We start from the raw sequence: 60,948 nt of genomic DNA, 5'->3' as shown, positions 1-60,948 counted from the left end.
AGTCCACCAACAGCATAGCCTGACAAGACTGGACCCTCTTGGTTGCTCCTTGTGGCAAATTAAAAAGGCAGGGGAATTAGCTCAAATGGTAGAGTGCTTGCTTTGCATGCGAGAGGTAGTGGGATTGATACCCACATTCTCCAAAAAAAATTTTTTTTTGTGGATCCAAGAACGCTCCAGTTCACACTTGATGCAGCTTTGTCTAACGACAACCTACTGTCATGTAACAATGACAAGCAACTTTCATGTAACACTGATGTCACAATGTTAGATGAAAACGAATGACATGACTTACTTTCAGAGGAGCAGCGTAGCACACACAATTGAGGCCCACAAACAAAGCTGTGGGAAGTTTCCTTGAAGCCAATGCAGAGGATAAAGAAAAACAACAACTGAAAATGTACCTCACGGCCAGTACGTGGTTCAAACCGACGACCTTGGCGTTATTAGCACCACGATTTAACCAACTGAGCTAACGGGCCGCTTGCAACAGAAAAACATTTTGAGGATGCACAGAGCCTCGGACAGTGCTGGCGCATAAACGAACAAGTCCACCAACAGCATAATCTGACAAGACTGGACCCTCTTGGTTGCTCCTTGTGGCAAATTAAAAAGGCAGGGGAATTAGCTCAAATGGTAGAGTGCTTGCTTTGCATGCGAGAGGTAGTGGGATCGATACCCACATTCTCCAAAAACCATTTTTTTTTGTGGATCCAAGAACGCTCCAGTTCACACTTGATGCAGCTTTGTCTAACGACAACCTACTGTCATGTAACAATGACAAGCAACTTTCATGTAACACTGATGTCACAATGTCAGATGAAAACGAATGACATGACTTACTTTCAGAGGAGCAGCGTAGCACACACAATTGAAGCCCACAAACAAAGCTGTGGGAAGTTTCCTTGAAGCCAATGCAGAGGATAATGAAAAACAACAACTGAAAATGTACCTCATGGTCAGTACGGGGATCGAACCCACGACCTTGGCGTTATTAGCACCGCACTCTAACCTACTGAGCAAACGGGCCGCTTGCAACAGAGAAAAATTTTGAGAATGCACAGAGCCTCGGCCAGTGCTGGCGCAAAAACGAACAAGTCCACCAACAGCATAGCCTGACAAGACTGGACCCTCTTGGTTGCTCCTTGTGGCAAATTAAAAAGGCAGGGGAATTAGCTCAAATGGTAGAGTGCTTGCTTTGCATGCGAGAGGTAGTGGGATTGATACCCACATTCTCCAAAAAAAAATTTTTTTTGTGGATCCAAGAACGCTCCAGTTCACACTTGATGCAGCTTTGTCTAACGACAACCTACTGTCATGTAACAATGACAAGCAACTTTCATGTAACACTGATGTCACAATGTCAGATGAAAACGAATGACATGACTTACTTTCAGAGGAGCAGCGTAGCACACACAATTGAGGCCCACAAACAAAGCTGTGGGAAGTTTCCTTGAAGCCAATGCAGAGGATAAAGAAAAACAACAACTGAAAATGTACCTCACGGCCAGTACGTGGTTCAAACCGACGACCTTGGCGTTATTAGCACCACGATTTAACCAACTGAGCTAACGGGCCGCTTGCAACAGAAAAACATTTTGAGGATGCACAGAGCCTCGGACAGTGCTGGCGCATAAACGAACAAGTCCACCAACAGCATAATCTGACAAGACTGGACCCTCTTGGTTGCTCCTTGTGGCAAATTAAAAAGGCAGGGGAATTAGCTCAAATGGTAGAGTGCTTGCTTTGCATGCGAGAGGTAGTGGGATCGATACCCACATTCTCCAAAAACCATTTTTTTTTGTGGATCCAAGAACGCTCCAGTTCACACTTGATGCAGCTTTGTCTAACGACAACCTACTGTCATGTAACAATGACAAGCAACTTTCATGTAACACTGATGTCACAATGTCAGATGAAAACGAATGACATGACTTACTTTCAGAGGAGCAGCGTAGCACACACAATTGAAGCCCACAAACAAAGCTGTGGGAAGTTTCCTTGAAGCCAATGCAGAGGATAAAGAAAAACAACAACTGAAAATGTACCTGATGGCCAGTACGTGGTTTGAACCCACGACCTTGGCGTTATTAGCACCACGATTTAACCAACTGAGATAACGGGCCGCTTGCAACAGATAAACATTTTGAGGATGCACAGAGCCTCGGCCAGTGCTGGCGCATAAACGAACAAGTCCACCAACAGCATAATCTGACAAGACTGGACCCTCTTGGTTGCTCCTTGTGGCAAATTAAAAAGTTAGGGGAATTAGCTCAAATGGTAGAGTGCTTGCCTTGCATGCGAGAGGTAGTGGGATCGATACCCACATTCTCCAAAAAACATTTTTTTTTGTGGATCCAAGAACGCTCCAGTTCACACTTGATGCAGCTTTGTCTAACGACAACCTACTGTCATGTAACAATGACAAGCAACTTTCATGTAACACTGATGTCACAATGTCAGATGAAAACGAATGACATGACTTACTTTCAGAGGAGCAGCGTAGCACACACAATTGAAGCCCACAAACAAAGCTGTGGGAAGTTTCCTTGAAGCCAATGCAGAGGATAAAGAAAAACAACAACTGAAAATGTACCTGATAGCCAGTACGTGGTTTGAACCCACGACCTTGGCGTTTTTAGCACCACGATTTAACCAACTGAGATAACGGGCCGCTTGCAACAGATAAACATTTTGAGGATGCACAGAGCCTCGGCCAGTGCTGGCGCATAAACGAACAAGTCCACCAGCAGCATAATCTGACAAGACTGGACCCTCTTGGTTGCTCCTTGTTGCAAATTAAAAAGGCAGGGAATTAGCTCAAATGGTAGAGTGCTTGCTTTGCATGCGAGAGGTAGTGGGATTAATACCCGCATTCTCCAAAAACTTTTTTTTTGTGGATCCAAGAACGCTCCAGTTCACACTTGATGCAGCTTTGTCTAACGACAACCTACTGTCATGTAACAATGACAAGCAACTTTCATGTAACACTGATGTCACAATGTCAGATGAAAACGAATGACATGACTTACTTTCAGAGGAGCAGCGTAGCACACACAATTGAAGCCCACAAACAAAGCTGTGGGAAGTTTCCTTGAAGCCAATGCAGAGGATAAAGAAAAACAACAACTGAAAATGTACCTCATGGCCAGTACGGGGATCGAACCCACGACCTTGGCGTTATTAGCACCGCGCTCTAACCTACTGAGCAAACGGGCCGCTTGGAACAGAGAAAAATTTTGAGGATGCACAGAGCCTCGGCCAGTGCTGGCGCAAAAACGAACAAGTCCACCAACAGCATAGCCTGACAAGACTGGACCCTCTTGGTTGCTCCTTGTGGCAAATTAAAAAGGCAGGGGAATTAGCTCAAATGGTAGAGTGCTTGCTTTGCATGCGAGAGGTAGTGGGATTGATACCCACATTCTCCAAAAAAATTTTTTTTTTGTGGATCCAAGAACGCTCCAGTTCACACTTGATGCAGCTTTGTCTAACGACAACCTACTGTCATGTAACAATGACAAGCAACTTTCATGTAACACTGATGTCACAATGTTAGATGAAAACGAATGACATGACTTACTTTCAGAGGAGCAGCGTAGCACACACAATTGAGGCCCACAAACAAAGCTGTGGGAAGTTTCCTTGAAGCCAATGCAGAGGATAAAGAAAAACAACAACTGAAAATGTACCTCACGGCCAGTACGTGGTTCAAACCGACGACCTTGGCGTTATTAGCACCACGATTTAACCAACTGAGCTAACGGGCCGCTTGCAACAGAAAAACATTTTGAGGATGCACAGAGCCTCGGACAGTGCTGGCGCATAAACGAACAAGTCCACCAACAGCATAATCTGACAAGACTGGACCCTCTTGGTTGCTCCTTGTGGCAAATTAAAAAGGCAGGGGAATTAGCTCAAATGGTAGAGTGCTTGCTTTGCATGCGAGAGGTAGTGGGATCGATACCCACATTCTCCAAAAACCATTTTTTTTTGTGGATCCAAGAACGCTCCAGTTCACACTTGATGCAGCTTTGTCTAACGACAACCTACTGTCATGTAACAATGACAAGCAACTTTCATGTAACACTGATGTCACAATGTCAGATGAAAACGAATGACATGACTTACTTTCAGAGGAGCAGCGTAGCACACACAATTGAAGCCCACAAACAAAGCTGTGGGAAGTTTCCTTGAAGCCAATGCAGAGGATAAAGAAAAACAACAACTGAAAATGTACCTCATGGCCAGTACGGGGATCGAACCCACGACCTTGGCGTTATTAGCACCGCACTCTAACCTACTGAGCAAACGGGCCGCTTGCAACAGAGAAAAATTTTGAGAATGCACAGAGCCTCGGCCAGTGCTGGCGCAAAAACGAACAAGTCCACCAACAGCATAGCCTGACAAGACTGGACCCTCTTGGTTGCTCCTTGTGGCAAATTAAAAAGGCAGGGGAATTAGCTCAAATGGTAGAGTGCTTGCTTTGCATGCGAGAGGTAGTGGGATTAATACCCACAATCTCCATAAAACATTTTTTTTTGTGCATCCAAGAACGCTCCAGTTCACACTTGATGCAGCGTTGTCTAACGACAACCTACTGTCATGTAACAATGACAAGCAACTTTCATGTAACACTGATGTCACAATGTCAGATGAAAACGAATGACATGACTTACTTTCAGAGGAGCAGCGTAGCACACACAATTGATGCCCACAAACAAAGCTGTGGGAAGTTTCCTTGAAGCCAATGCAGAGGATAAAGAAAAACAACAACTGAAAATGTACCTCATGGCCAGTACGTGGTTCGAACCCAAGACCTTGGCGTTATTAGCACCACGATTTAACCAACTGAGATAACGGGCCGCTTGCAACAGATAAACATTTTGAGGATGCACAGAGCCTCGGCCAGTGCTGGCGCATAAACGAACAAGTCCACCAACAGCATAATCTGACAAGACTGGACCCTCTTGGTTGCTCCTTGTGGCAAATTAAAAAGGCAGGGGAATTAGCTCAAATGGTAGAGTGCTTGCTTTGCATGCGAGAGGTAGTGGGATCGATACCCGCATTCTCCAAAAAACATTTTTTTTGTGGATCCAAGAACGCTCCAGTTCACACTTGATGCAGCTTTGTCTAACGACAACCTACTGTCATGTAACAATGACAAGCAACTTTCATGTAACACTGATGTCACAATGTCAGATGAAAACGAATGACATGACTTACTTTCAGAGGAGCAGCGTAGCACACACAATTGAAGCCCACAAACAAAGCTGTGGGAAGTTTCCTTGAAGCCAATGCAGAGGATAAAGAAAAACAACAACTGTAAATGTACCTCATGGCCAGTACGGGGATCGAACCCACGACCTTGGCGTTATTAGCATCGCACTCTAACCTACTGAGCTAACCGGCCGCTTTTAACGGAGAAACATTTTGAGGATGCACAGAGCCTCGGCCAGTGCTGGCGCAAAAACGAACAAGTCCACCAACAGCATAGCCTGACAAGACTGGACCCTCTTGGTTGCTCCTTGTTGCAAATTAAAAAGGCAGGGAATTAGCTCAAATGGTAGAGTGCTTGCTTTGCATGCGAGAGGTAGTGGGATCGATACCCGCATTCTCCAAAAAACATTTTTTTTGTGGATCCAAGAACGCTCCAGTTCACACTTGATGCAGCTTTGTCTAACGACAACCTACTGTCATGTAACAATGACAAGCAACTTTCATGTAACACTGATGTCACAATGTCAGATGAAAACGAATGACATGACTTACTTTCAGAGGAGCAGCGTAGCACACACAATTGAAGCCCACAAACAAAGCTGTGGGAAGTTTCCTTGAAGCCAATGCAGAGGATAAAGAAAAACAACAACTGTAAATGTACCTCATGGCCAGTACGGGGATCGAACCCACGACCTTGGCGTTATTAGCATCGCACTCTAACCTACTGAGCTAACCGGCCGCTTTTAACGGAGAAACATTTTGAGGATGCACAGAGCCTCGGCCAGTGCTGGCGCAAAAACGAACAAGTCCACCAACAGCATAGCCTGACAAGACTGGACCCTCTTGGTTGCTCCTTGTTGCAAATTAAAAAGGCAGGGAATTAGCTCAAATGGTAGAGTGCTTGCTTTGCATGCGAGAGGTAGTGGGATCGTTACCCACATTCTCCAAATAACATTTTTTTTGTGGATCCAAGAACGCTCCAGTTCACACTTGATGCAGCTTTGTCTAACGACAACCTACTTTCATGTAACAATGACAAGCAACTTTCATGTAACACTGATGTCACAATGTCAGATGAAAACGAATGACATGACTTACTTTCAGAGGAGCAGCGTAGCACACACAATTGATGCCCACAAACAAAGCTGTGGGAAGTTTCCTTGAAGCCAATGCAGAGGATAAAGAAAAACAACAACTGAAAATGTACCTCATGGCCAGTACGTGGTTCGAACCCAAGACCTTGGCGTTATTAGCACCACGATTTAACCAACTGAGATAACGGGCCGCTTGCAACAGATAAACATTTTGAGGATGCACAGAGCCTCGGCCAGTGCTGGCGCATAAACGAACAAGTCCACCAACAGCATAATCTGACAAGACTGGACCCTCTTGGTTGCTCCTTGTGGCAAATTAAAAAGGCAGGGGAATTAGCTCAAATGGTAGAGTGCTTGCTTTGCATGCGAGAGGTAGTGGGATCGATACCCGCATTCTCCAAAAAACATTTTTTTTGTGGATCCAAGAACGCTCCAGTTCACACTTGATGCAGCTTTGTCTAACGACAACCTACTGTCATGTAACAATGACAAGCAACTTTCATGTAACACTGATGTCACAATGTCAGATGAAAACGAATGACATGACTTACTTTCAGAGGAGCAGCGTAGCACACACAATTGAAGCCCACAAACAAAGCTGTGGGAAGTTTCCTTGAAGCCAATGCAGAGGATAAAGAAAAACAACAACTGAAATTGTACCTCATGGCCAGTACGGGGATCGAACCCACGACCATGGCGTTATTAGCACCGCACTCTAACCTACTGAGCTAACCGGCCGCTTGCAACGGAGAAACATTTTGAGGATGCACAGAGCCTCGGCCAGTGCTGGCGCAAAAACGAACAAGTCCACCAACAGCATAGCCTGACAAGACTGGACCCTCTTGGTTGCTCCTTGTTGCAAATTAAAAAGGCAGGGAATTAGCTCAAATGGTAGAGTGCTTGCTTTGCATGCGAGAGGTAGTGTGATCGATACCCACATTCTCCAAAAAACATTTATTTTGTGGATCCAAGAACGCTCCAGTTCACACTTGATGCAGCTTTGTCTAACGAGAACCTACTGTCATGTAACAATGACAAGCAACTTTCATGTAACACTGATGTCACAATGTCAGATGAAAACGAATGACATGACTTACTTTCAGAGGAGCAGCGTAGCACACACAATTGATGCCCACAAACAAAGCTGTGGGAAGTTTCCTTGAAGCCAATGCAGAGGATAAAGAAAAACAACAACTGAAAATGTACCTCATGGCCAGTACGGGGATCGAACCCACGACCTTGGCGTTATTAGCACCGCGCTCTAACCTACTGAGCTAACGGGCCGCTTGCAACGGAGAAAAATTTTGAGGATGCACAGAGCCTCGGCCAGTGCTGGCGCAAAAACGAACAAGTCCACCAACAGCATAGCCTGACAAGACTGGACCCTCTTGGTTGCTCCTTGTGGCAAATTAAAAAGGCAGGGGAATTAGCTCAAATGGTTGAGAGCTTGCTTTGCATGCGAGAGGTAGTGGGATTGATACCCACATTCTCCAAAAAACATTTTTTTTGTGGATCCAAGAACGCTCCAGTTCACACTTGATGCAGCTTTGTCTAACGACAACCTACTGTCATGTAACAATGACAAGCAACTTTCATGTAACACTGATGTCACAATGTCAGATGAAAACGAATGACATGACTTACTTTCAGAGGAGCAGCGTAGCACACACAATTGAGGCCCACAAACAAAGCTGTGGGAAGTTTCCTTGAAGCCAATGCAGAGGATAAAGAAAAACAACAACTGAAAATGTACCTCACGGCCAGTACGTGGTTCAAACCGAAGACCTTGGCGTTATTAGCACCACGATTTAACCAACTGAGCTAACGGGCCACTTGCAACAGAAAAACATTTTGAGGATGCACAGAGCCTCGGCCAGTGCTGGCGCATAAACGAACAAGTCCACCAACAGCATAATCTGACAAGACTGGACCCTCTTGGTTGCTCCTTGTGGCAAATTAAAAAGGCAGGGGAATTAGCTCAAATGGTAGAGTGCTTGCTTTGCATGCGAGAGGTAGTGGGATCGATACCCACATTCTCCAAAAACCATTTTTTTTTGTGGATCCAAGAACGCTCCAGTTCACACTTGATGCAGCTTTGTCTAACCACAACCTACTGTCATGTAACAATGACAAGCAACTTTCATGTAACACTGATGTCACAATGTCAGATGAAAACGAATGACATGACTTACTTTCAGAGGAGCAGCGTAGCACACACAATTGAAGCCCACAAACAAAGCTGTGGGAAGTTTCCTTGAAGCCAATGCAGAGGATAAAGAAAAACAACAACTGAAAATGTACCTGATGGCCAGTACGTGGTTTGAACCCACGACCTTGGCGTTATTAGCACCACGATTTAACCAACTGAGATAACGGGCCGCTTGCAACAGATAAACATTTTGAGGATGCACAGAGCCTCGGCCAGTGCTGGCGCATAAACGAACAAGTCCACCAACAGCATAATCTGACAAGACTGGACCCTCTTGGTTGCTCCTTGTGGCAAATTAAAAAGTTAGGGGAATTAGCTCAAATGGTAGCGTGCTTGCTTTGCATGCGAGAGGTAGTGGGATCGATACCCACATTCTCCAAAAAACATTTTTTTTTGTGGATCCAAGAACGCTCCAGTTCACACTTGATGCAGCTTTGTCTAACGACAACCTACTGTCATGTAACAATGACAAGCAACTTTCATGTAACACTGATGTCACAATGTCAGATGAAAACGAATGACATGACTTACTTTCAGAGGAGCAGCGTAGCACACACAATTGATGCCCACAATGTCAGATGAAAACGAATGACATGACTTACTTTCAGAGGAGCAGCGTAGCACACACAATTGATGCCCACAAACAAAGCTGTGGGAAGTTTCCTTGAAGCCAATGCAGAGGATAAAGAAAAACAACAAATGAAGATGTACCTCATGGCCAGTACAGGGATCGAACCCACGACCTTGGCGTTATTAGCACCGCGCTCTAACCTACTGAGCTAACATGCCGCTTGCAATGGAGAAACATTTTGAGGATGCACAGAGCCTCGGCCAGTGCTGGCGCAAAAACGAACAAGTCCACCAACAGCATAGCCTGACAAGACTGGACCCTCCTGGTTGCTCCTTGTTGCAAATTAAAAAGGCAGGGAATTAGCTCAAATGGTAGAGTGCTTGCTTTGCATGCGAGAGGTAGTGGGATTAATACCCACAATCTCCATAAAACATTTTTTTTTGTGCATCCAAGAACGCTCCAGTTCACACTTGATGCAGCTTTGTCTAACGACAACCTACTGTCATGTAACAATGACAAGCAACTTTCATGTAACACTGATGTCACAATGTCAGATGAAAACGAATGACATGACTTACTTTCAGAGGAGCAGCGTAGCACACACAATTGATGCCCACAAACAAAGCTGTGGGAAGTTTCCTTGAAGCCAATGCAGAGGATAAAGAAAAACAACAACTGAAAATGTACCTCACGGCCAGTACGTGGTTCAAACCGACGACCTTGGCGTTATTAGCACCACGATTTAACCAACTGAGCTAACGGGCCGCTTGCAACAGAAAAACATTTTGAGGATGCACAGAGCCTCGGCCAGTGCTGGCGCATAAACGAACAAGTCCACCAACAGCATAATCTGACAAGACTGGACCCTCTTGGTTGCTCCTTGTGGCAAATTAAAAAGTTAGGGGAATTAGCTCAAATGGTAGAGTGCTTGCTTTGCATGCGAGAGGTAGTGGGATCGATACCCACATTCTCCAAAAAACATTTTTTTTTGTGGATCCAAGAACGCTCCAGTTCACACTTGATGCAGCTTTGTCTAACGACAACCTACTGTCATGTAACAATGACAAGCAACTTTCATGTAACACTGATGTCACAATGTCAGATGAAAACGAATGACATGACTTACTTTCAGAGGAGCAGCGTAGCACACACAATTGAAGCCCACAAACAAAGCTGTGGGAAGTTTCCTTGAAGCCAATGCAGAGGATAAAGAAAAACAACAACTGAAAATGTACCTGATAGCCAGTACGTGGTTTGAACCCACGACCTTGGCGTTATTAGCACCACGATTTAACCAACTGAGATAACGGGCCGCTTGCAACAGATAAACATTTTGAGGATGCACAGAGCCTCGGCCAGTGCTGGCGCAAAAACGAACAAGTCCACCAACAGCATAGCCTGACAAGACTGGACCCTCTTGGTTGCTCCTTGTTGCAAATTAAAAAGGCAGGGAATTAGCTCAAATGGTAGAGTGCTTGCTTTGCATGCGAGAGGTAGTGGGATTAATACCCACAATCTCCATAAAACATTTTTTTTTGTGCATCCAAGAACGCTCCAGTTCACACTTGATGCAGCTTTGTCTAACGACAACCTACTGTCATGTAACAATGACAAGCAACTTTCATGTAACACTGATGTCACAATGTCAGATGAAAACGAATGACATGACTTACTTTCAGAGGAGCAGCGTAGCACACACAATTGATGCCCACAAACAAAGCTGTGGGAAGTTTCCTTGAAGCCAATGCAGAGGATAAAGAAAAACAACAACTGAAAATGTACCTCATGGCCAGTACGTGGTTCGAACCCAAGACCTTGGCGTTATTAGCACCACGATTTAACCAACTGAGATAACGGGCCGCTTGCAACAGATAAACATTTTGAGGATGCACAGAGCCTCGGCCAGTGCTGGCGCATAAACGAACAAGTCCACCAACAGCATAATCTGACAAGACTGGACCCTCTTGGTTGCTCCTTGTGGCAAATTAAAAAGGCAGGGGAATTAGCTCAAATGGTAGAGTGCTTGCTTTGCATGTGAGAGGTAGTGGGATCGATACCTGCATTCTCCAAAAAACATTTTTTTTGTGGATCCAAGAACGCTCCAGTTCACACTTGATGCAGCTTTGTCTAACGACAACCTACTGTCATGTAACAATGACAAGCAACTTTCATGTAACACTGATGTCACAATGTCAGATGAAAACGAATGACATGACTTACTTTCAGAGGAGCAGCGTAGCACACACAATTGAAGCCCACAAAAAAAGCTGTGGGAAGTTTCCTTGAAGCCAATGCAGAGGATAAAGAAAAACAACAACTGAAAATGTACCTCATGGCCAGTACGTGGATGGAACCCACGACCTTGGCATTATTAGCACCGCACTCTAACCTACTGAGCTAACCGGCCGCTTGCAACGGAGAAACATTTTGAGGATGCACAGAGCCTCGGCCAGTTCTGGCGCAAAAACGAACAAGTCCACCAACAGCATGGCCTGACAAGACTGGACCCTCTTGGTTGCTCCTTGTTGCAAATTAAAAAGGCAGGGAATTAGCTCAAATGGTAGAGTGCTTGCTTTGCATGCGAGAGGTAGTGGGATTAATACCCACAATCTCCATAAAACATTTTTTTTTGTGCATCCAAGAGCGCTCCAGTTCACACTTGATGCAGCTTTGTCTAGCGACAACCTACTGTCATGTAACAATGACAAGCAACTTTCATGTAACACTGATGTCACAATGTCAGATGAAAACGAATGACATGACTTACTTTCAGAGGAGCAGCGTAGCACACACAATTGATGCCCACAAACAAAGCTGTGGGAAGTTTCCTTGAAGCCAATGCAGAGGATAAAGAAAAACAACAACTGAAAATGTACCTCATGGCCAGTACGTGGTTCGAACCCAAGACCTTGGCGTTATTAGCACCACGATTGAACCAACTGAGATAACGGGCCGCTTGCAACGGAGAAACATTTTGAGGATGCACAGAGCCTCGGCCAGTGCTGGCGCAAAAACGAACAAGTCCACCAACAGCATAGCCTGACAAGACTGGACCCTCTTGGTTGCTCCTTGTTGCAAATTAACAAGGCAAGGAATTAGCTCAAATGGTAGAGTGCTTGCTTTGCATGCGAGAGGTAGTGGGATTAATACCCACTATCTCCAAAAAACATTTTTTTTTGTGCATCCAAGAACGCTCCAGTTCACACTTGATGCAGCTTTGTCTAACGACAACCTACTGTCATGTAACAATGACAAGCAACTTTCATGTAACACTGATGTCACAATGTCAGATGAAAACGAATGACATGACTTACTTTCAGAGGAGCAGCGTAGAACACACAATTGATGCCCACAAACAAAGCTGTGGGAAGTTTCCTTGAAGCCAATGCAGAGGATAAAGAAAAACAACAACTGAAAATGTACCTCATGGCCAGTACGGGGATCGAACCCACGAACTTGGCGTTATTAGCACCACGATTTAACCAACTGAGGTAACGGGCCGCTTGTAACGGAGAAAAATTTTGAGGATGCACAGAGCCTCGGCCAGTGCTGGCGCAAAAACGAACAAGTCCACCAACAGCATAATCTGACAAGACTGGACCCTCTTGGTTGCTCCTTGTGGCAAATTAAACAGGCAGGGGAATTAGCTCAAATGGTAGAGTGCGTGCTTTGCATGCGAGAGGTAGTGGGATTGATACCCGCATTCTCCAAAAAACATTTTTTTTTGTGGATCCAAGAACGCTCCAGTTCACACTTGATGCAGCTTTGTCTAACGACAACCTACTGTCATGTAACAATGACAAGCAACTTTCATGTAGCACTGATGTCACAATGTCAGATGAAAACGAATGACATGACTTACTTTCAGAGGAGCAGCGTAGAACACACAATTGATGCCCACAAACAAAGCTGTGGGAAGTTTCCTTGAAGCCAATGCAGAGGATAAAGAAAAACAACAACTGAAAATGTACCTCATGGCCAGTCCGGCGATCGAACCCACGACCTTGGCGTTATTAGCACCGCGCTCTAACCTACTGAGCTAACGGGCCTCTTGCAACGGAGAAAAATTTTGAGGATGCACAGAGCCTCGGCCAGTGCTGGCGCAAAAACGAACAAGTCCACCAACAGCATAATCTGACAAGACTGGACCCTCTTGGTTGCTCCTTGTGGCAAATTAAACAGGCAGGGGAATTAGCTCAAATGGTAGAGTGCTTGCTTTGCATGCGAGAGGTAGTGGGATTGATACCCGCATTCTCCAAAAAACATTTTTTTTTGTGGATCCAAGAACGCTCCAGTTCACACTTGATGCAGCTTTGTCTAACGACAACCTACTGTCATGTAACAATGACAAGCAACTTTCATGTAACACTGATGTCACAATGTCAGATGAAAACGAATGACATGACTTACTTTCAGAGGAGCAGCGTAGCACACACAATTGATGCCCACAAACAAAGCTGTGGGAAGTTTCCTTGAAGCCAATGCAGAGGATAAAGAAAAACAACAACTGAAAATGTACCTCATGGCCAGTACGGGGATCGAACCCACGACCTTGGCGTTATTAGCACCGCGCTCTAACCTACTGAGCTAACGGGCCGCTTGCAACGGAGAAACATTTTGAGGATGAACAGGGCCTCGGCCAGTGCTGGCGCAAAAACGAACATGTCCACCAACAGCATAGCCTGACAAGACTGGACCCTCTTGGTTGCTCCTTGTGGCAAATTAAACAGGCAGGGAATTAGCTCAAATGGTAGAGTGCTTGCTTTGCATGCGAGAGGTAGTGGGATTGATACCCACATTCTCCATAAAAATTTTTTTTTGTGGATCCAAGAACGCTCCAGTTCACGCTTCATGCAGCTTTGTCTAACGACAACCTACTGTCATGTAACAATGACAAGCAACTTTCATGTAACACTGATGTCACAATGTCAGATGAAAACGAATGACATGACTTACTTTCAGAGGAGCAGCGTAGCACACACAATTGATGCCCACAAACAAAGCTGTGGGAAGTTTCCTTGAAGCCAATGCAGAGGATAAAGAAAAACAACAACTGAAAATATACCTTATGGCCAGAACGGGGATCGATCCCACGACCTTGGAGTTATTAGCACCTCGCTCTAAACTTCTGAGCAAACCGGCCGCTTGCAACGGAGAAACATTTTGAGGATGCACAGAGCCTCGGCCAGTGCTGGCGCAAAAACGAACAAGTCCACCAACAGCATAATCTGACAAGACTGGACCCTCTTGGTTGCTCCTTGTGGCAAATTAAACAGGCAGGGGAATTAGCTCAAATGGTAGAGTGCGTGCTTTGCATGCGAGAGGTAGTGGGATTGATACCCGCATTCTCCAAAAAACATTTTTTTTTGTGGATCCAAGAACGCTCCAGTTCACACTTGATGCAGCTTTGTCTAACGACAACCTACTGTCATGTAACAATGACAAGCAACTTTCATGTAGCACTGATGTCACAATGTCAGATGAAAACGAATGACATGACTTACTTTCAGAGGAGCAGCGTAGAACACACAATTGATGCCCACAAACAAAGCTGTGGGAAGTTTCCTTGAAGCCAATGCAGAGGATAAAGAAAAACAACAACTGAAAATGTACCTCATGGCCAGTACGGGGATCGAACCCACGACCTTGGCGTTATTAGCACCGCGCTCTAACCTACTGAGCTAACGGGCCTCTTGCAACGGAGAAAAATTTTGAGGATGCACAGAGCCTCGGCCAGTGCTGGCGCAAAAACGAACAAGTCCACCAACAGCATAATCTGACAAGACTGGACCCTCTTGGTTGCTCCTTGTGGCAAATTAAACAGGCAGGGGAATTAGCTCAAATGGTAGAGTGCTTGCTTTGCATGCGAGAGGTAGTGGGATTGATACCCGCATTCTCCAAAAAACATTTTTTTTTGTGGATCCAAGAACGCTCCAGTTCACACTTGATGCAGCTTTGTCTAACGACAACCTACTGTCATGTAACAATGACAAGCAACTTTCATGTAACACTGATGTCACAATGTCAGATGAAAACGAATGACATGACTTACTTTCAGAGGAGCAGCGTAGCACACACAATTGATGCCCACAAACAAAGCTGTGGGAAGTTTCCTTGAAGCCAATGCAGAGGATAAAGAAAAACAACAACTGAAAATATACCTTATGGCCAGTACGGGGATCGAACCCACGACCTTGGAGTTATTAGCACCTCGCTCTAAACTTCTGAGCAAACCGGCCGCTTGCAACGGAGAAACATTTTGAGGATGCACAGAGCCTCGGCCAGCGCTGGCGCAAAAACGAACAAGTCCACCAACAGCATAGCCTGACAAGACTGGACCCTCTTGGTTGCTCCTTGTGGCAAATTGAAAAGGCAGGGAATTAGCTCAAATGGTAGAGTGCTTGCTTTGCATGCGAGAGGTAGTGGGATTGATACCCACATTCTCCAAAAAACATTTTTTTTTGTGGATCCAAGAACGCTCCAGTTCACACTTGATGCAGCTTTGTCTAACGACAACCTACTGTCATGTAACAATGACAAGCAACTTTCATGTAACACTGATGTCACAATGTCAGATGAAAACGACTGACATGACTTACTTTCAGAGGAGCAGCGTAGCACACACAATTGATGCCCACAAACAAAGCTGTGGGAAGTTTCCTTGAAGCCAATGCAGAGGATAAAGAAAAATAACAACTGAAAATGTACCTTATGGCCAGAACGGGGATCGATCCCATAAACTTGGCGTTATTAGCACCACGCTCTAACCTACTGAGCTAACCGGCCGCTTGCAACGGAGAAACATTTTGAGGATGCACAGAGCCTCGGCCAGTGCTGGCTCAAAAACGAACAAGTCCACCAACAGCATAGCCTGACAAGACTGGACCCTCTTGGTTGCTCCTTGTGGCTAATTAAAAAGGCAGGGGAATTAGCTCAAATGGTAGAGTGCTTGCTTTGCATGCAAGAGGTAGTGGGATTGATACCCACATTCTCCAAAAAACATTTTTTTTTGTGGATCCAAGAACGCTCCAGTTCACACTTCATGCAGCTTTGTCTAACGACAACCTACTGTCATGTAACAATGACAAGCAACTTTCATGTAACACTGATGTCACAATGTCAGATGAAAACGAATGACATGACTTACTTTCAGAGGAGCAGCGTAGCACACACAATTGATGCCCACAAACAAAGCTGTGGGAAGTTTCCTTGAAGCCAATGCAGAGGATAAAGAAAAACAACAACTGAAAATGTACCTCATGGCCAGAACGGGGTTCGAACCGACGACCTTGGCGTTATTAGCACCACAATCTAACCAACTGAGCTAACCGTCCACTTTCAACGGAGAAACATTTTGAGGATGCACAGAGCCTCGGCCAGTGCTGGCGCATAAATGAACAAGTCCACCAACAGCATAGCCTGACAAGACTGGACCCTCTTGGTTACTCCTTGTGGCAAATTATAAAGGCAGGGGAATTAGCTCAAATGGTAGAGTGCTTGCTTTGCATGCGAGAGGTAGTGGGATTGATACCCACATTCTCCAAAAAACATTTTTTTTTGTGGATCCAAGAACGCTCCAGTTCACACTTCATGCAGCTTTGTCTAACGACAACCTACTGTCATGTAACAATGACAAGCAACTTTCATGTAACACTGATGTCACAATGTCAGATGAAAACGAATGACATGACTTACTTTCAGAGGAGCAGCGTAGCACACACAATTGATGCCCACAAACAAAGCTGTGGGAAGTTTCCTTGAAGCCAATGCAGAGGATAAAGAAAAACAACAACTGAAAATGTACCTCATTGCCAGTACGGGGATCGAACCCACGACCTTGGCGTTAGTAGCACCGCGCTCTAACCTACTGAGCTAACGGGCCTCTTGCAACGGAGAAAAATTTTGAGGATGCACAGAGCCTCGGCCAGTGCTGGCGCAAAAACGAACAAGTCCACCAACAGCATAATCTGACAAGACTGGACCCTCTTGGTTGCTCCTTGTGGCAAATTAAACAGGCAGGGGAATTAGCTCGAATGGTAGAGTGCTTGCTTTGCATGCGAGAGGTAGTGGGATTGATACCCGCATTCTCCAAAAAACATTTTTTTTTGTGGATCCAAGAACGCTCCAGTTCACACTTGATGCAGCTTTGTCTAACGACAACCTACTGTCATGTAACAATGACAAGCAACTTTCATGTAACACTGATGTCACAATGTCAGATGAAAACGAATGACATGACTTACTTTCAGAGGAGCAGCGTAGCACACACAATTGATGCCCAGAAACAAAGCTGTGGGAAGTTTCCTTGAAGCCAATGCAGAGGATAAAGAAAAACAACAACTGAAAATGTACCTCATTGCCAGTACGGGGATCGAACCCACGACCTTGGCGTTATTAGCACCGCACTCTAACCTACTGAGCTAACGGGCCGCTTGCAACGGAGAAACATTTTGAGGATGAACAGGGCCTCGGCCAGTGCTGGCGCAAAAACGAACATGTCCACCAACAGCATAGCCTGACAAGACTGGACCCTCTTGGTTGCTCCTTGTGGCAAATTAAACAGGCAGGGAATTAGCTCAAATGGTAGAGTGCTTGCTTTGCATGCGAGAGGTAGTGGGATTGATACCCACATTCTCCATAAAACAAATTTTTTTGTGGATCCAAGAACGCTCCAGTTCACGCTTCATGCAGCTTTGTCTAACGACAACCTACTGTCATGTAACAATGACAAGCAACTTTCATGTAACACTGATGTCACAATGTCAGATGAAAACGAATGACATGACTTACTTTCAGAGGAGCAGCGTAGCACACACAATTGATGCCCACAAACAAAGCTGTGGGAAGTTTCCTTGAAGCCAATGCAGAGGATAAAGAAAAATAACAACTGAAAATTTACCTTATGGCCAGAACGGGGATCGATCCCATAAACTTGGCGTTATTAGCACCACGCTCTAACCTACTGAGCTAACCGGCCGCTTGCAACGGAGAAACATTTTGAGGATGCACAGAGCCTCGGCCAGTGCTGGCTCAAAAACGAACAAGTCCACCAACAGCATAGCCTGACAAGACTGGACCCTCTTGGTTGCTCCTTGTGGCTAATTAAAAAGGCAGGGGAATTAGCTCAAATGGTAGAGTGCTTGCTTTGCATGCAAGAGGTAGTGGGATTGATACCCACATTCTCCAAAAAACATTTTTTTTTGTGGATCCAAGAACGCTCCAGTTCACACTTCATGCAGCTTTGTCTAACGACAACCTACTGTCATGTAACAATGACAAGCAACTTTCATGTAACACTGATGTCACAATGTCAGATGAAAACGAATGACATGACTTACTTTCAGAGGAGCAGCGTAGCACACACAATTGATGCCCACAAACAAAGCTGTGGGAAGTTTCCTTGAAGCCAATGCAGAGGATAAAGAAAAACAACAACTGAAAATGTACCTCATGGCCAGTACGGGGTTCGAACCGACGACCTTAGCGTTATTAGCATCACAATCTAACCAACTGAGCTAACCGGCCACTTTCAACGGAGAAACATTTTGAGGATGCACAGAGCCTCGGCCAGTGCTGGCGCATAAATGAACAAGTCCACCAACAGCATAGCCTGACAAGACTGGACCCTCTTGGTTGCTCCTTGTGGCAAATTATAAACGCAGGGGAATTAGCTCAAATGGTAGAGTGCTTGCTTTGCATGCGAGAGGTTGTGGGATTGATACCCACATTCTCCAAAAAACATTTTTTTTGTGGAACCAAGAACGCTCCAGTTCACACTTCATGCAGCTTTGTCTAACGACAACCTACTGTCATGTAACAATGACAAGCAACTTTCATGTAACACTGATGTCACAATGTCAGATGAAAACGAATGACATGACTTACTTTCAGAGGAGCAGCGTAGCACACACAATTGATGCCCACAAACAAAGCTGTGGGAAGTTTCCTTGAAGCCAATGCAGAGGATAAAGAAAAACAACAACTGAAAATGTACCTCATTGCCAGTACGGGGATCGAACATACGACCTTGGCGTTATTAGCACCGCGCTCTAGCCTACTGAGCTAACCGGCCGCTTGCAACGGAGAAACATTTTGAGGATGCACAGAGCCTCGGCCAGTGCTGGCGCATAAATGAACAAGTCCACCAACAGCATAGCCTGACAAGACTGGACCCTCTTGGTTGCTCCTTGTGGCAAATTATAAAGGCAGGGGAATTAGCTCAAATGGTAGAGTGCTTGCTTTGCATGCGACAGGTAGTGGGATTGATACCCACATTCTCCAAAAAACATTTTTTTTTGTGGATCAAGAACGCTCCAGTTCACACTTCATGCAGCTTTGTCTAACGACAACCTACTGTCATGTAACAATGACAAGCAACTTTCATGTAACAATGATGTCACAATGTCAGATGAAAACGAATGACATGACTTACTTTCAGAGGAGCAGCGTAGCACACACAATTGATGCCCACAAAAAAAGCTGTGGGAAGTTTCCTTGAAGCCAATGCAGAGGATAAAGAAAAACTACAAATGAAAATGTACCTCATGGCCAGTACGGGGATCGAACACACGACCTTGGCGTTATTAGCACTGCTCTCTGACCTACTGAGCTAACCGGCCACTTTCACCTTAGAAACATTTTGAGGATGCACAGAGCCTCGGCCAGTGCTGGCGCATAAATGAACAAGTCCACCAACAGCATAGCCTGACAAGACTGGACCCTCTTGGTTGCTCCTTGTGGCAAATTATGAAGGCAGGGGAATTAGCTCAAATGGTAGAGTGCTTGCTTTGCATGCGAGAGGTAGTGGGATTGATACCCACATTCTCCAAAAAACATTTTTTTTTGTGGATCCAAGAACGCTCCAGTTCACACTTCATGCAGCTTTGTCTAACGACAACCTACTGTCATGTAACAATGACAAGCAACTTTCATGTAACACTGATGTCACAATGTCAGATGAAAACGAATGACATGACTTACTTTCAGAGGAGCAGCGTAGCACACACAATTGATGCCCACAAACAAAGCTGTGGGAAGTTTCCTTGAAGCCAATGCAGAGGATAAAGAAAAACAACAACTGAAAATGTACCTCATTGCCAGTACGGGGATCGAACATACGACCTTGGCGTTATTAGCACCGCGCACTAGCCTACTGAGCTAACGGGCCGCTTGCAACGGAGAAACATTTTGAGGATGCACAGAGCCTCGGCCAGTGCTGGCGCAAAAACCAACAAGTCTACCAACAGCATAGCCTGACAAGACTGGACCCTCTTGGTTGCTCCTTGTGGCAAATTATAAAGGCAGGGGAATTAGCTCAAATGGTAGAGTGCTTGCTTTGCATGCGACAGGTAGTGGGATTGATACCCACATTCTCCAAAAAAACATTTTTTTTTGTGGATCAAGAACGCTCCAGTTCACACTTCATGCAGCTTTGTCTAACGACAACCTACTGTCATGTAACAATGACAAGCAACTTTCATGTAACAATGATGTCACAATGACAGATGAAAACGAATGACATGACTTACTTTCAGAGGAGCAGCGTAGCACACACAATTGATGCCCACAAAAAAAGCTGTGGGAAGTTTCCTTGAAGCCAATGCAGAGGATAAAGAAAAACAACAACTGAAAATGTACCTCATGGCCAGTACGGGGTTCGAACCGACGAACTTGGCGTTATTAGCACCACAATCTAACCAACTGAGCTAACCGGCCACTTTCAACGGAGAAACATTTTGAGGATGCACAGAGCCTCGGCCAGTGCTGGCGCATAAATGAACAAGTCCACCAACAGCATAGCCTGACAAGACTGGACCCTCTTGGTTGCTCCTTGTGGCAAATTATAAAGGCAGGGGAATTAGCTCAAATGGTAGAGTGCTTGCTTTGCATGCGAGAGGTAGTGGGATTGATACCCACATTCTCCAAAAAACTTTTTTTTTTGTGGATCCAAGAACGCTCCAGTTCACACTTCATGCAGCTTTGTCTAACGACAACCTACTGTCATGTAACAATGACAAGCAACTTTCATGTAACACTGATGTCACAATGTCAGATGAAAACGAATGACATGACTTACTTTCAGAGGAGCAGCGTAGCACACACAATTGATGCCCAGAAACAAAGCTGTGGGAAGTTTCCTTGAAGCCAATGCAGAGGATAAAGAAAAACAACAACTGAAAATGTACCTCATTGCCAGTACGGGGATCGAACCCACGACCTTGGCGTTATTAGCACCGCACTCTAACCTACTGAGCTAACGGGCCGCTTGCAACGGAGAAACATTTTGAGGATGAACAGGGCCTCGGCCAGTGCTGGCGCAAAAACGAACATGTCCACCAACAGCATAGCCTGACAAGACTGGACCCTCTTGGTTGCTCCTTGTGGCAAATTAAACAGGCAGGGAATTAGCTCAAATGGTAGAGTGCTTGCTTTGCATGCGAGAGGTAGTGGGATTGATACCCACATTCTCCATAAAACAAATTTTTTTGTGGATCCAAGAACGCTCCAGTTCACGCTTCATGCAGCTTTGTCTAACGACAACCTACTGTCATGTAACAATGACAAGCAACTTTCATGTAACACTGATGTCACAATGTCAGATGAAAACGAATGACATGACTTACTTTCAGAGGAGCAGCGTAGCACACACAATTGATGCCCACAAACAAAGCTGTGGGAAGTTTCCTTGAAGCCAATGCAGAGGATAAAGAAAAATAACAACTGAAAATGTACCTTATGGCCAGAACGGGGATCGATCCCATAAACTTGGCGTTATTAGCACCACGCTCTAACCTACTGAGCTAACCGGCCGCTTGCAACGGAGAAACATTTTGAGGATGCACAGAGCCTCGGCCAGTGCTGGCTCAAAAACGAACAAGTCCACCAACAGCATAGCCTGACAAGACTGGACCCTCTTGGTTGCTCCTTGTGGCTAATTAAAAAGGCAGGGGAATTAGCTCAAATGGTAGAGTGCTTGCTTTGCATGCAAGAGGTAGTGGGATTGATACCCACATTCTCCAAAAAACATTTTTTTTTGTGGATCCAAGAACGCTCCAGTTCACACTTCATGCAGCTTTGTCTAACGACAACCTACTGTCATGTAACAATGACAAGCAACTTTCATGTAACACTGATGTCACAATGTCAGATGAAAACGAATGACATGACTTACTTTCAGAGGAGCAGCGTAGCACACACAATTGATGCCCACAAACAAAGCTGTGGGAAGTTTCCTTGAAGCCAATGCAGAGGATAAAGAAAAACAACAACTGAAAATGTACCTCATGGCCAGTACGGGGTTCGAACCGACGACCTTAGCGTTATTAGCATCACAATCTAACCAACTGAGCTAACCGGCCACTTTCAACGGAGAAACATTTTGAGGATGCACAGAGCCTCGGCCAGTGCTGGCGCATAAATGAACAAGTCCACCAACAGCATAGCCTGACAAGACTGGACCCTCTTGGTTGCTCCTTGTGGCAAATTATAAAGGCAGGGGAATTAGCTCAAATGGTAGAGTGCTTGCTTTGCATGCGAGAGGTAGTGGGATTGATACCCACATTCTCCAAAAAACATTTTTTTTTGTGGATCCAAGAACGCTCCAGTTCACACTTCATGCAGCTTTGTCTAACGACAACCTACTGTCATGTAACAATGACAAGCAACTTTCATGTAACACTGATGTCACAATGTCAGATGAAAACGAATGACATGACTTACTTTCAGAGGAGCAGCGTAGCACACACAATTGATGCCCACAAACAAAGCTGTGGGAAGTTTCCTTGAAGCCAATGCAGAGGATAAAGAAAAACAACAACTGAAAATGTACCTCATGGCCAGTACGGGGTTCGAACCGACGACCTTGGCGTTATTAGCACCACAATCTAACCAACTGAGCTATCCGGCCACTTTCAACGGAGAAACATTTTGAGGATGCACAGAGCCTCGGCCAGTGCTGGCGCATAAATGAACAAGTCCACCAACAGCATAGCCTGACAAGACTGGACCCTCTTGGTTGCTCCTTGTGGCAAATTATAAAGGCAGGGGAATTAGCTCAAATGGTAGAGTGCTTGCTTTGCATGCGAGAGGTAGTGGGATTGATACCCACATTCTCCAAAAAACATTTTTTTTTGTGGATCCAAGAACGCTCCAGTTCACACTTCATGCAGCTTTGTCTAACGACAACCTACTGTCATGTAACAATGACAAGCAACTTTCATGTAACACTGATGTCACAATGTCAGATGAAAACGAATGACATGACTTACTTTCAGAGGAGCAGCGTAGCACACACAATTGATGCCCACAAACAAAGCTGTGGGAAGTTTCCTTGAAGCCAATGCAGAGGATAAAGAAAAACAACAACTGAAAATGTACCTCATTGCCAGTACGGGGATGGAACCCACGACCTTGGCGTTATTAGCACCGCTCTCTAGCCTACTGAGCTAACCGGCCGCTTGCAACTGAGAAACATTTTGAGGATGCACAGAGCCTCGGCCAGTGCTGGCGCAAAAACGAACAAGTCCACCAACAGCATAGCCTGACAAGACTGGACCCTCTTGGTTGCTCCTTGTGGCAAATTATAAAGGCAGGGGAATTAGCTCAAATGGTAGAGTGCTTGCTTTGCATGCGACAGGTAGTGGGATTGATACCCACATTCTCCAAAAAACATTTTTTTTTGTGGATCAAGAACGCTCCAGTTCACACTTCATGCAGCTTTGTCTAACGACAACCTACTGTCATGTAACAATGACAAGCAACTTTCATGTAACAATGATGTCACAATGTCAGATGAAAACGAATGACATGACTTACTTTCAGAGGAGCAGCGTAGCACACACAATTGATGCCCACAAAAAAAGCTGTGGGAAGTTTCCTTGAAGCCAATGCAGAGGATAAAGAAAAACAACAACTGAAAATGTACCTCATGGCCAGTACAGGGTTCGAACCCACGACCTTGGCGTTACTAGCACCACGATCTAACCAACTGAGATAACCGGCCACTTGCTAAGGAGAAACATTTTGACGATGCACAGAGCCTCGGCCAGTGCTGGCGCATAAACGAACAAATCCACCAACAGCATAATCTGACAGACTGGACCCTCTTGGTTGCTCCTTGTGGCAAATTAAAATGGCAGGGGAATTAGCTCAAATGGTAGAGTGCTTGCTTTGCATGCGACAGGTAGTGGGATCGATACCCACATTCTCCAAAAAACATTTTTTTTTGTGGATCTAAGAACGCTCCAGTTCACACTTCATGCAGCTTTGTCTAACGACAACCTACTGTCATGTAACAATGACAAGCAACTTTCATGTAACACTGATGTCACAATGTCAGATGAAAACGAATGACATGACTTACTTTCAGAGGAGCAGCGTAGCACACACAATTGATGCCCACAAACAAACCTGTGGGAAGTTTCCTTGAAGCCAATGCAGAGGATAAAGAAAACCAACAACTGAAAATATACCTCATGGCCAGTACGGGGTTCAAACCCACGACCTTGGCATTGTTAGCACCGTGATCTAACCAACTGAGCTAACCGGCTGTTTGCTACGGAGAAACATTTTGAGGATGCACAGAGCCTCGGCCAGTGCTGGCTCATAAACGAGCAAGTCCACCAACAGCATAATCTGACAAGACTGGACCCTCTTGGTTGCTCCTTGTGGCAAATTAAAAAGGCAGGGGAATGAGCTCAAATGGTAGAGTGCTTGCTTTGCATGCGAGAGGTAGTTGGATTGATACCCACATTCTCCCAAAAACATTTTTTTTTGTGGATCCAAGAACGCTCCAGTTCACACTTCATGCAGCTTTGTCTAACGACAACCTACTGTCATGTAACAATGACAAGCAACTTTCATGTAACACTGATGTCACAATGTCAGATGAAAACGAATGACATGACTTACTTTCAGAGGAGCAGCGTAGCACACACAATTGATGCCCACAAACAAAGCTGTGGGAAGTTTCCTTGAAGCCAATGCAGAGGATAAAGAAAAACAACAACTGAAAATGTACCTCATGGCCAGCATGGGGATCGAACCCACGATATTGGCATTATTAGCACCACGCTCTAACCTACTGAGCTAACGGGCCGCTTTCAACGGAGAATCATTTTGAGGATGCACAGAGCCTCGGCCAGTGCTGGCGCAAAAACGAACAAGTCCACCAACAGCATAGCCTGACAAGACTGGACCCTCTTGGTTGCTCCTTGTGGCAAAGGAAACTGGCAGGAGAATTAGCTCAAATGGTAGAGCGCTTGCTTTGCATCCGAGAGGTAGTGGGATTGATACCCACATTCTCCAAAAAACATTTTTTTTTGTGGATCCAAGAACGCTCCAGTTCACACTTCATGCAGCTTTGTCTAACGACAACCTACTGTCATGTAACAATGACAAGCAACTTTCATGTAACACTGATGTCACAATGTCAGATGAAAACGAATGACATGACTTACTTTCAGAGGAGCAGCGTAGCACACACAATTGATGCCCACAAACAAAGCTGTGGGAAGTTTCCTTGAAGCCAATGCAGAGGATAAAGAAAAACAACAACTGAAAATGTACCTCATGTCCAGTACAGGGTTCGAACCCACGACCTTGGCGTTACTAGCACCACGATCTAACCAACTGAGATAACCGGCCACTTGCTAAGGATAAACATTTTGACGATGCACAGAGCCTCGGCCAGTGCTGGCGCATAAACGAACAAGTCCACCAACAGCATAATCTGACAAGACTGGACCCTCTTGGTTGCTCCTTGTGGCAAATTAAAATGGCAGGGGAATTAGCTCAAATGGTAGAGTGCTTGCTTTGCATGCGACAGGTAGTGGGATCGATACCCACATTCTCCAAAAAACATTTTTTTTTGTGGATCTAAGAACGCTCCAGTTCACACTTCATGCAGCTTTGTCTAACGACAACCTACTGTCATGTAACAATGACAAGCAACTTTCATGTAACACTGATGTCACAATGTCAGATGAAAACGAATGACATGACTTACTTTCAGAGGAGCAGCGTAGCACACACAATTGATGCCCACAAACAAACCTGTGGGAAGTTTCCTTGAAGCCAATGCAGAGGATAAAGAAAACCAACAACTGAAAATATACCTCATGGCCAGTACGGGGTTCAAACCCACGACCTTGGCGTTGTTAGCACCGTGATCTAACCAACTGAGCTAACCGGCTGTTTGCTACGGAGAAACATTTTGAGGATGCACAGAGCCTCGGCCAGTGCTGGCTCATAAACGAACAAGTCCACCAACAGCATAATCTGACAAGACTGGACCCTCTTGGTTGCTCCTTGTGGCAAATTAAAAAGGCAGGGGAATGAGCTCAAATGGTAGAGTGCTTGCTTTGCATGCGAGAGGTAGTTGGATTGATACCCACATTCTCCCAAAAACATTTTTTTTTGTGGATCCAAGAACGCTCCAGTTCACACTTCATGCAGCTTTGTCTAACGACAACCTACTGTCATGTAACAATGACAAGCAACTTTCATGTAACACTGATGTCACAATGTCAGATGAAAACGAATGACATGACTTACTTTCAGAGGAGCAGCGTAGCACACACAATTGATGCCCACAAACAAAGCTGTGGGAAGTTTCCTTGAAGCCAATGCAGAGGATAAAGAAAAACAACAACTGAAAATGTACCTCATGGCCAGCATGGGGATCGAACCCACGATATTGGCATTATTAGCACCACGCTCTAACCTACTGAGCTAACGGGCCGCTTTCAACGGAGAATCATTTTGAGGATGCACAGAGCCTCGGCCAGTGCTGGCGCAAAAACGAACAAGTCCACCAACAGCATAGCCTGACAAGACTGGACCCTCTTGGTTGCTCCTTGTGGCAAAGGAAACTGGCAGGAGAATTAGCTCAAATGGTAGAGCGCTTGCTTTGCATCCGAGAGGTAGTGGGATTGATACCCACATTCTCCAAAAAACATTTTTTTTTGTGGATCCAAGAACGCTCCAGTTCACACTTCATGCAGCTTTGTCTAACGACAACCTACTGTCATGTAACAATGACAAGCAACTTTCATGTAACACTGATGTCACAATGTCAGATGAAAACGAATGACATGACTTACTTTCAGAGGAGCAGCGTAGCACACACAATTGATGCCCACAAACAAAGCTGTGGGAAGTTTCCTTGAAGCCAATGCAGAGGATAAAGAAAAACAACAACTGAAAATGTACCTCTAGGCAAGTACGGTGATCGAACCCACGACCTTGGCGTTATTAGCACCACAATTTAACCAACTGAGCTAACGGGCCGCTTGCAACGGAGAAACATTTTGAGGATGCACAGAGCCTTGGCCAGTGCTGGCGCATATATGAACAAGTCCACCAACAGCATAGCCTGACAAGACTGGACCCTCTTGGTTGCTCCTTGTGGCAAATTACAAAGGAAGGGGAATTAGCTCAAATGGTAGAGTGCTTGCTTTGCATGCGAGAGGTAGTGGGATCGATACCCGCATTCTCCAAAAAACTTTTTTTTTTGTGGATCCAAGAACGCTCCATTTCACACTTCATGCAGCTTTGTCTAACGACAACCTACTGTCATGTAACAATGACAAGCAACTTTCATGTAACACTGATGTCACAATGTCAGATGAAAACGAATGACATGACTTACTTTCAGAGGAGCAGCGTAGCACACACAATTGATGCCCACAAACAAAGCTGTGGGAAGTTTCCTTGAAGCCAATGCAGAGGAAAAAGAAAAACAACAACTGAAAATGTACCTCATGGCCAGCACGGGGATCGATCCCACGAAATTGGCGTTATTAGCACCACGCTCTAACCTACTGAGCTAATGGGCCTCTTGCAACGGAGAATCATTTTGAGGATGCACAGAGCCTCGGCCAGTGCTGGCGCAAAAACAAACAAGTCCACCAACAGCATAGCCTGACAAGACTGGACCCTCTTGGTTGCTCCTTGTGGCAAAGGAAAAAGGCAGGGGAATTAGCTCAAATGGTAGAGTGCTTGCTTTGCATACGAGAGGTAGTGGGATTGATACCCACATTCTCCCAAAAACATTTTTTTTTGTGGATCCAAGAACGCTCCAGTTCACACTTCATGCAGCTTTGTCTAACGACAACCTACTGTCATGTAACAATGACAAGCAACTTTCATGTAACACTGATGTCACAATGTCAGATGAAAACGAATGACATGACTTACTTTCAGAGGAGCAGCGTAGCACACACAATTGAAGCCCACAAACAAAGCTGTGGGAAGTTTCCTTGAAGCCAATGCAGAGGATAAAGAAAAACAACAACTGAAAATGTACCTCTAGGCAAGTACGGTGATCGAACCCACGACCTTGGCGTTATTAGCACCACAATTTAACAAACTGAGCTAACGGGCCGCTTGCAACGGAGAAACATTTTGAGGATGCACAGAGCCTTGGCCAGTGCTGGCGCATATATGAACAAGTCCACCAACAGCATAGCCTGACAAGACTGGACCCTCTTGGTTGCTCCTTGTGGCAAATTACAAAGGAAGGGGAATTAGCTCAAATGGTAGAGTGCTTGCTTTGCATGCGAGGGGTTGTGGGATCGATACCCGCATTCTCCAAAAAACATTTTTTTTTGTGGATCCAAGAACGCTCCATTTCACACTTCATGCAGCTTTGTCTAACGACAACCTACTGTCATGTAACAATGACAAGCAACTTTCATGTAACACTGATGTCACAATGTCAGATGAAAACGAATGACATGACTTACTTTCAGAGGAGCAGCGTAGCACAAACAATTGATGCCCACAAACAAAGCTGTGGGAAGTTTCCTTGAAGCCAATGCAGAGGATAAAGAAAAACAACAACTGAAAATGTACCTCATGGCCAGCACGGGGATCGATCCCACGAAATTGGCGTTATTGGCACCACGCTCTAACCTACTGAGCTAATGGGCCTCTTGCAACGGAGAATCATTTTGAGGATGCACAGAGCCTCGGCCAGTGCTGGCGCAAAAACAAACAAGTCCACCAACAGCATAGCCTGACAAGACTGGACCCTCTTGGTTGCTCCTGTGGCAAAGGAAAAAGGCAGGGGAATTAGCTCAAATGGTAGAGTGCTTGCTTTGCATACGAGAGGTAGTGGGATTGATACCCACATTCTCCCAAAAACATTTTTTTTTGTGGATCCAAGAACGCTCCAGTTCACACTTCATGCAGCTTTGTCTAACGACAACCTACTGTCATGTAACAATGACAAGCAACTTTCATGTAACACTGATGTCACAATGTCAGATGAAAACGAATGACATGACTTACTTTCAGAGGAGCAGCGTAGCACACACAATTGATGCCCACAAACAAAGCTGTGGGAAGTTTCCTTGAAGCCAATGCAGAGGATAAAGAAAAACAACAACTGAAAATGTACCTCTAGGCAAGTACGGTGATCGAACCCACTTGGCGTTATTAGCACCACAATTTAACCAACTGAGCTAACGGGCAGCTTGCAACGGAGAAACATTTTGAGGATGCACAGAGCCTCGGCCAGTGCTGGCGCATAAATGAACAAGTCCACCAACAGCATAGCCTGAAGAAGACTGGACCCTCTTGGTTGCTCCTTGGGGCAAAGGAAAAAGGCAGGGGAATTAGCTCAAATGGTAGAGTGCTTGCTTTGCATGCGAGAGGTAGTGGGATCGATACCCGCATTCTCCAAAAAACATTTTTTTTTGTGGATCCAAGAACGCTCCATTTCACACTTCATGCAGCTTTGTCTAACGACAACCTACTGTCATGTAACAATGACAAGCAACTTTCATGTAACACTGATGTCACAATGTCAGATGAAAACGAATGACATGACTTACTTTCAGAGGAGCAGCGTAGCACACACAATTGATGCCCACAAACAAAGCTGTGGGAAGTTTCCTTGAAGCCAATGCAGAGGAAAAAGAAAAACAACAACTGAAAATGTACCTCATGGCCAGCACGGGGATCGATCCCACGAAATTGGCGTTATTAGCACCACGCTCTAACCTACTGAGCTAATGGGCCTCTTGCAACGAAGAATCATTTTGAGGATGCACAGAGCCTCGGCCAGTGCTGGCGCAAAAACAAACAAGTCCACCAACAGCATAGCCTGACAAGACTGGACCCTCTTGGTTGCTCCTTGTGGCAAAGGAAAAAGGCAGGGGAATTAGCTCAAATGGTAGAGTGCTTGCTTTGCATACGAGAGGTAGTGGGATTGATACCCACATTCTCCCAAAAACATTTTTTTTTGTGGATCCAAGAACGCTCCAGTTCACACTTCATGCAGCTTTGTCTAACGACAACCTACTGTCATGTAACAATGACAAGCAACTTTCATGTAACACTGATGTCACAATGTCAGATGAAAACTAATGACATGACTTACTTTCAGAGGAGCAGCGTAGCACACACAATTGATGCCCACAAACAAAGCTGTGGGAAGTTTCCTTGAAGCCAATGCAGAGGATAAAGAAAAACAACAACTGAAAATGTACCTCTAGGCAAGTACGGTGATCGAACCCACGACCTTGGCGTTATTAGCACCACAATTTTACCAACTGAGCTAACGGGCCGCTTGCAACGGAGAAACATTTTGAGGATGCACAGAGCCTCGGCCAGTGCTGGCGCATAAATGAACAAGTCCACCAACAGCATAGCCTGAAGAAGACTGGACCCTCTTGGTTGCTCCTTGGGGCAAAGGAAAAAGGCAGGGGAATTAGCTCAAATGGTAGAGTGCTTGCTTTGCATGCGAGAGGTAGTGGGATTGATACCCACATTCTCCAAAAAACATTTTTTTTTGTGGATCCAAGAACGCTCCAGTTCACACTTCATGCAGCTTTGTCTAACGACAACCTACTGTCATGTAACAATGACAAGCAACTTTCATGTAACACTGATGTCACAATGTCAGATGAAAACGAATGACATGACTTACTTTCAGAGGAGCAGCGTAGCACACACAATTGATGCCCACAAACAAAGCTGTGGGAAGTTTCCTTGAAGCCAATGCAGAGGATAAAGAAAAACAACAACTGAAAATGTACCTCATGGCCAGCCGGGGATCGATCCCACGAAATTGGCGTTATTAGCACCACGCTCTAACCTACTGAGCTAATGGGCCTCTTGCAACGAAGAATCATTTTGAGGATGCACAGAGCCTCGGCCAGTGCTGGCGCAAAAACAAACAAGTCCACCAACAGCATAGCCTGACAAGACTGGACCCTCTTGGTTGCTCCTTGTGGCAAAGGAAAAAGGCAGGGGAATTAGCTCAAATGGTAGAGTGCTTGCTTTGCATACGAGAGGTAGTGGGATTGATACCCACATTCTCCCAAAAACATTTTTTTTTGTGGATCCAAGAACGCTCCAGTTCACACTTCATGCAGCTTTGTCTAACGACAACCTACTGTCATGTAACAATGACAAGCAACTTTCATGTAACACTGATGTCACAATGTCAGATGAAAACTAATGACATGACTTACTTTCAGAGGAGCAGCGTAGCACACACAATTGATGCCCACAAACAAAGCTGTGGGAAGTTTCCTTGAAGCCAATGCAGAGGATAAAGAAAAACAACAACTGAAAATGTACCTCTAGGCAAGTACGGTGATCGAACCCACGACCTTGGCGTTATTAGCACCACAATTTTACCAACTGAGCTAACGGGCCGCTTGCAACGGAGAAACATTTTGAGGATGCACAGAGCCTCGGCCAGTGCTGGCGCATAAATGAACAAGTCCACCAACAGCATAGCCTGAAGAAGACTGGACCCTCTTGGTTGCTCCTTGGGGCAAAGGAAAAAGGCAGGGGAATTAGCTCAAATGGTAGAGTGCTTGCTTTGCATGCGAGAGGTAGTGGGATTGATACCCACATTCTCCAAAAAACATTTTTTTTTGTGGATCCAAGAACGCTCCAGTTCACACTTCATGCAGCTTTGTCTAACGACAACCTACTGTCATGTAACAATGACAAGCAACTTTCATGTAACACTGATGTCACAATGTCAGATGAACACGAATGACATGACTTACTTTCAGAGGAGCAGCGTAGCACACACAATTGATGCCCACAAACAAAGCTGTGGGAAGTTTCCTTGAAGCCAATGCAGAGGATAAAGAAAAACAACAACTGAAAATGTACCTCATGGCCAGCCGGGGATCGAACCCACGAAATTGGCGTTATTAGCACCACGCTCTAACCAACTGAGCTAACGGGCAGCTTGCAACGGAGAATCATTTTGACGATGCACAGAGCCTCGGCCAGTGCTGGCGCAAAAACGAACAAGTCCACCAACAGCATAGCCTGACAAGACTGGACCCTCTTGGTTGCTCCTTGTGGCAAAGGAAAAAGGCAGGGGAATTAGCTCAAATGGTAGAGTGCTTGCTTTGCATGCGAGAGGTAGTGGGACTGATACCCGCATTCTCCAAAAAACATTTTTTTTTGTGGATCTAAGAACGCTCCAGTTCACACTTGATGCAGCTTTGTCTAACGACAACCTACTGTCATGTAACAATGACAAGCAACTTTCATGTAACACTGATGTCACAATGTCAGATGAAAACGAATGACATGACTTACTTTCAGAGGAGCAGCGTAGCACACACAATTGATGCCCACAAACAAAGCTGTGGGAAGTTTCCTTGAAGCCAATGCAGAGGATAAAGAAAAACAACAACTGAAAATGTACCTCATGGACAGCACGGGGATCGAACCCACGAAATTGGCGTTATTAGCACCACGCTCTAAACAACTGAGCTAACGGGCAGCTTGCAACGGAGAATCATTTCGAGGATGCACAGAGCCTCGGCCAGTGCTGGCGCAAAAACGAACAAGTCCACCAACAGCATAGCCTGACAAGACTGGACCCTCTTGGTTGCTCCTTGTGGCAAAGGAAAAAGGCTGGGGAATTAGCTCAAATGGTAGAGTGCTTGCTTTGCATGCGAGAGGTAGTGGGATTGATACCCACATTCTCCCAAAAACATTTTTTTTTGTGGATCCAAGAACGCTCCAGTTCACACTTCATGCAGCTTTGTCTAACGACAACCTACTGTCATGTAACAATGACACGCAACTTTCATGTAACACTGATGTCACAATGTCAGAAGAAAACGAATGACATGACTTACTTTCAGAGGAGCAGCGTAGCACACACAATTGATGCCCACAAACAAAGCTGTGGGAAGTTTCCTTGAAGCCAATGCAGAGGATAAAGAAAAACAACAACTGAAAATGTACCTCATGGCCAGTACGGGGTTCTAACCCACGACCTTGGCGTTATTAGCACCACGATCTAACCAACTGAGCTAACCGTCCGCTTGCAACGGATAAACATTTTGAGGATTGTCGTGGAAAATCATCTCAGAAATATAACGCTTTATCAGAACTTGTGAAATCAAAACATGCTTTTATTTACAATAGTATAACCATCTCGAATGTCCCACGGAACACCCCCACCCAGAGCACTGGTTCCCTCTTTATACCCAAATAGCATATGAGTCCACCCCATATGCAAATAAACATACTTCCCCTAATTCTTCAACATCATTATCTTTTTTAGTTCAGGCTTCCTGCTTGTTCACACATACTAACGCCCATCATCTGCTTTCAGTTAAATTATAATAGTGGTCAGACCCTCTATCTTGGTGTCAACATACTCTGTGTCCTTCCCCTCACCACTAAATCAATGCACTCTTTGTTCTGTCCCCGCTATCCCTAGGGTATCCAATTGCTTATAAGCGTCTATGTGTCTGGTCAGTTTCACTTAAATGGAATCAGCAGACTATGTGTTTCCTGTTCATTAGTGTCCAGCCACCCCAGGCATATTTCTCTGGTATGTATGCTTATCTAGTGAAATGGGTAGACTATAAATCTAGTATGTCAAAGCACCCAGGCACCCGTATGTCTGGTCAGTCTGTCAGCATAATGGAGAATCTACAAGGGTCAGAGGGTCAGAACGTCCCTTAGTAGATTTCCATTACCACGGTCTCATGATCTATGTTACCATGTGGTTTGTTACTTTAATGTTCAGCTATCTTTTATATTTATATGTTATCCATGTATCTTATGTTACTACTACACCATCTGCTAATCTTTGGTTTCCTGTATTTACCAGAATGGCAAATGCACTCACATCTGCCTTCTTATACTATTTTCTAGTATACTCCTATCTATTGTTTAATTGGTGTGATATCTACCTACATATGTCACTTACTCCTACATAATCCCTCCTCTTGAGGGTAAATAACCTCAAAAACCATACTAAAAATGACATATAGAGAGTAGATATCAATACCAACAATTGACTAAAACATTATCAAAATAAAGCTTACAAATCACTTGTACCAAACATCTCCAATACATAAACACAGACAGGAAGAAAAGATCCAATTGAAACATAATATTCTTACAAAACCCAACTAGACCAAACATCTCCAATTAATAACATAAAATAGGAATGAAAGATCTAGTTAAAATAAAAAATACTAATAATTAACCATTATATTTTGATGAAGCATAGAGCATGTAGTATGAATCCCTGCCTGAGGTTACAAAGAACACAAAGCATTAGGCAAAATAGATATGCTAAAACCCCTTTACATAAGACCACAGTCCTCATCCTTACATATAAGACAATCTCCTCTTTGACACTTTGACAGAAAAAAGGTTCTAGGTGATGATAATGACCATCCTCATGAATTTTTGTACACCACTTGCAATTGTGACGCAAATTACACTTTTTGTGGACATGTATGAGTAAACATTCATCTGAACTGGGTAATTGAACATATACATGGAAACCATGACACGCATGACCCCCCCTCCCCCACCCCCAATCACTTCATAGAGACAGTTAGGGTTACCAAAGGGGCAGTCAAGAGGTCCTCCAACCGCATTGCAAGGCTTTCCATACTTATTGGTATAATTGCCTGGGCTTCCCACTTTCTTAACGCTAGATCCAACCAAACTCATACATGAGAGTCTAAACATTTTCATTACATTTACATCAGCATTAGCCTTTACTTCTGCTCATAATCCTTTGAGTTTGGCCATAGCAATATTGTGAATAAAGGTGCAACAGTCATCCCCAAACATGACACAAACTCCACCCTTCTCCACTAAGAGCCAATTAAGTATAGTTAATGAATCCCTGTTGGTTATAGCCAATAAAATTAATCCAATCTAAGTTCTAATTTGGTGTTATCCACAGAAATATAGATTCAAATCCTGATTTAACCTCATCTCTGGCCTTGAAATCCCTAGATAGACCTCTAAGCAGTCCAATTGCATTAAGGTATATCTCAGGATCCTTCTCATAAGCCCTTTTAACTCTAGGTTTTACATAGTCATCATGGGGTGATTTAATAATCGTAACCTATTTAATTGCTCTAAGGCACAAGGACCAATCCATCCATCAGGCAATACATTCAACAGTTAGTGTTTTCCACACATCCATAAACTATCAGCAATACCTCTGTCTTGATTTTTCAACATAGTAAGAGATGGCGCAACCTGAGTTATGTGACCACACAACCCTTTTCTATTCATAATCAACCCTTTATCATAACTTTTACGAACTCCCGCATTCTCTAACACCCAAATAGTATCACATTCTACAGTGGTGTTTCCTACATCAATTCCTTCGGTGTGTTGTCTGTAAAAACATTCATATTTTCCTTTAACCACGGTACCTCTGTCTAATTAAGGTACATTTAATTCAGTTCTAATGTTATAGGCAGCACAATCATTGTCTCCCAGCATGGTCTCATTCAACATAATTTTTCCCCTAGTCCTTACCCAGAGCAATCCTACATTTTATGTCACACAAGGGAATAGAATACTTTCTATTGGTACAATAGTCATTTTTTCCAACTTACACAGTTTTTACATGATGCTGGTTCAGAGACTATTAAAAGATCAGACAAAGGTGATTTTCTTCACAAAATACAATTGTCCATTCTGTGTCTGTTTGCCATATACTTAGCCCATTCGTATCACTCCTTCTTCACTACTTCTTCTCATGTAGTGTCCTTGAGTGGTTCTGATTCTGATATATCTAATTCTGTTGCTTTTTCAATGTTCTTATCTTGAGGTAGATCATTAGAGTTTATCAGAAAGTTTCAAATATCAGTAAAAACTCTCCTGACTGATGTCTCAGGTTGCTTTGTTGGCACGGTGGTCTGCTTGGTAAGGGCAGTCGATGTCATCTAGTGGTAGCTACTGTGGTCGTCACAGCAGCCGCCACCCTTGTTGTTGTCACAGGTTCTTCCTGTTCATGTGCAGGGGTAGGATCAATCTTAATGACAGTGGTGCTACTCCCTTCGGTCACTGTTGTTCTTGTTATTTCAACTATTAATTCTTCACCTTCAACTGGTTCAATCTGATTCATGATGAGCACCCTCTCGTCTTTTTCTTTGATTAATGTCAGGTCACATCCTTTCGGATCCCAAACGACTTGTCCCTTTGTTTGGTGATATGTCCATCCACAGAGTGCAATCTCCGATAAGGGTTTGATCCTTATGATTGAGATAGACTTCAGTTCTCCTACTTCTGTTATAAATTGAGGTGGAACATATATTCTAACCTTGTCAGTCTTTTTGGATTGTTCGGCTGATTCCATTCTTCTCTTCCTGCTCCCACCATACATCTTGATTGTGCATTAGTCTGTTGTTTCTATACTAGCATTCACTGTTACTTCTGTTATGTCAATGTCATTATTCTTTTGTTGTTCTAACATCAATTGTCTGTAAAGGAGGCCATTCAAAAGTTTAAAAGTCAATTGTGGGGTAATCCCCATTTTCTTCAGCTTGCGGGACTTTTCCTCCTATTTCTTCACCTGAGGCTCCCTCCTCAGGCCGGACTTAGCTTCCATCTGGAAGGGTTTCAATTTTAGGAAAGAAACGTTCTTATTCTGTTCCTTGTGAGGCCTCTCCTCCTCTTCTGGGTGCATTAGTCGGTGCACGTGTCATATTTTGGCTTTCACTTGATTTGCTGTTTTCTTGGCTCCTCCCTGGCGTCTCAATCGTTTCCGCTGCTCCTGCTCCCTCCAGGCTCCCTCCTGGTGAATCAGCATCCTCTGTGTCCTCATCTCTATGTGGTTGTATCCTTCTCTCTGTTGGGACTCAGCTGCAGTGGTTCAGATGGTACCACGTCTGGCTTCTTTTCACTTGGACGGCCGTTCTTGTTGCTTTGGCCACCTCATAGGGTCCATCTCTCCTCGGTTGATCCCACTTCCTCCGGATCCCTCCAACGTGGACTAGATCTCCTGGTATCACTGGGAGAGGTCCTTCTGGTCCCCTTGGATCATCAGACGCAGAACCTCTCATCCTGGTTCAGGTTTCTGCCTACTTTCTGTGAAGCATTCATACTTAGAGACTTATGGCCTCTGTTCTATGATTGCACCATACATCCTCTTACTTCCATCACTCATCACACAACAAACAGACATTCCAGCTGAAGCTGGCGAACCCCTCTCCTTCTGGTTTCCTAAACATAAGACTTGGAAAACAACAGACAAAACATAACAGCATTGACAATGTTATGTGTTATGCATAAATATATTCATGCAAACTGAAATCTGAGACCATGACAATTCCCACTCTCTCTTTACCTGACTCTATGCCTCCAGGATACTTTTCTGCTGGACTCCACAAAAATAAAAGCCCTAAAAAGCTTCCTCATGCTTCCACCCAGTCTTCCCCTTTCGGCCACAGGTTCTGAGAGGTGTTCCCAAATCATGTCATTTTTACTTAGTTTCCCATCTACTCCATTTCAACTGATAATCATGTGCATAACCTACAATTAACATTCTCTCTTCTTGAATTAATTCAACACTGTATATGCTTTCATATCAATCCCTTTAACATGTTTGTTTAGAGTATAATATCCTATCATCCATTCTCTTTCACATGATGTATTAAAAATAAAACAGGTAGCCTCCAAACTCAACCCAGTATGTCTATAGTGGAATCTAGTCTCTCTCTCTTTCTCTCTCTGATTCCACATCCTCTGTCATGGTGTTTTCAAGCTCACCCATTATTCAGCTGGACCTTACTTCTCGTGAGACTTATGCACCCACCAAAGAGAGACATGAAGAACTTTACCACTGCAGTGTTGTAAGAAGTATACCACCAGCCTGGTGTATCTTGATGTACACTCAGTCTCCAGAATGCAGCCCAAGCCCTTCCATTTCTGGCTGTTTTTTTCCTGAGGACATACACACTAACACATGGGTTATTTCCTGACAACATTAGCAAGATCACTAAATCTTAATTTTTAATAACAGCCCTATGTAACCATTCTGCCTCAAATACCTGGCCTCCTGCCACAGAAATATTCAATGATAGTCAAATGATGTTCCCTACATCAACTGCTGTACAATAACATGTAATCAGTCAAATGTCTTCCAGTTGGATTAATATCCAATCCTATCAAAACTAAGTAATAAGTTTCTTAAACTTTTGCTCTAGTGTTCAAAATGCCACCACTTATTATTTTTACCATATCTTTAGATATGTGAATTGTTCTATTTACTTTAGAATTTTCCCTATATTTTACACAGCCAGCTGTCTTTCCTTTTCTGTGAATTATCTCTATTATTATACATAGTTTCTAGAAATAACACCCCTTCACTACCATTACCTTCATTTATGAGTCCCCTAACCCATAACAGCCATTGTTTGATACATACTTAAAACATCCTTAAGTCAATTTATATATCATTTATATCAGTATCAGTCCCTCCTCAGGAACATATACACAACCTTATGTTCCTCAAAACAAAAATAAATTGACCAAACGAGAAAAAGAGAAGAAAAAAAAATTATAATAATTACTCATTTGCAATAAATTACCACTATTTGTAATGTAATTAAACCTGGAGAAAACGTCCATCTGTTTCATTCTATGCCCATGTTATTATTGGTCTCTTTCTTCTTCATTCTTGGGTATCATCGCACAACAGACTACCTTTTTATTCAATTACTTATATTATTACATTTTATCATTACAATTCCAATGGCATTATAAAACAAAAGAAACAAACAAAAAAAAACTTTCATCTAATATTCTGTAAGTTTTGTCAACCACCTTGTCTCAGGATTAGTTTCCAGAGCTTCCCTAAGCCTATTAACGTTAAACAGTTCTATATCCAAATAACTAAACAGTTCTTTTTTAAATACTTTTTCCAATCCAATATTCAGGATAACAGTCCTTAGTGTTTACTTTAACTCAAATTTGACCCTATCTATTCAATACAGATCATCCCTTTAATAATTAACATTTATACTAAACACTTTTATTACCAGTACCATCTATTTTCCCAATAGCCCTTTTGTCTCAGTTTCTCTCATGAATGGCCTGATAATAAAAAATCAGTACCCCAATAACTTTAAGTCATTATTCTCCCAACAAATATAATGTCATTTCAGCATGTCTTTTTTTAGATACAGTTCACAGGTCATCAGACACAGTTGTCCCTCACTGTTCAGTCGGTTAGGGTGGGTTTGATCTCCACACCCACTTGTGGTGATATTCTCTCCCATGCCTTAAAGCATTCTGACGTCACCTTCTTATGATAACTCCCTTATTTCACCAGTGTTCTCTCAGATGAATTACAGATGATGTTTTTATCAACAAAAACCCTCACAAACCCACACTCCAATAAACCCGTTGGAATAACTTTCAACACTTTTTATATGCATAATGAACAAAACACATTTGTGTATTTACCCAAAGACCATAACCCCAAGGAACTGATAGTTTTACCTATGAACCCATGTTATATCAAAAATTAAAATTAAAATAAACCTATTCGAATAACTTATTCAATTTAAGGGTACAACTCTTCATAATTTTCCCAGAGACATAATAGATTTTCAAAGTAATTATACAGTTTGAATAGAGTCTGGTGTCTTAAACATTTTATAAGTAAATCCCACCTGTTCCAACAATTTCTAGTAAAAGGTGATCAGTCTTTCACAGGAAATTCCTAGGATTCAGGGCATTTTGACACCATTAATATGTTTCCACTCCCCCTTTCTTTAGGAGCAACTTAAATACATTTTTCAAAAACATGTTCATCCTTTTGCATACCCAATTTGAAACTGAATTGGAAAAAACCCTTCCAATATATCTACTAATGCATATTCATTCCCAGTACATGGTGTACTCACTAGTGAACCATAAGCTAATAATAGCAAACGAACTGGACTCACTCATCCAGAACTCCATGTTTTAGCCTTATCCAGATATTTTTATTTTTAAAGCGGCTGACTTTAACTGCTTTCCACAGTAATGCAGTCTCCAATGACATTGTTGACCAGAGAAGATTAAAACCCCCTTTTTTTTTTTTTTTTTTCCTTATTCTTTCTGGAAAAGAAAGTGTACATATCGTTAATATTCACAATGTTACCTTTTAGTCAGCAAACCAATAATTTTACTTATCCATAGATTTTATTCTAAAGCGTCTTTAACAGTTCCAGAGAATTGTGGTATAGAATGTCTAACAATTAAAATTCCATCGTTACTCTACTAGATGTCAAGTCAAACGTGATCTAATACTTCTTCTTGACCACATATAAACTGTAATCTCTATGAAACACTCATTGTTCGCTCAGAGACTATACACCGCCAAGTAAAAAATTCCATTCTCTCTAACCTTAAACCGATTAGTTGTTTGTTATTTTGACAAGGATATAAACTCTTGTATAGCGGCATTTCCTACTACCGCACTAAGTTCTAATGTCACATTACACTAATTTTCCCATACCCGATATACCTATATCCAGAACAGAGAGCTATTTTCTTATTGGTTCTTAGATCTTGTCAATAGTTCTGCCAATCACCCGCACGTCTGCGAGGACTAGAGGAACCACACACACAACCCCATCGCAATGTATTTTCTGATGATAGAATGTTGACATCAGAACGCCTGCAAATCGAGCTTCACATTTTGGTCCCATGTGACTGTTTAATTCCCTTGTCCTATTTATCCTGTTCATCAGGTAATAGTGTCCTTCTCTCCCTATTCTATGGAAACAGTCATTTTGTTGTCATGCCACTAATTATTTATTTATTTTTCCTAAATACTCCCATGTATTATACACCTTTTATTTACTATTTTTCCAAGGTAGAGCGAATCCCCTTTCCAATTAAAAATGCATTTGTCACATCACTTAATTTCTCTTCTCAAACCACGCTCTATATAGTACAGACATTATTTCTGAATACTACAGATGACTTAATGTCTTATTCTAGTACAATACTTCAAATATCACTGTGTTTTTCCCTTTACAGATATCATTATTTATTCATTTTATAATTCTAATCAATTTTATGATTACATTTACATTACATTTAAGTCATTTAGCAAATGCTCTTATCCAGAGCGACTTACAAATTGGAAAGTTCATACATATTCATCCTGGTCCCCCATGGGAATTTAACCCTCAACCCTGGCGTTGCAAGCACCATGCTCTACCAACTGAGTCACACCAGTCCACTGCCCGCTCCGTTAAGATCTCTATCTAACGTCTTATTTTTACCTTTATTAATTTATTTTGTCTATACTTTCTTACCTCTCCCCTATATTCTTATTATTTCATTGTCTTTTATCCCATTTTACTGTTTAATTCCCGATTCACGGTTTTAGTGAAACAAACCTCTCATATTCTGGTCTCTGTCCTTCAGGCTATTTTTAGACCGCAGTCTCTGTGGGTACATAGTGATCGACGGCCTGTTTTTTTCCTCTTCCTTTGTTACACCGTTCGTGAATCCTTAATCTGTCCTGAATTTCACTATTTATCACTATTTATCTTAACTAACCTAGATTCGTTTTTAACTTTATAGTATAATTTCAGTTTATTTTAAACGTTCTTTCCTTTTATATACTATTCGTGCCTCAGTTTAATACCCCTTTAACACCTATCGTATTTTTACAATGCTCTTTTAACACATTATCACGTCAATTTTTATCGTTATTTATAACTTATTTTGCCCAATATTTTTTCCCGATTTTGTTCCTCTTCCCTGTGAGAGTTAAATGCACTCTCCTTCTCAAATTACACTCAGTTAACTGTCAGAGAGGCTTACGCATGCCTCTTCCTACCAGCAGTTGGTCACAGACACACACACACATACTATTTTCCTAATCTGCTCATTCATCACAAATAATTGTCATTCATTTATTCACGCATACCCTTCGTTTTTACCTAAAAACGACCTCTAGTTGGTTCCTACTAACTTATTTCATTTTCTCAACATAAGCCGGATTATACTATAGGATTTTTCACGATATGACGAGACTACTACCTAATCGGGCCAGCCTGTCTTCATATCCTATTCACCCCCCCAATACTGATCTTTACTTCTAATATTAGAGTAGTATTGTGGCGTGACCTACTGAATTACAAAACCCTGTTAGCTAGACAGAGCGGTTTTTTATTTGCAGGATTTCTTTTGCATTTGAACACCGCAAAATCGGGCAAACGTTCTAAATATTCATCCGTACAGTCCTCCTTTCAGAGCGTTAACCATGAAATATTTATTTAACTACTGATTTATGTTTTGACCGTATAAACTACTTTTGCAGTTGAACGCCGCACAATCGGGCAAACGTTTTTCCTACAACCTAATATTTATAAGCTACTTTTGCAGTTGAACGCCGCACAATCGGGCAAACGTTTTTTCTACAACCTAATATTTATAAGCTACTTTTGCAGTTGAACGCTGCACAATCGGGCAAACGTTTTTCATGCCTTCTAAATATTCATCCGTTCAGTCCCCCGTTCTGGGGCGGTAGCCATGAAGTATTTATTTACTAAATATCCACCCAATCAGACCTCTTTAAAAATGTTCCTTTTTTAAAGAGCGGTGGCTTTCTAACTACTTATTTATGCAGTTCTCTGTTATCTTTAGAGCCGTTATTCATAAGTAACCTGTCCAAGCATTCCTTCTACTAATTTTATTGAAGAGGTATCACAGGATTTTCTACCTACATTATCTGTTTTTACCGTATGAGCTGTCCCACATTATAGCCAGCCATCTCAGCCAGATGGCGCAAACAAGCACATCATTTAAGCTACACATTCGAACGGTCTAATCAGAACGAGCGCATGCTCCACTAAACACCTAACACAAGCAAAGTTCACATCGCCTATTCACTCATTCTCTATACATGCGCATGCATTTATATTTAATACAATTCCCCAAATTACACATACATGCAAATTTATTTGAATTATAAAGTTCTTTCGTTTCTACTGGTTTCTTTTTAGGAAATTTGAAAGAGAGACTTACATGGCGCCTCTCTCGCTGAGACAGGATCTCTGAAGCAATCCATACAAACATTTCAACTATGTAAGAACAAGCTTACCTTTTTATAGTTGTGGCCATAGTGTTTGCAAGATTGTCCAAAGAAACTATCTCCAGCCCTGGACACCATTCCTCAGTCCCTGTCCCTCCTGGCAAGCTCGCCAAATCTGTCGTGGAAAATCATCTCAGAAATATAACGCTTTATCAGAACTTGTGAAATCAAAACATGCTTTTATTTACAATAGTATAACCATCTCGAATGTCCCACGGAACACCCCCACCCAGAGCACTGGTTCCCTCTTTATACCCAAATAGCATATGAGTCCACCCCATATGCAAATAAACATACTTCCCCTAATTCTTCAACATCATTATCTTTTTTAGTTCAGGCTTCCTGCTTGTTCACACATACTAACGCCCATCATCTGCTTTCAGTTAAATTATAATAGTGGTCAGACCCTCTATCTTAGTGTCAACATACTCTGTGTCCTTCCCCTCACCACTAAATCAATGCACTCTTTGTTCTGTCCCCGCTATCCCTAGGGTATCCAATTGCTTATAAGCGTCTATGTGTCTGGTCAGTTTCACTTAAATGGAATCAGCAGACTATGTGTTTCCTGTTCATTAGTGTCCAGCCACCCCAGGCATATTTCTCTGGTATGTATGCTTATCTAGTGAAATGGGTAGACTATAAATCTAGTATGTCAAAGCACCCAGGCACCCGTATGTCTGGTCAGTCTGTCAGCATAATGGAGAATCTACAAGGGTCAGAGGGTCAGAACGTCCCTTAGTAGATTTCCATTACCACGGTCTCATGATCTATGTTACCATGTGGTTTGTTACTTTAATGTTCAGCTATCTTTTATATTTATATGTTATCCATGTATCTTATGTTACTACTACACCATCTGCTAATCTTTGGTTTCCTGTATTTACCAGAATGGCAAATGCACTCACATCTGCCTTCTTATACTATTTTCTAGTATACTCCTATCTATTGTTTAATTGGTGTGATATCTACCTACATATGTCACTTACTCCTACAGGATGCACAGAGCCTCGGCCAGTGCTGGCGCATACACGAACAAGTCCACCAACAGCATAGCCTGACAAGACTGGACCCTCTTGGTTGCTCCTTGTGGCAAATTAAAGAGGCAGGTGAATTAGCTCACGTGGTAGAGTGCTTGCTTTGCATGCGAGAGGTAGTGGGATCGATACCCACATTCTCCAAAATACATTTTTTTTTGTGGATCCAAGAACGCTCGATTTTTTTTTGTGGATCCAAGAACGCTCCAGTTCACACTTCATGCAGCTTTGTCTAACGACAACCTACTGTCATGTAACAATGACAAGCAACTTTCATGTAACACTGATGTCACAATGTCAGAAGAAAACGAATGACATGACTTACTTTCAGAGGAGCAGCATAGCACACACAATTGATGCCCACAAACAAAGCTGTGGGAAGTTTCCTTGAATCCAATGCAGAGGATAAAGAAAAACAACAACTGAAAATGTGCCTCATGGCCAGTACGGGGTTCGAACCCATGACCTTGGCGTTATTAGCACCACGATCTAACCAACTGAGCTAACCGGCCACTTGCATCGGAGAAAAATTTTGAGGATGCACAGAGCCTCGGCCAGTGCTGGCGCATAAACGAACAAGTAAACCAACAGCATAGCCTGACAAGACTAGACCCTCTTGGTTGCTCCTTGTGGCAAATTAAAAAGGAAGGGGAATTAGCTTAAGTGGTAGAGTGCTTGCTTTGCATGCGAGAGGTAGTGGGATCGATACCCACATTCTCCAAAAAACATTTTTTTTTGTGGATCCAAGAACGCTCCAGTTCACACTTCATGCAGCTTTGTCTAACGACAACCTACTGTCATGTAACAATGACAAGCAACTTTCATGTAACACTGATGTCACAATGTCAGAAGAAAACGAATGACATGACTTACTTTCAGAGGAGCAGCATAGCACACACAATTAATGCCCACAAACAAAGCTGTGGGAAGTTTCCTTGAAGCCAATGCAGAGGATAAAGAAAAACAACAACTGAAAATGTACCTCATGTCCAGTACGGGGTTCGAACCCATGACCTTGGCGTTATTAGCACCACGATCTAACCAACCTAGCTAACCGGCCGCTTGCAACGGAGAAACATTTTGAGGATGCACAGAGCCTCGGCCAGTGCTGGCGCATAAAAGAAAAAGTCCACCAACAGCATAGCCTGACAAGACTGGACCCTCTTGGTTGCTCCTTGTGGCAAATGAAAGAGGCAGGGGAATTAGCTCAAGTGGTAGAGTGCTTGCTTTGCATGGGAGAGGTAGTGGGATCGATACCCAACTTCTCCCTAAAACATTTTTTTTGTGGATCCAAGAACGCTCCAGTTCACACTTCATGCAGCTTTGTCTAACGACAACCTACTGTCATGTAACAATGACAAGCAACTTTCATGTAACACTGATGTCACAATGTCAGAAGAAAACGAATGACATGACTTACTTTCAGAGGAGCAGCGTAGCACACACAATTGATGCCCACAAACAAAGCTGTGGGAAGTTTCCTTGAAGCCAATGCAGAGGATAAAGAAAAACAACAACTGAAAATGTGCCTCATGGCCAGTACGGGGTTCGAACCCATGACCTTGGCGTTATTAGCACCACGATCTAACCAACTGAGCTAACCGGCCACTTGCAACGGAGAAAAATTTTGAGGATGCACAGAGCCTCGGCCAGTGCTGGCGCATAAACGAACAAGTAAACCAACAGCATAGCCTGACAAGACTAGACCCTCTTGGTTGCTCCTTGTGGCAAATTAAAAAGGAAGGGGAATTAGCTTAAGTGGTAGAGTGCTTGCTTTGCATGCGAGAGGTAGTGGGATCGATACCCACATTCTCCAAAAAACATTTTTTTTTGTGGATCCAAGAACGCTCCAGTTCACACTTCATGCAGCTTTGTCTAACGACAACCTACTGTCATGTAACAATGACAAGCAACTTTCATGTAACACTGATGTCACAATGACAGAAGAAAACGAATGACATGACTTACTTTCAGAGGAGAAGCATAGCACACACAATTGATGCCCACAAACAAAGCTGTGGGAAGTTTCCTTGAAGCCAATGCAGAGGATAAAGTAAAACAACAACTGAAAATGTACCTCATGGCAAGTACGGGGATCGAACCCACGACCTTGGCATTATTAGCACCACGATTTAACCAACTGAGCTAACCAGCCGCTTGCAACGGAGAAACATTTTGAGGATGCACAGAGCCTCATCCAGTGCTGGCGCATAAACGAACAAGTCCACCAACAGCATAGCCTGACAAGACTGGACCCTCTTGGTTGCTCCTTGTGGAAAATTTAAAAGGCAGGGGATTTAGCTCAAATGGTAGAGTGCTTGCTTTGCATGCGAGAGGTAGTGGGATCGATACCCACATTCTCCAAAAAACATTTTTTTTTGTGGATCCAAGAACGCTCCAGTTCACACTTCATGCAATTTTGTCTAACGACAACCTACTGTCATGTAACAATGACAAGCAACTTTCATGTAACACTGATGTCACAATGTCAGAAGAAAACGAATGACATGACTTACTTTCAGAGGAGCAGCGTAGCACACACAATTGATGCCCACAAACAAAGCTGTGGGAAGTTTCCTTGAAGCCAATGCAGAGGATAAAGAAAAACAACAACTGCAAATGTACCTCATGGCCAGTACGGGGTTCGAACCCATGACCTTGAAGTTATTAGCACCACGAACTAACCAACTGCGCTAACCGGCCGCTTGCAACGAAGAAACATTTTGAGGATGCACAGAGCCTGGGCCAGTGCTGGCGCATAAACGAACAAGTCCACCAACAGCATAGCCTGACAAGACTGGACCCTCTTGGTTGCTCCTTGTGGTAAATTAAAAAGGCAGCGGAATTAGCTCAAGTGGTAGAGTGCTTGCTTTGCATGTGAGAGGTATTGGGATCGATACCCGCATTCTCCAAAAAACTTTTTTTTTTGTGGATCCAAGAACGCTCCAGTTCACACTTCATGCAGCTTTGTCTAACGACAACCTACTGTCATGTAACAATGACAAGCAACTTTCATGTAACACTGATGTCACAATGTCAGAAGAAAACGAATGACATGACTTACTTTCAGAGGAGCAGCGTAGCACACACAATTGATGCCCACAAACAAAGCTGTGGGAAGTTTTCTTGAAGCCAATGCAGAGGATAAAGAAAAACAACAACTGAAAATTTACCTCATGGCCAGTACGGGGTTCGAACCCATGACCTTGGCGTTATTAGCACCACGATCTAACCAACTGAGCTAACCGGCCACTTGTAACAGAGAAAATTTTTGAGGATGCACAGAGCCTCGGCCAGTGCTGGCGCATAAACGAACAATTCCACCAACAGCATAGCCTGACAAGACTGGACCCTCTTGGTTGCTCCTTGTGGCAATTTAAAAAGGCAGGGGAATTAGCTCAAGTGGTAGAGTGCTTGCTTTGTATGCGAGAGGTAGTGCGATTGATACCCACTTTCTCCAAAAAACATTTTTTTTTGTGGATCCAAGAACGCTCCAGTTCACACTTCATGCAGCTTTGTCTAACGACAACCTACTGTCATGTAACAATGACAAGCAACTTTCATGTAACACTGATGTCACAATGTCAGAAGAAAACGAATGACATGACTTACTTTCAGAGGAGCAGCGTAGCACACACAATTGATGCCCACAAACAAAGCTGTGGGAAGTTTCCTTGAAGCCAATGCAGAGGATAAAGAAAAACAACAACTGAAAATGTACCTCATGGCAAGTACGGGGATCGAACCCACTACCTTGGCATTATTAGCACCACGATTTAACCAACTGAGCTAACCGGCCGCTTGCAACGGAGAAACATTTTGAGGATGCACAGAGCCTCATCCAGTGCTGGCGCATAAACGAACAAGTCCACCAACAGCATAGCCTGACAAGACTGGACCCTCTTGGTTGCTCCTTGTGGAAAATTAAAAAGGCAGGGGAATTAGCTCAAATGGTAGAGTGCTTGCTTTGCATGCGAGAGGTAGTGGGATCGATACCCACATTCTCCAAAAAACATTTTTTTTTGTGGATCCAAGAACGCTCCAGTTCACACTTCATGCAGCTTTGTCTAACGACAACCTACTGTCATGTAACAATGACAAGCAACTTTCATGTAACACTGATGTCACAATGTCAGAAGAAAACGAATGACATGACTTACTTTCAGAGGAGCAGCGTAGCACACACAATTGATGCCCACAAACAAAGCTGTGGGAAGTTTCCTTGAAGCCAATGCAGAGGATAAAGAAAAACAACAACTGAAAATGTACCTCATGGCAAGTACAGGGATCGAAACCACTACCTTGGCATTATTAGCACCACGATTTAACCAACTGAGCTAACCGGCCGCTTGCAACGGAAATCATTTTGAGGATGCACAGAGCCTCATCCAGTGCTGGCGCATAAACGAACAAGTCCACCAACAGCATAGCCTGACAAGACTGGACCCTCTTGGTTGCTCCTTGTGGAAAATTAAAAAGGCAGGGGAATTAGCTCAAATGGTAGAGTGCTTGCTTTGCATGCGAGAGGTAGTGGGATCGATACCCACATTCTCCAAAAAACATTTTTTTTTGTGGATCCAAGAACGCTCCAGTTCACACTTCATGCAAATTTGTCTAACGACAACCTACTGTCATGTAACAATGACAAGCAACTTTCATGTAACACTGATGTCACAATGTCAGAAGAAAACGAATGACATGACTTACTTTCAGAGGAGCAGCGTAGCACACACAATTGATGCCCACAAACAAAGCTGTGGGAAGTTTCCTTGAAGCCAATGCAGAGGATAAAGAAAAACAACAACTGAAAATGTACCTCATGGCAAGTAGGGGGATCAAACCCACGACCTTGGCGTTATTAGCACCTCGATTTAACCAACTGAGCTAACCGGCTGCTTGCAACGGAGAAACATTTTGAGGATGCACAGAGCCTCATCCAGTGCTGGCGCATAAACGAACAAGTCCACCAACAGCATAGCCTGACAAGACTGGACCCTCTTGGTTGCTCCTTGTGGAAAATTAAAAAGGCAGGGGAATTAGCTCAAATGGTAGAGTGCTTGCTTTGCATGCGAGAGGTAGTGGGATCGATACCCACATTCTCCAAAAAACATTTTTTTTTGTGGATCCAAGAACGCTCCAGTTCACACTTCATGCAAATTTGTCTAACGACAACCTACTGTCATGTAACAATGACAAGCAACTTTCATGTAACACTGATGTCACAATGTCAGAAGAAAACGAATGACATGACTTACTTTCAGAGGAGCAGCGTAGCACACACAATTGATGCCCACAAACAAAGCTGTGGGAAGTTTCCTTGAAGCCAATGCAGAGGATAAAGAAAAACAACAACTGAAAATGTACCTCATGGCAAGTAGGGGGATCAAACCCACGACCTTGGCGTTATTAGCACCTCGATTTAACCAACTGAGCTAACCGGCTGCTTGCAACGGAGAAACATTTTGAGGATGCACAGAGCCTCGGCCAGTGCTGGCGCATAAACGAACAAGTCCACCAACAGCATAGCCTGACAAGACTGGACCCTCTTGGTTGCTCCTTGTGGCAAATTAAAGAGGCAGGGGAATTAGCTCAAGTGGTAGAGTGCTTGCTTTGCATGGGAGAGGTAGTGGGATCGATACCCACATTCTCCAAAAAACATTTTTTTTTGTAGATCCAAGAACGCTCCAGTTCACACTTCATGCAGCTTTGTCTAACGACAACCTACTGTCATGTAACAATGACAAGCAACTTTCATGTAACACTGATGTCACAATGTCAGAAGAAAACGAATGACATGACTTACTTTCAGAGGAGCAGCGTAGCACACACAATTGATGCCCACAAACAAAGCTGTGGGAAGTTTCCTTGAAGCCAATGCAGAGGATAAAGAAAAACAACAAGTGAAAATGTGCCTCGTGGGCCGTACGGGGTTCGAACCCATGACCTTGCGTTATTAGCACCACGATCTAACCAACTGAGCTAACCGGCCACTTGCAACAGAGCAAAATTTTGAGGATGCACAGAGCCTCGGCCAGTGCTGGCGCATTAACGAACAAGTCCACCAACAGCATAGCCTGACAAGACTGGACCCTCTTGGTTGCTCCTTGTGGCAAATTAAAAAGGAAGGGGAATTAGCTCAAGTGGTAGAGTGCTTGCTTTGCATGCGAGAGGTAGTTTGATCGATACCCACATTCTCCAAAAAACATTTTTTTTGTGGATCCAAGAACGCTCCATTTTTTTTTATGGATCCAAGAACGCTCCAGTTCACACTTCATGCAGCTTTGTCTAACGACAACCTACTGTCATGTAACAATGACAAGCAACTTTCATGTAACACTGATGTCACAATGTCAGAAGAAAACGAATGACATGACTTACTTTCAGAGGAGCAGCGTAGCACACACAATTGATGCCCACAAACAAAGCTGTGGGAAGTTTCCTTGAAGCCAATGCAGAGGATAAAGAAAAACAACAACTGAGAATGTACCTCATGGCAAGTACGGGGATCGAACCCACTACCTTGGCATTATTAGCACCACGATTTAACCAACTGAGCTAACCGGCCGCTTGCAACGGAGAAACATTTTGAGGATGCACAGAGCCTCATCCAGTGCTGGCGCATAAACGAACAAGTCCACCAACAGCATAGCCTGACAAGACTGGACCCTCTTGGTTGCTCCTTGTGGCAAAATAAAGAGGCAGGGGAATTAGCTCAAGTGGTAGAGTGCTTGCTTTGCATGGGAGAGGTAGTGGGATCGATACCCACATTCTCCAAAAAACATTTTTTTTTGTGGATCCAAGAACGCTCCAGTTCACACTTCATGCAGCTTTGTCTAACGACAACCTACTGTCATGTAACAATGACAAGCAACTTTCATGTAACACTGATGTCACAATGTCAGAAGAAAACGAATGACATGACTTACTTTCAGAGGAGCAGCGTAGCACACACAATTGATGCCCACAAACAAAGCTGTGGGAAGTTTCCTTGAAGCCAATGCAGAGGATAAAGAAAAACAACAAGTGAAAATGTGCCTCGTGGCCAGTACGGGGTTCGAACCCATGACCTTGGCGTTATTAGCACCACGATCTAACCAACTGAGCTAACCGGCCACTTGCAACAGAGCAAAATTTTGAGGATGCACAGAGCCTCGGCCAGTGCTGGCGCATTAACGAACAAGTCCACCAACAGCATAGCCTGACAAGACTGGACCCTCTTGGTTGCTCCTTGTGGCAAATTAAAAAGGAAGGGGAATTAGCTCAAGTGGTAGCGTGCTTGCTTTGCATGCGAGAGGTAGTTTGATCGATACCCACATTCTCCAAAAAACATTTTTTTTGTGGATCCAAGAACGCTCCATTTTTTTTTGTGGATCCAAGAACGCTCCAGTTCACACTTCATGCAGCTTTGTCTAACGACAACCTACTGTCATGTAACAATGACAAGCAACTTTCATGTAACACTGATGTCACAATGTCAGAAGAAAACGAATGACATGACTTACTTTCAGAGGAGCAGCGTAGCACACACAATTGATGCCCACAAACAAAGCTGTGGGAAGTTTCCTTGAAGCCAATGCAGAGGATAAAGAAAAACAACAAGTGAAAATGTGCCTCGTGGCCAGTACGGGTTTCGAACCCATGACCTTGGCGTTATTAGCACCACGATCTAACCAACTGAGCTAACCGGCCGCTTGCAACAGAGCAAAATTTTGAGGATGCACAGAGCCTCGGCCAGTGCTGGCGCATTAACGAACAAGTCCACCAACAGCATAGCCTGACAAGACTGGACCCTCTTGGTTGCTCCTTGTGGCAAATTAAAAAGGAAGGGGAATTAGCTCAAGTGGTAGAGTGCTTGCTTTGCATGCGAGAGGTAGTTTGATCGATACCCACATTCTCCAAAAAACATTTTTTTTGTGGATCCAAGAACGCTCCATTTTTTTTTGTGGATCCAAGAACGCTCCAGTTCACACTTCATGCAGCTTTGTCTAACGACAACCTACTGTCATGTAACAATGACAAGCAACTTTCATGTAACACTGATGTCACAATGTCAGAAGAAAACGAATGACATGACTTACTTTCAGAGGAGCAGCGTAGCACACACAATTGATGCCCACAAACAAAGCTGTGGGAAGTTTCCTTGAAGCCAATGCAGAGGATAAAGAAAAACAACAACTGAAAATGTACCTCATGGCAAGTACGGGGATCGAACCCACTACCTTGGCATTATTAGCACCACGATTTAACCAACTGAGCTAACCGGCCGCTTGCAACGGAGAAACATTTTGAGGATGCACAGAGCCTCATCCAGTGCTGGCGCATAAACGAACAAGTCCACCAACAGCATAGCCTGACAAGACTGGACCCTCTTGGTTGCTCCTTGTGGAAAATTAAAAAGGCAGGGGAATTAGCTCAAATGGTAGAGTGCTTGCTTTGCATGCGAGAGGTAGTGGGATCGATACCCACATTCTCCAAAAAACATTTTTTTTTGTGGATCCAAGAACGCTCCAGTTCACACTTCATGCAAATTTGTCTAACGACAACCTACTGTCATGTAACAATGACAAGCAACTTTCATGTAACACTGATGTCACAATGTCAGAAGAAAACGAATGACATGACTTACTTTCAGAGGAGCAGCGTAGCACACACAATTGATGCCCACAAACAAAGCTGTGGGAAGTTTCCTTGAAGCCAATGCAGAGGATAAAGAAAAACAACAACTGAAAATGTACCTCATGGCAAGTAGGGGGATCAAACCCACGACCTTGGCGTTATTAGCACCTCGATTTAACCAACTGAGCTAACCGGCTGCTCGCAACGGAGAAACATTTTGAGGATGCACAGAGCCTCGGCCAGTGTTGGCGCATAAACGAACAAGTCCACCAACAGCATAGCCTGACAAGACTGGACCCTCTTGGTTGCTCCTTGTGGCAAATTACAAAGGCAGGGGAATTAGCTCAATTGGTTGAGTGCTTGCTTTGCATGCGAGAGGTAGTGGGATCGATACCCACATTCTCCAAAAAACATTTTTTTTTGTGGATCCAAGAACGCTCCAGTTCACACTTCATGCAGCTTTGTCTAACGACAACCTACTGTCATGTAACAATGACAAGCAACTTTCATGTAACACTGATGTCACAATGTCAGATGAAAATGAATGACATGACTTACTTTCAGAGGAGCAGCGTAGCACACACAATTGATGCCCACAAACAAAGCTGTGGGAAGTTTCCTTGAAGCCAATGCAGAGGATAAAGAAAAACAACAAGTGAAAATGTGCCTCGTGGCCAGTACGGGGTTCGAACCCATGACCTTGGCGTTATTAGCACCACGATCTAACCAACTGAGCTAACCGGCCACTTGCAACAGAGCAAAATTTTGAGGATGCACAGAGCCTCGGCCAGTGCTGGCGCATTAACGAACAAGTCCACCAACAGCATAGCCTGACAAGACTGGACCCTCTTGGTTGCTCCTTGTGGCAAATTAAAAAGGAAGGGGAATTAGCTCAAGTGGTAGCGTGCTTGCTTTGCATGCGAGAGGTAGTTTGATCGATACCCACATTCTCCAAAAAACATTTTTTTTGTGGATCCAAGAACGCTCCATTTTTTTTTGTGGATCCAAGAACGCTCCAGTTCACACTTCATGCAGCTTTGTCTAACGACAACCTACTGTCATGTAACAATGACAAGCAACTTTCATGTAACACTGATGTCACAATGTCAGAAGAAAACGAATGACATGACTTACTTTCAGAGGAGCAGCGTAGCACACACAATTGATGCCCACAAACAAAGCTGTGGGAAGTTTCCTTGAAGCCAATGCAGAGGATAAAGAAAAACAACAAGTGAAAATGTGCCTCGTGGCCAGTACGGGTTTCGAACCCATGACCTTGGCGTTATTAGCACCACGATCTAACCAACTGAGCTAACCGGCCGCTTGCAACAGAGCAAAATTTTGAGGATGCACAGAGCCTCGGCCAGTGCTGGCGCATTAACGAACAAGTCCACCAACAGCATAGCCTGACAAGACTGGACCCTCTTGGTTGCTCCTTGTGGCAAATTAAAAAGGAAGGGGAATTAGCTCAAGTGGTAGAGTGCTTGCTTTGCATGCGAGAGGTAGTTTGATCGATACCCACATTCTCCAAAAAACATTTTTTTTGTGGATCCAAGAACGCTCCATTTTTTTTTGTGGATCCAAGAACGCTCCAGTTCACACTTCATGCAGCTTTGTCTAACGACAACCTACTGTCATGTAACAATGACAAGCAACTTTCATGTAACACTGATGTCACAATGTCAGAAGAAAACGAATGACATGACTTACTTTCAGAGGAGCAGCGTAGCACACACAATTGATGCCCACAAACAAAGCTGTGGGAAGTTTCCTTGAAGCCAATGCAGAGGATAAAGAAAAACAACAACTGAAAATGTACCTCATGGCAAGTACGGGGATCGAACCCACTACCTTGGCATTATTAGCACCACGATTTAACCAACTGAGCTAACCGGCCGCTTGCAACGGAGAAACATTTTGAGGATGCACAGAGCCTCATCCAGTGCTGGCGCATAAACGAACAAGTCCACCAACAGCATAGCCTGACAAGACTGGACCCTCTTGGTTGCTCCTTGTGGAAAATTAAAAAGGCAGGGGAATTAGCTCAAATGGTAGAGTGCTTGCTTTGCATGCGAGAGGTAGTGGGATCGATACCCACATTCTCCAAAAAACATTTTTTTTTGTGGATCCAAGAACGCTCCAGTTCACACTTCATGCAAATTTGTCTAACGACAACCTACTGTCATGTAACAATGACAAGCAACTTTCATGTAACACTGATGTCACAATGTCAGAAGAAAACGAATGACATGACTTACTTTCAGAGGAGCAGCGTAGCACACACAATTGATGCCCACAAACAAAGCTGTGGGAAGTTTCCTTGAAGCCAATGCAGAGGATAAAGAAAAACAACAACTGAAAATGTACCTCATGGCAAGTAGGGGGATCAAACCCACGACCTTGGCGTTATTAGCACCTCGATTTAACCAACTGAGCTAACCGGCTGCTCGCAACGGAGAAACATTTTGAGGATGCACAGAGCCTCGGCCAGTGTTGGCGCATAAACGAACAAGTCCACCAACAGCATAGCCTGACAAGACTGGACCCTCTTGGTTGCTCCTTGTGGCAAATTACAAAGGCAGGGGAATTAGCTCAATTGGTTGAGTGCTTGCTTTGCATGCGAGAGGTAGTGGGATCGATACCCACATTCTCCAAAAAACATTTTTTTTTGTGGATCCAAGAACGCTCCAGTTCACACTTCATGCAGCTTTGTCTAACGACAACCTACTGTCATGTAACAATGACAAGCAACTTTCATGTAACACTGATGTCACAATGTCAGATGAAAATGAATGACATGACTTACTTTCAGAGGAGCAGCGTAGCACACACAATTGATGCCCACAAACAAAGCTGTGGGAAGTTTCCTTGAAGCCAATGCAGAGGATAAAGAAAAACAACAACTGAAAATGTACCTCATGGCAAGTAGGGGGATCAAACCCACGACCTTGGCGTTATTAGCACCTCGATTTAACCAACTGAGCTAACCGGCTGCTCGCAATGGAGAAACATTTTGAGGATGCACAGAGCCTCGGCCAGTGCTGGCGCATAAACGAACAAGTCCACCAACAGCATAGCCTGACAAGACTGGACCCTCTTGGTTGCTCCTTGTGGCAAATTACAAAGGCAGGGGAATTAGCTCAATTGGTAGAGTGCTTGCTTTGCATGCGAGAGGTAGTGGGATCGATACCCACATTCTCCAAAAAACATTTTTTTTTGTGGATCCAAGAACGCTCCAGTTCACACTTCATGCAGCTTTGTCTAACGACAACCTACTGTCATGTAACAATGACAAGCAACTTTCATGTAACACTGATGTCACAATGTCAGATGAAAATGAATGACATGACTTACTTTCAGAGGAGCAGCGTAGCACACACAATTGATGCCCACAAACAAAGCTGTGGGAAGTTTCCTTGAAGCCAATGCAGAGGATAAAGAAAAACAACAACTGAAAATGTACCTCATGGCCAGTACGGGGTTCGAACCCATGACCTTGGCGTTATTAGCACCACGATCTAACCAACTGAGCTAACCGGCCGCTTGCAACTGAGAAAAATGTTGAGGATGCACAGAGCCTCGGCCAGTGCTGGCGCATAAACGAACAAGTCCACCAACAGCATAGCCTGACAAGACTGGACCCTCTTGGTTGCTCCTTGTGGCAAATTAAAGAGGCAGGGGAATTAGCTCAAGTGGTAGAGTGCTTGCTTTGCATGGGAGAGGTAGTGGGATCGATACCCACATTCTCCAAAAAACATTTTTTTTTGTGGATCCAAGAACGCTCCAGTTCACACTTCATGCAGCTTTGTCTAACGACAACCTACTGTCCTGTAACAATGACAAGCAACTTTCATGTAACACTGATGTCACAATGTCAGAAGAAAACGAATGACATGACTTACTTTCAGAGGAGCAGCGTAGCACACACAATTGATGCCCACAAACAAAGCTGTTGGAAGTTTCCTTGAAGCCAATGCAGAGGATAAAGAAAAACAACAACTGAAAATGTACCTCATGGCCAGTACAGGGTTCGAACCCATGACCTTAGCGTTATTAGCACCACGATCTAACCAACCTAGCTAACCGGCCGCTTGCAACGGAGAAAAATTTTGAGGATGCACAGAGCCTCGGCCAGTGCTGGCGCATAAACGAACAAGTCCACCAACAGCATAGCCTGACAAGACTGGACCCTCTTTTTTGCTCCTTGTGGCAAATTGAAGAGGCAGGGGAATTAGCTAAAGTGGTATAGTGCTTGCTTTGCATGCGAGAGGTAGTGGGAGCGATACCCACATTCTCCCCAAAATTTTTTTTTTGTGGATCCAAGAACGCTCCAGTTCACACTTCATGCAGCTTTGTCTAACGACAACCTACTGTCATGTAACAATGACAAGCAACTTTCATGTAACACTGATGTCACAATGTCAGAAGAAAACGAATGACATGACTTACTTTCAGAGGAGCAGCGTAGCACACACAATTGATGCCCACAAACAAAGCTGTGGGAAGTTTCCTTGAAGCCAATGCAGAGGATAAAGAAAAACAACAACTGAAAATGTGCCTCGTTGCCAGTACGGGGTTCGAAACCACGACCTTGGCGTTATTAGCACCACGATCTAACCAACTGAGCTAACCGGCCACTTGCAACAGAGCAAAATTTTGAGGATGCACAGAGCCTCGGCCAGTGCTGGCGCATAAACGAACAAGTCCACCAACAGCATAGCCTGACAAGACTGGACCCTCTTGGTTGCTCCTTGTGGCAAATTACAAAGGCAGGGGAATTAGCTCAATTGGTAGAGTGCTTGCTTTGCATGCGAGAGGTAGTGGGATCGATACCCACATTCTCCAAAAAACATTTTTTTTTGTGGATCCAAGAACGCTCCAGTTCACACTTCATGCAGCTTTGTCTAACGACAACCTACTGTCATGTAACAATGACAAGCAACTTTCATGTAACACTGATGTCACAATGTCAGATGAAAATGAATGACATGACTTACTTTCAGAGGAGCAGCGTAGCACACACAATTGATGCCCACAAACAAAGCTGTGGGAAGTTTCCTTGAAGCCAATGCAGAGGATAAAGAAAAACAACAACTGAAAATGTACCTCATGGCCAGTACGGGGTTCGAACCCATGACCTTGGCGTTATTAGCACCACGATCTAACCAACTGAGCTAACCGGCCGCTTGGAACTGAGAAAAATGTTGAGGATGCACAGAGCCTCGGCCAGTGCTGGCGCATAAACGAACAAGTCCACCAACAGCATAGCCTGACAAGACTGGACCCTCTTGGTTGCTCCTTGTGGCAAATTAAAGAGGCAGTGGAATTAGCTCAAGTGGTAGAGTGCTTGCTTTGCGTGGGAGAGGTAGTGGGATCGGGACCCACATTATCCAAGCACGCTCCATTTTTTTTTGTGGATCCAAGAACGCTCCAGTTCACACTTCATGCAGCTTTGTCTAACGACAACCTACTGTCATGTAACAATGACAAGCAACTTTCATGTAACACTGATGTCACAATGTCAGAAGAAAACGAATGACATGACTTACTTTCAGAGGAGCAGCGTAGCACACACAATTGATGCCCACAAACAAAGCTGTGGGAAGTTTCCTTGAAGCCAATGCAGAGAATAAAGAAAAACAACAACTGAAAATGTACCTCATGGCCAGTACGGGGTTCGAACCCATGACCTTGGAGTTATTAGCACCACGATCTAACCAACTGAGCTAACCGGCCGCTTGCAATGGAGAAAAATTTTGAGGATGCACAGAGCCTCGGCCAGTGCTGGCGCATAAACGAACAAGTCCACCAACAGCATAGCCTGACAAGACTGGACCCTCTTGGTTGCTCCTTGTGGCAAATTAAAGAGGCAGGGGAATTAGCTCAAGTGGTATTCAACTTCCTGTTGAATCTGCAGACGTGTTGCTGTGCGTTTTGTTGCTGTGCGATTTGCTGCGAACTTTACTTTACTTTGCTAGCTGACAACTTTACGTTTTTTGTTTTGTTTCTGTTTTTAATTACCGTTTATATTTTTAGTTTTTCCATCGCAACTTTTTTCCCTCATTCAACCTTTTCACTCCAGACGCTTTATCTGGACATGGCTCGTCAACACCTTCAACAGCCGAAGCTAAGTAGTTACATTAACATGATGTCTTCTAATTGCAGTCGCTGTACTCATAATATACAGGAGAACGATCGCCTTACGGCGAAAATAGCTGTGCTGCAAGCCCAGCTTCAGACGCAATCGTTAGGCAAGGGTATTTTCAGTGTAGGAAAGGAAGAAACAGCGTCTGTGCCACCAGTAAGTACAGATAGTAACGTTAGTATAAATCCCCCCGCACAGTCCCCGCAGCCGGACAACTTTCTCATGGCTTCTGGAGGGAAATGCTGTTGGAATGCTCAACCGGTGTCGCTCATTCAGCCGACAGAAACTTTCAACCGGTTTTCCCCATTATGTAGCGAGTCGGAGTCTGAGTCTGAGTCTTCTCTTGTCTCTACTCCTCCCGTTACGGGGTCTGAGACGCCGAAGGCTCCCACCGTTAGCTCTGACAAATTGAAAACCCTAGTCATTGGCGACTCCATTACCCGCAGTATTAGACTTAAAACGAATCACCCAGCGATCATACACTGTTTACCAGGGGGCAGGGCTACCGACGTTAAGGCTAATCTTAAGATGGTGCTGGCTAAAGCTAAATCTGGCGAGTGTAGAGAGTATAGAGATATTGTTATCCACGTCGGCACCAACGATGTTAGGATGAAACAGTCAGAGGTCACCAAGTGCAACATAGCTTCAGCGTGTAAATCAGCTAGAAAGATGTGTCGGCATCGAGTAATTGTCTCTGGCCCCCTCCCAGTTAGGGGGAGTGACGAGCTCTACAGCAGAGTCTCAGCACTCAATCGCTGGTTGAAAACTGTTTTCTGCCCCTCCCAAAAGATAGAATTTGTAGCTAATTGGCCCTCTTTCTGGGACTCACCCACAAACAGGACCAAGCCTGACCTGCTAAGGAGTGACGGACTCCATCCTACCTGGAGGGGTGCTCTCATCTTATCTACCAACATAGATAGGGCTCTAACTCCTTTAGCCCCACAATGAAATAGGGTGCAGGCCAGGCAGCAGGCTGTTAGCCAACCTGCCAGCTTAGTGGAGTCTGCCAATAGCACAGTCAGTGTAGTCAGCTCAGCCATACCCATTGAGACTGTGTCTGTGCCTCGACCTAGGTTGGGCAAAACTAAACATGGCGGTGTTCGCCTTAGCAATCTTATTAGGATAAAGACCTCCTCCATTCCTGCCATTATTGAAAGAGATCGTGATACCTCACATCTCAAAATAGGGTTACTTAATGTTAGATCCCTCACTTCAAAGGCAGTCATAGTCAATGAACTAATCACTGATCATAATCTTGATGTGATTGGCCTGACTGAAACATGGCTTAAGCCTGATGAATTTACTGTGTTAAATGAGGCCTCACCTCCTGGTTACACTAGTGACCATATCCCCCGTGCATCCCGCAAAGGCGGAGGTGTTGCTAACATCTACAATAGCAAATTTCAATTTACAAAAAAATAAATGGCGTTTTCGTCTTTTGAGCTTCTAGTCATGAAATCTATGCAGCCTACTCAATCACTTTTTATAGCTACTGTTTACAGGCCTCCTGGGCCATATACAGCGTTCCTCTCTGAGTTTCCTGAATTCCTATCAGACCTTGTAGTCATAGCAGATCATATTCTAATTTTTGGTGATTTTAATATTCACATGGAGAAGTCCACAGACCCACTCCAAAAGTCTTTCGGAGCCATCATCGACTCAGTGGGTTTTGTCCAACATGTCTCTGGACCTACTCACTGCC

General features: G+C 43.8%; 3 non-coding genes across 3 annotated transcripts; all 3 read right to left on the bottom strand.

Moving 5' to 3' along the window:
- Positions 1-16,899: 16,899 nt before the first annotated feature.
- trnas-acu (transfer RNA serine (anticodon ACU)) lies at positions 16,900-16,973 on the bottom strand. The gene has a single exon. It is a non-coding gene; the product is annotated as a tRNA-Ser (tRNA).
- A 7,045-nt stretch (positions 16,974-24,018) lies between these two features.
- On the bottom strand, positions 24,019-24,092 carry trnat-agu (transfer RNA threonine (anticodon AGU)). Its single transcript has one exon. It is a non-coding gene; the product is annotated as a tRNA-Thr (tRNA).
- Positions 24,093-26,209: 2,117 nt separating this feature from the next.
- Positions 26,210-26,283, bottom strand: trnav-aac (transfer RNA valine (anticodon AAC)). The gene has a single exon. It is a non-coding gene; the product is annotated as a tRNA-Val (tRNA).
- Positions 26,284-60,948: the final 34,665 nt, after the last annotated feature.

The sequence above is a fragment of the Salvelinus fontinalis genome, chromosome 22 (assembly GCF_029448725.1).
Source record: "Salvelinus fontinalis isolate EN_2023a chromosome 22, ASM2944872v1, whole genome shotgun sequence".
Classification (NCBI taxonomy): Eukaryota; Metazoa; Chordata; class Actinopteri; order Salmoniformes; family Salmonidae; genus Salvelinus; species Salvelinus fontinalis.
The sequence above is the reverse complement of the archived record's forward strand: the minus strand, read 5'-3'. Positions and strand labels throughout refer to the sequence as shown.